The sequence below is a fragment of the Miniopterus natalensis genome, chromosome 8 (assembly GCF_054644295.1).
Source record: "Miniopterus natalensis isolate mMinNat1 chromosome 8, mMinNat1.hap1, whole genome shotgun sequence".
NCBI lineage: Eukaryota > Metazoa > Chordata > Mammalia > Chiroptera > Miniopteridae > Miniopterus > Miniopterus natalensis.
The window spans coordinates 27,224,073-27,296,161 of NC_142088.1; the positions used below are offsets into that span (position 1 = coordinate 27,224,073).

The following is a 72,089-nucleotide window of genomic DNA, read 5'->3' on the forward strand; positions in this document are numbered from 1 at the left end:
TTCAGTCCATTTGCTCACATTTAGTGTGGATCAGTGGGACTATGGTAGTCATTGATATTTCTAGGTTTTCTCCTTATGGAAGCATAAGATTCTATTTCTCTGCCCTCATTTAGTTAGATGTGGTTTGTGAATTGATTTGACCAAGCAAATATGAATAGATATGATACGTGTCACTTGAGGGATTAAGCACTTAAGAGCAAGTGCTCAGTGCTTCACCGTGTTATCCTCTGCTACAGTGAACAATGACGGTCCAGATGACAGAGGTTTCACATCAGTCTGCGTCCTTGAGGGAGACTGACATGGAACAAATCACTCTAATGACCTGAGATTATGTGCAGCATGAACAAGAAATACATTTTTTCTTTTCAATGTCACTGACTTTGGGGGATTGCTACTGTAGTCCTATCTGGCATGTCCTAACTGATATATAAGTTTGTACTAGGAGAAAATTACTACTATGAAAAAACAAAAAACAAAACAAAACCAACAACAGCAAACTTCAAGGTATGTGTCACTGGTTTAAGGATCAAGTGGAAGATGGAAAAGAATCTGTAATCAGAGACTGAGAAGTTGACAGTCCATGGTGAAATATCTGTGAAACTGTCATCTATGGTAAAATGGAAGGTGGATTATGTACCTCAGGAATTTTTTGCTCTAGAGAAGAGACTGAAAAAGTGTTAGTGGTGTGTGTTAGTTGCTGTTTGGCAAGTTGGGTTAAGAAAATAAAAAAAAAAAAAGATGAGTTCGAAAATAAATGCCTGGTTTGTAAACATTTATGCAATTGAATACAGTCCACAAATTCAGAGCTGTGGATGGTACAGGCAACCATTTCTCAGCCCAACAATAAAAAATAAAATGAGAAAGTCTTCAAAAGATGAAAAAAACAAGCCTCTGTTTTGCAGCTAGGGTAAAATTAATAGGATGACTGTCACACCCACTATAAACACATTTGAATATATTAAATAATAACAGAATTAAATAGTATCTGCTACTCTCTGTTATTAGAAACTAAAAATATGTTTCCAGTTTTCTTTCTCCCAGACTTCACCAGAAATATTTCATATTTTAGTTCCATCAATTAACTATGTAAACTTTCATAATATCCACACTTAGGGTGATTTTTTCCCAGAGCTCCCTCTTGACCTTCTTATAATGTTGAATTTGATTTGGGGCCGACCCAGCGCCACTCTCCCATTGTAGCTGTCCTCATTGGCATGCCTATTGGCCTCTCCATTTTTTTCTCTATCATTTTGACCCTATCTTCTTTTATTCACTATTAAAATTCTTATACGTAAATATTTGTTATATACAAGTACTGTTATAAAATCATTCTTTAAAAATGTGGGTATGAGTGAAACCTAATGTGAGCTGTTGACTTTGGGTGATTATGATGTGTCAATGCAAATTCACCAATTTTAACAAATGTACCTCTCTAGTGGGAGATGGTGATAATGAAGGAGGCCATGGATAGGTGGGGTAGCAGGTATGTGGGAAATCCCTGTACCTTCCTCTCAATTTTGCTAAGTTTGAACATAAAACTGCTCTAAAAAAATTAAGTCTTTAAAATTATATTTGGGTTAGGAGGAAAGGAAGTTCTCCATCAGCTGACATCTTCTAGTTTCTCCATTGCTATTTTAATACAAGATATTGTAAAGACTTTAGCTCTCATTGATCAGAAATATATCAATATACAACCTATTTTAGTTGTAATTTCTATTTTACAGACTGCAGTATCTCCTTGAACACTTGGCATTGGGCAGATAAAACTGTCTCAATAATTTATTATTTAGCTTATTGTTAAACTCTTTTTGGTAGGCTCTATCTTTCCATCGATACTGACGAATTTTATTATTTCTGTAATTATATATTTCAAATATTTATTATATGTGTTAACATGTTCTTTTGAAAGATTATTTTCTTTGTTACCTCAAATCCTAGCAATCTCCACAATATTAGTGATAGTAATCTCAAGGAAACTAAACCCACCTTTATCATTCCGTAGTCTTCTTCAATTTCCTGTCGTTCTATGACTCTGTGTGGCTGTACCATGTCACCACTCCTGGAACATGGACACAGATTCAAATTTAGATAAATGAAATTATGTGTCTCACTTTGGGAAGTCACCTGGGCTAGATTTTTCATGACCAGTGTCCTAGAGCAGCATTTCTCAGCCTCAGCACTGTTGACAGTCTGGGCTGGATAGCTCTTGGTTGTGGAGAGCTGCCCTGTGGATTGTAGGACCCCTGGGCACCCCTGGCTTCTACCCATTAGAGGTCTACTAGCCAGAACTTTCCAGTTTGACAACCAAAACTGTTTCCAGAAACTGCCAACTGCCAAAATCTCCTGGGGGACAAAATTCCCTTAATTGGGAATGATTGTACTAGATAATAAATATTATATGTGTGTATTACATAAATACGTCTATAAACTATTTAATAAATATTAAATAAAATGTGTTTACAGATACTTAATTAGAATACTATTATTTTTGCAAAATGATAATTAGAATATTCTGCAGGGTCAACCATAAATACAGATTTAAATATAGAGAAATTAGGTGTATATTAAAGAAAAATAAAGAAGGCCCAAAACTAATTTTATTTAACTGAATAGGAAAAAAGAAAGATATTCTTGGAGGTTTATTTTCTCATTGTATTAACTCCTAATCATCTCTTTAAAACAATATCAAAGCTGTTTGAATAGAAAATAAGGGAAACTAGGAAAACATAATCCAATGTTCAGAATCAGTACCCAGGGATTGAAAGGTGAACACTTACAGGTATATATCTGCAAATCTGTAAGTGGGAGCTATGCACACAGATCTCACTAAAATGATGAACATTCTGCTCATATTGTTCTATAAATATTCGAGGAACAGGGGAATATACATATTTCTGTAATTAATCAGCAAACATGTATTAGAGTCCTAATAAATTAAGAACATGTCTGTACACTCTGATATTCCATGAACTTTATTATCCGCAATCAAATTTCCTTCATTCCTAATCACGTTCGGTCCCTCCTCCAATGTAAATGGTGCTTTCTCCGTGTTTGCAAAGCAAGACAAGATCTATGTTCTTTTTATGAGTCACAAAATGCCTCCCGTGCCATGGAACGTCTCGCATTTCTTCACTGTCTGCTCCTGCGATTCTCTCTTGTTCTGAACGCTAAGAACAATAGGGTTTCCAGAAGCAGGAGCCACAGCAGGAGGAGCGCGGGGTGGCAGACCGCATGAGCCGCCCGACCTGAGCAGCCTCGGAGCAGCCGAGCGAAGGGAATCGCTGCTGGCGCAGAGGGGGATTCACGTGGGGCTGCAGGAGCAACCAGCTGCGAGCTGGCTCTCCGCGGCCTCGCAGCGGCGCTTCCCCAGCTCATTTGTTGTTACCTGATGAAAAGGAACGGAACAGCAAAAGAAGAATCTCCAGCATGTCATCTTTCATTAAAATTGTGTTTGTCTGAGATTTTGGTATTTGCAATTGCTCATCTGTTAAATTAGAACTTTTAATTCTTCACAGTTTGTCACCTTTTTAATTCTGGTCTGTTGACATGCACTTTTTATAAATCCGAAGAAATTTGAAAATGCGATCTGAAAGCAAATGAACAGTTATGCCGGCTGTTTAGGAAAAGCCCCAGGCTTCATCTGCGTTAAGTACGCTTTAAAAAATGAACTCGCTGTGTAAAGAGGTTGCTAATCTGCTTTTGCTAAACAACTGCAACATTAGCCAATATAATGAGTTCGCTAGTATTTTAAAGGTCTTTCCCCTGTCGTTTCCTCTCTTCCATAGTATGCCAGAGGACATTGGTCATTTGCAATAAACATTTATTTGAAATAAGTAAAAACAAGCAACAAAGTAATCTTAATCAACATGATAATGGAGAAGAGAAGCAAATAGAAAATAAAGATGTAGAATGAATATAAAATATATAATAAAATAATATATATAATGAGCCAAGCAACAGAAAAGTAGGCACAGGATATTTCTAAGGAGTTTAGAAAAATACAAAATTACAAATGCTCAAGGCACATGAAAAATATTCAACATCACTAATAATGAAAGAAATGCAAATTAAAGCCAAATGGTTTGTGGTGAACACACAATACGATATACAGATGATGTATCATAGAATTGTACACTTGAAACCTATAAATCTTGTTAACTAATGTCATCCAAATCAATTCAATGAAAAGGAAAAAAAAAGCCAAATTTTAAAAGTTTAGGGGTAATATTGCCAAAAGTATGAAAAAATGGGCTCTCTTATATGCTGTTGATGAGAATCTAGATTATACCTGGAAAAATACAATAATCCATTTGCATATGTTAATTGGAATATTGCTTGAAATCTCAAGCTCTACACCTGTGGAGGAATGGTTAAATAAATTGTAGAACATCTCCACTATAAATAGTGGTATTTTTTACCCTTCTTTAAATAAGGTCAATCTGTGTAAAACACCGTAGAGAAATGTTTATGATAAAATAAGTATAAAAACTAGTTGCAAACCTATATGTCCAGCCTTTCCCATAGCATGGAAAGAAAAAGAAAGTTACCTGCATATATATATATATTACCAATTTTGTGCTTTGTTTGATCTCGTTATTTGGTGAAAACTATGTTGTGCTTTGATCTAGTTAAGGAAGTATTTTAGATGGATGTAATTCATGGAAAAGAAGAAAATTTAGTGAGCAATACAGATGAAGTGATAGAAAAAACAAGCTGGTTGCATATATATTGAATAGTTAGTAGTGATCACCGTGAGAGTAGGCAATGGGGTAAGAAGTGGAAGGGTCTTTCATTCTTTTAAATTGTATAAAGTAAATAAAAATCAAACAAAAATAGTGCGACTCATTTGACTTATTAATAAAAAAGATGCTTATTTTGTAAGATTGTTGTGAGAACTTCAATGAATATGACATACATTATGTTCATAGAATGTACTGTAAGTACATTTTTTGGAACAGAACACAGAATAAATATTCCTATCAAGAAGCTAGTGCTGTTACATACCCTGATGTAGCCACGCCTGCCACCCGGCACCAACTGGGGTTGGCCTGGGGAGTGTCAGATACAAGCGTCTGAGCAGGAGCTGATATAGGAATTACTTAACAGAAGAAAATTACAATTTGTGTTTAGATCATGCATGGAGACAGATGGCTCAGGAATATTGTTCAAGACAGAGCTCAGGGACAGAGAAAGTCAGTGCACTGAGTCGTCCCTGAGAGTGATGCTATTTTAACTCCTCTGTGCAGGCTCTTTTTCATCCTTATGGACATTTTGATGCTACTGACAGGCCACAGATGGCTGTTTACCTGACATTTCCAAGCAACATGCTAAACCTGTAGAGTAGACAATAAAGACCTTGTCTTGGTTTGAAACATATGAAGTCCAGTTTTCAGCCAGGAAAGGATTCTGGAAACTCTTGAGGTGCCTGCTCCTAATCTAGCAGGCGCTTTGGGGGAGGGTGGGGGCACTGGGGCATTCCTGTGGTGCTCAGCCAGCAGCTAAACATTCTGCTACGATGCTATGCGTTTTCTCTAAGTAAAGAGTTATTACTTCCGAGGTTCTCTTAGAGGGGCCAGGCACCCTGGCACCTGGTCTGAGCTCTGCCTCTACTGTTCTCCGTCTCTTCTCATGTAGGTGATATGCAGAGGCGTAGAAGAGGTGCCTTTGGTAAATTCCTCCATGACATTTAATATTTGCCCCTTGAAAACAGTCAGGAGCAGCATGTATAGTCTCTCAGGGACCAGAGCCTGGAGAATTGTCACTTTCCCATCCACAATCTAACTTAGTGCCTGGCCTTTGGGGCTCTTCTTTGCCCATGCTCTTAACCCTGGGAGGGGCATTTATCTTCTCTCTTCCAAATAGGTCAAATATCTAATTTTCACTATCTTTTTATTGCTATCATATTAACATGCACATTTAAAATAAATCGGACATGCGAATTAAGAATGTTTGTGCTTTTCAGATAGCTCTTAACATCCTACCAATAAGATGGCAAGGCGCAAAGACAAAGGAAAAAATAGTGTTGTCAGGTTTCCAAGTGAGAACAGAGGCTGACTGTAAAGTCAAGCATTAAAACATTTAAATATATGAGTCTTGAATTTAATGTTTTACTTTTTGTTATGGTGGGTGCATGTTGTAGCTAGTATCTCAATGTTCTTTGTTTTAACCTAAGGTAAGTGAAATTGGATTATTTTAGTTTGCTTTATTTTGCTTAAAATTATTATTTTTTTATCCGTAAGCAATTTTTCTGAGCATGTCATGGACCTGATTGACACATTGTGTTGAGTGATATCATTTGGGGTGGACAGAATGTTGGAGATGTGGTGCAAAAATGTGCATATTTAAATTTCTCATTTTTTTTCTTGCTTTTGGTTTCTTGTTGTCAGCTTTAAAAATTTTTCTTACCAATAAGCTTACTCTAACCTATTTTTTAAAAAGATGGGGCAAAAGCAAAATGAATAATAGCCAATATTTCCTTTTTAGAGCGTGCCTCTCACGCCCCACACCATCCCAACTTGGAAGAGAGTGACTTGGAGAACAAATGCTCTGAACCTGAAGCTTTTCACAGCATTGACACACAACTGAAGGGCTCGAGGGAAAGAAAAAACCCAGAGCCTGAGAACCTGTCCAGCTTTTGTTCAAACAATCAATGAGAAAGATACTGGCCTTTTATGTTCTCAGCAGTCTCTTTGAACAAACAGAGGCTGTCAGGCTTCTGATTTTTTTACCTTGTTGATTTTTTTCCCCCACTATGAAAAATTGTAAGGAGGTTACAGTAAAAATAAAAGAAAACTTCTCAAAGACAAGTCAGGATGCTGCAGCCGGCGATGCCATCAAGGCACTGATGCCAAAACTCTGGATGAGTGGTTCACTGTCTCAGAGAAAAGAAATAAAGTACTGTGATGTGAGCTTCTTAAATAAACACACAACCCAATTTGAGCTGACTAGAAAATATTTTTTAAGATGTCCTAAATGGAATCATCGCAGGCCAGAGTGTGGGAAGATGAGACAGGAAGAGTTAATCAGTTAGCAGAGCCACTGGCAAAAAAAAACAAAAACTGATCACTTTCCTAAATATATGTTAAAAATTGGAATCAACCCCCAGGCAGTTATTTCAGCTCTTACCTGGAGAGACTAGCCCACCACTGGAGTCCACTGCATCCTACACAGGCACGAACTTTCCCAGCCGTTGCCCACAACCAGTCCAAAAGCAGCGGACAGTTCCTTATGAACTATACAGCCGTCCCAGAGCTAGCTCCTCTTCACCTTCTCCCACCCCCGCTATCTATTGTCTATGTACATTCTTTCAAAACAACGTACATCTCTTTCCCCCAAACTCACTGTGTGGAAGAGCCCATCAGCCCCAGGGAGGCAGGCATGTTTGTCTTCTCCCCCTAGACCAGTTGCCGGCGGTTTAGACTGCAGTCCCCAGGACCTGGTCATTTTCTGGCTAGCCTATGGTACAAACCATTTCTTTCAAAAAAAACTTTTGGCCTTGTAGGTTATTGTTAATAAAAGATATATTTGAACTATTTATAGCAAAATAAAATTTAAAATTATAGTGCATACATACTGTTGAATAGAAATATTAAAATTTTTGGCTGTCAATTGTTTTACTTACAAAACTGTATTGCAATATTTTGTAAAGTATCTATAAATTGGTATGCTTGACATTGAGCTGCCCTTTTTTTTTTTTTTTTTTTTTCATTTCAGGCACTAAACAAGAAAAAATAAATCAGCTTTGGTTGCTTCACTAACCTAGGATATGACAAGGTTGGTAAAGCTAAAATTTTCACCAATTATATTGCACTATTGAGGTCTATAGTCATTCTAGTGGAAAATTAGTTGCAGTAAGTTATATATTTGTAGGCTAATGGATTTTTAAGAACTATTAATTCTTATATTTGCCTCTATAATTACTAACATATTCCATACATACCATGTGACATTTATTTATTATTTGTTTTCCTTATATAAGTAGAGAACACTATGCTAAAAACTTGATAGGATTTATGACCATAATACGAACAGCTTTTAAAACTAATTGCTAATAAGTTTTCCTAAAGAAGCTATTCTGTCATCTACCAAATGGAGGGAATAACATTTTGAAGATATGCATAGAAATGCAAGATTTTTTAAGGCAGTTAAAGTTTCATTATAACCAAAGGATATAAATCAAAAGCAGTCAAAATAAGAAACACATAGGGTGAGACCTGGGAGGATTCCAAAAGTGCCTATGTCTTCTCTCTGCAGAGTCAGGGCACATCTCTGTCCTGGCACATCAATGTGTACAACATGCAGAGTATCGCCAACCAAGAAAGCTCACTTATCTGAGGTCCAGAATTTTTATAGGGGTTTCATCAGATAGGCATGAGTGGTTGAATCACAAATTGTGTGACTGAAACTCAATCTCTAGCTCCCCTGTGCTCTCTGTAGGCTAGGCTGGTACCATGTGGTTTGAACCCCCAATATTACAATTGTAGGTTGGTCTTTCTGGCATGGCCAGTCTCTGGATGGAATCATCTATTTAGCATAAACTATCAAAAGGCCCACCAGGAGTCACCTCATTATCATATATTATCAGGGTTCACCGTGAGTAACAAAGACTCTTCTATCACCTGGGAAGTACCAAGGATTCGGAGACTCTCCTTGAACAGGGGACAAAGAACAACCAACCTTTTTGTAACATTCTTTTGAAAGTGTATTAAATGATGCTTTCAGTACGATTCAGTTTGAATGCCTCAGAAGTAAATGTCATCTCAAGGATCTTTTCTGCCTTTTGATCCTAGGGCTTTAATTGCCATGAGTTTTCTTAATAGCTATCAAATATTTTATGGTCTATAAACAGAGAAGTGTGAGAGTTCTTTGGGAAAATACATTACTCTCTACAAAAGAAGTGCTTGGATGTCATATTCCTGACATTTCTTTGACACATTACACACCATTTTGATTTTTAGCTTGATTCATTAGTATGATGCAAAAGAAAAGCAATCATAATTTGTTGATTTATGGTTTGTACTATAATTACAATTGAACTGACTTTTACACTAAATTTCTTAAAGTATTATTAGAATGTGATAGTTAATAGATAAAAAGGTGTAGGTCAAATAGCTTTGAAAATAATAATTTGCATTTGTTAATTTACTAGGATTTTAAAAAATATAATTGATTTTGCGTTTGGTTCATATAAACCAAACACAGCCTGTAATCAATGGAGCACCACTCTGAACTCTGCATAAGCCGTTATTAGATACCTCCTACCCATACCATATCCTGGGTCTGATAACATGCTTCTTTCTGAATATATAAAAAAAGTATTATTAAGGCTTTACAAAATTACTTTCTACTTCCATTAAAAAAAAGTTGTACTCTATGAATTTGAATTAGTTGGCTTACCATAAGAATACCCGATATGAACACCTGATAAAGAGAAAAATATTACTATATTTATAATGTAACAATCTATTATAACGCATTTAAAATGATTTTAGAGATGGCCTTTTGATAAAAGGCAAGTAAGTTTTATCATTAGTGTGGATAAAGTAGCAACTGCAATGGATGGCCCAGAGTTTCCTTTGAGCAATATTTAATAAAGGCATTGTAGAGCTGGGGAAGAGTAATGTGAGAATCTAACATTATCATTCCTGAGTTGACTGTTGGACTATTCCCTGATTGATCTAGCTCTATTGGGATGTGAGGACTACTGCGAACCAACCTTACAAATCATCTAGCCTGAGCCTCATTTTTCAGAGGATGCCTATCAAAGGCAATTCTTTAAAATGTATTTGTTGAATCAACAAACAACTAAGGTAACAGCGGCTGAGAGAGTCTAAGTAAATGTAGCAGGATTTTGTTGTTGTTAACCTTCACCCGACCTGGAATCAAACCCACAACCCTTTGGTGCAGGGGCGGGGGTGGGGTGGGAAGGAGGGCACACTCCTAACCCCTGAGCCACACCAACCAGGGCAGATGTAGCCAGTGTTCTGGCTGGGTACTAGGCAAATGGGAAGCCATGTCTTCAGAACTCACCCAGTGTTTTTAAAATTACATCATTCATCATTCTTTCTTGATTTCATATGAAATCTCCTAGTAAATTGTGGGCTTATGTATTGAATTATAACTGAAAATGTAGTTTTATAGCTACCATTTTTTGAAGTGGACTAATTTACACAGTCTCTGACCTATAGTTTCCTTTAAATCAAATGAATAATCACGTCTTTTGTTAAACATGCACATATATGTGCACACAAAGCACGTGTGCCAAAATATCAGCAGGGGCTTTGTTCAGATAGAGGAATTTAGGAAGATTTTGTAAGATTAAAAGTATATATATTTTAAGAAGGCTTATAAATTATTTAAAGTCATCTATGATAATTAATATAATAATTTTAGTATTTATTTTATTAATGTAATTAGAATTAATTAAATATAGTATTAATTCCTATAGAGAACTTTATAATTATTACTGAGCTTCCAATCTCCTTTTAGGCATTCCTAATTTTGCTTTTTTGATGTAAGCTTAATATATTATGTACTTTTAGTTTATTCATATTTGTGGATTTGTAGATTTACGAAGAGAATTTTACTAAACTTTGTCAAAATATATACCAAAGGCAAGGTGGTTTACTCTGCTTCTTTCTACTGAAAGAAGATCCTTGAGATGAAGGTCAATTGAACAGGCACTATGATGCAAAAGCAAAATGACCCCAAACAAAGAAAACAAAACACTAATGTTTCATATGGTTGATGTACTGTCATTCAAAATTTGGTAATATCTAGATTTATAAGCACTGCAGGCTTATTTGACAGATAATTTTTGAAACTAGAATGCATACAAAAAATCTGATTGCTATTTTTTTTTGGCAGAAATAATTTTGTTACCGCCTCTAACAGAATCTCATTACTGAGTGCCTTTGGGGAAGGGAAGAGGCAGATATGAATAAAATAGAAAACAGGAAAACTTTCTTAAAGTAACACAAGGAATGGATCTTAAAGGGGTATCATTTTCTATTAAAACACAACTTTGGGATGTCAAAAACACTTATGACATACATATTTAACCTCCTTTTTGATAAAATATTGAATCAGTAGCTTTATCCAAGTGATAAATTACATATATCAAATTATCATACTAATTTTAGAGAGATAAAGCAGAGCTAGAGACCCAAAAGACTTTGCACTACTATGATTGTAAGTATTTACTTAAAGAAATTCAACCAGTCATCTAAAAGTAAGAGGATTGTTTTTATTGCATTTAAAAAGTTGGACTTATATGCTGGGTACTGCATTGTACAATATAAAATACTGTAACAAGAAATATAAAAGTATTCTTACTAAGAACTTAGCAGTAGTACTTATTTATAATAAATTACACTTAGTATAATTAATTGCAGGGTTGCTGGAGTTACTAGCTTCCACATAATTAATTAAATAATGGTTGTGTCACAAAGCAAGTAATCAATTCAAAAAGGGCTAAAAAGAGCAATAATAGTAAACATGGGACAAGCAAATCTCTACAGATCAACAGGAAATTTTATTTGACTTGTGCAAAGCCTAATATTCAACTTGTGCTGAGGTATTTAGAGAAAAATATAGTGCAGATTATTAATACATTCCAAACTGAGTGTCACAGAGAGTAAATATTTACATTTAGAAAGGGGAGAAAGCCAGAGTGAAAATGTTGCCGGAGGCAATAGGATTCCTCCACAGTATCACAGGAAAAGTGTTTCAGGGACACAGCATAGGAGGATGTGATACCTCAGTGGCAAGAGTCACTGGGTCCAAGCAAAGGAAGGACGGGTGACGGCCACCCACCAGCAGGAGGCTCAGCTCCCTCTCGCTGTGGAGAATCCAGCCTCCGGCCGCAGGCAGCGCTTGTCCCCGCCAGGCCCAGGAGGAAGGCCAGGCCCCCGAGCGGCTGTGCCATTAGCCGGCCGGAGGCTTCATAGCCCATCTTAGTCTCCGCTGTCGCCTGGCCCAGGGCAGGCTCTGTGCTTTGGCCTGCGAGGCTGCCCACCCAGGCTTGTGTGGCCGCTGGGGGGGGGGCCGGTGCTACCCACATGGACCTTTGTTAAGCTTTGATGATATGCCCTTGGGTTTGGGAAGGGCTAAGCTTGCTTTCAAGCTACCCAATCTCTTCCCTGGCTCTTCCTGGGGCTATGCAGGTGCCCCCCCTTCAGTCTCTTTCCTGGATCTTTAGGGGTTTCATGACCTTATCCTACCTGGTCTTTCTCTCAGATTTTCCCAGACTAGACTCCTCCCCTTTAGGGTCATCATTTTGGCTTCTGCCACACATGCCTCGAAGTTCTGCTGTTTCATTTGGCTTCCACTCCACGTGAGCTCAGCAAAGGAACTTCCCCTCACTGTGTACCCCCACGGCCCCCCATGCCCGGGGTATTGGAAAGCTGTTCTTTCTGCCTTCAGGGATTAACGCCCCTTGGGGGGGATGTGGCTGTCCCCTGGAGCCTAAGCCCAGCTTCCCGATCTAATCAGGCTTGGCCCCGCGGCTTCCCCCTCCTTTGTTAACACCTAACTAGCTGCCTGCGTAACAAAACGTGCTTTTGAAAAGTTGAAAAATTCATTTTTAAATGTTTTGTTGGTATGCAACACACAAAGCATGGATACAGAAATATGAGACTGGCCTTCAATTTATGCTATAAAATGTCTCAGACACATCAAACGTATCCCATAAGCACAAAATAGCAGTCATAAAACATTTTGTTACCAATTAAGTAAAGTATATTAAGAGAAGTGTATTTGACATGTTTTCAGTAAATTATATAAAAAGAGATTGCTGAATTGAAATCTAAGTATCAGCTATTAAATGAAAAATTAATGTGCTATATTCTGCAAATATATAAACTCTAATCATCAAAGGGTACCTGAGTAGACTCCTTTTTATTGGTGTCCTGTTGGCCAGGGAAACACTAGCTGTAGTAAGTAATAAATCCCAACATTTCAGTGACTTAGCACAATAGAGATTCATTTCTCACACATGTAACAGCAAACGAGGGTGTCCCTGGTCAGCATCAGTTTCCATCTTATACTCTGACCATCCCCTAGTTTCTCAGGCTCCCCTGAATCCAGAAAGTACATGAGGCAGGATACAGTGGGAAGCCCTGCCTCCTCCTTAAATGCCTCAGTCCAGAAACAACACAAATCACATCCTCTCACTTTCCCTTTGCTGAGGGTCTGGAAATGTAGCCCTAAGCTGGGGAGCTGCTTCCCAGCAACTCCTCTCTACTATGGGAGAGGAAGCAAGGATTCGGTGGACAGTTAGTCCTTCTGCCACCAGAAAGATGGATAGCCAAGTTTATTTTCTGTGTAGAGATAATTAGAATAAAAATTTTCATTCTTTCAAACATATGAAGTAAAGATTTGTAAATTTACTCAACACACACATGCCTGTGTTGGTTAATTCCAACAGGCCTGGAATTACCCAGAACTCTTCCACTGAAATAAGAAATGCCCTACACGACTCTAATCTCTAGGCATGAAATGAAACCGCATTGTTGGCTTGTAGCCATGGATCCCAGGAATTCAAGGCCGTCCGTACCAGCTTACTAGCATTGTTTATTGATAACAGTGAGATTGATGGTTTGCCTCTGACAGGCTCAGAGAGACACCAGAGAAACCCCACCAGAAACTCCATTTTGTCATCCTGGTTCTGGGATTTATATACATATATTTAAATTTATTTATCTTTATTGTTGGAAGTATTACAGAGGTTCTGAATTTGAGACACATGAGAGAGCTTTTGGCTGTGATGCAAGTCCTGCCTCCGATGCTCTTTTTGCATTTTCCTTTATGTAATAAACTGCAGGTTTGTAAGCACTGTCATTTTGGTTCTTGTGAGTCTTCTTCATCCATCCACGCCTATTTAACTGCCATCCATTAGTAAAATGCCACACGATTCTAGTCACTATTAAAAGAATAGTGAGTGCTAACGAGAAATTAAAAAACAGCCACATCACCCTTTTATTGGACACAATGATTCATTATATAATTTCAGATAGTGGCAAAACTATAGGAAGCAAATAAAATAGGGCAGTGGAATTGGGACTTACTGGAAGTGAGGAAATGCTAACTATAGTGCTCGGCAAAAGCTTCTAGGAGGAAAAGTCATTGGAGCAAATTATAAGGATATAAAAATGTTAAAACTGTGATTGATGGGAGAAAAGTGCTCCCTGTGCAGGAAATAGCACATCAGTTCAAAGACTAATTGATTTTGTATCTATACTCAGCATTCCAAAAATTGAAAGTGGAAACTTATGTTCATGTTGATCACTGAACCCCATTAAAAGTTACAGAGAGGGTCAGTGTGGCTGGAGAAGAGGTAGCCAGAGCAGAGTGGATGCCCAGTAGGAGAGCCCTGCAGTGGCCAGAGCCCTCAGGGCCTTACAGTCCGTGGTAAGGATTTTGTATCTCATTTTAATTGCTATGGGAAGATTGGATGGTTCTAATTCTTGAATTATATATTATTTAGATTTTGGGAAGAGGTTTAGACTAAGAAACTTAACTTGCTGCCATTCTATAAGTATTTCTTAGTCTACAGTGATTTAAATTTATTTGGTATTTAGAAAGAGAGGTCTTATGACATCACTATAGCTAACTTTATCAGGTTCCTTGATCAATGCAGGTAAAAACTTCAATTTCCAATTTTCTCAGTGCTAAGTATAGGTATAAAGTCAGTAATTTGACTTTGTTAATATAACTTGTTTTTCTGAAGAATTGTATTTATAGTTTTACCTAGTACAGTAGGAGCTATGGATTTTAATTTTTTCAGGAATTAGATATATTTTACAGGGAACTGGTTCATGTTTCACTTTCTAAATGATGGGATCTGGGAATCTCAGCTGAATATAAATGTTTCAAGGTTGATATCGAAGAGTATTTGACCTTCTTATTTAAAGGACAATTTTTAATGATATTGTAATGACTTTTTGAGAAAGTGGCTTTGCAGAAAATGGGTTATAAGAGATGTTACAAAGTTCAAAGAAAGTTATTCAATTTTTCTTTCCCCAAACATGTATTTATATCCCATTGATTCTAAGGAGCATATCCCCCCTCCCCCTACATTTTAGCATCTCTAAAGCAGGTATGCATCATTCAGTCACTGATATGATGTAGTTTAACTAGAGATGTTTTTTCTTCATTCATGGTACAAAAATAATGTTTCTTATCTTTGATAATGTCTTCAGTTTGAGGAAATTTAGTATATTTTCAGTGGTAAATGGCACACTTCACAGAAATCTTAAAGGAAGAATGAAACATAATTTGCAGTTTGATTATACAGTGGACTAATCGGTAGCTCTTTATTCTTTAAACATTAAATATTTTTACAATCAACAGTTGTTTGTTGTGTGTTGTTTCTTTTAGCATCTTGGATATGGAATGACTCTAGAAATAACTGAGTTGAACGCCTTAATTTTAGAAAGTAGAAAGTTTGTTTTATATAAAAAATAAGATGACAAATTGCAATTTTGCATTCCTTTCAGTTTTGTTTTATTTAATGTGTAAATAGAAATATGGCAAAAAAAAAATTATGTGTGATTAGCTAGATACCACCTTGACTTGAAAGTCCCCAAACTTCCATTTAATGGATAGATAAATTAAGTCCATAGAAGTGTCTAAAACTGTCTAAAATAATTTGTCTAAAATAATTTGTCTAAAATTATACAAGAGTGGTATATGGTAGAGGCATATTTCTTCATGAAATTAGTGTTTTTTTCCATGAAAATATTTGGCAGCCCTTTGCAGAAATACCTTGAAAAGCTGGTAGAAAAAGTTATTAGTGAACCCACACTTATATTTTTAAAAATTCAGACTATCTCAAACTAAATGCCACAAAACAATAACCACTGAGATTTTAATATGAGCTGAAAAGATAACTTCTACGATCAAACACATTTGTCATATGCTGAAGTTTTAAACATTAATTCCCTGCTATTACTTTTTGTTTCCAGAGTTTCTTTTTATAAATAGAAATGAAGAAATGAATTTTTATTTAATTTTAAAACACTTGGCTATGGCACACTTTTAGGATAAGTACTTAAAACTTGTGAGATATTGATATACTACAAATATTATCTATGGAGTGATGATTATGATCCTCCCCCAAATTCTATTAAATTCAGAGTAGTGAGAGGTTAGGGTAGCAGTTCATTCTGATAGAGTTTAACTCATGGGCTTTACATCTTATTATATGAGATTTTAATGAGCGTTAGTGACACATTAGGTTACTTGTATGCCATCCTTCCTTGAGTGCTTTCTTTTCTCCCTCCAATAAGATCAACCTTCTAAAGCTATGTTATTATATAACGTTATTAATAAAGCAAGAATGCTTCATAATAAGCAAACAGTTATAAATGACAATGGAGGTGTAAATGACATTAATTTCTGACTTTGCTAATAACTCTCTTCCTATGTTTTCATGTTATGGATTTAGTTAGTTTTTAAAGCTGTTTGAACGTTAAGGTGCTGATTTTTCTGACTTATAAATGTTTAGGAAATTCAGTCTTTAGGCAAGATAGTTATTTAAAACACACACACACACACACACACACACACACACACACACACACACACATTTGGCTTTTAATCTGACTCAGAGTGCTCACTGATGTATTTAGTGTTACAAATGTCTCCCCGCAGCATGTGACTTGATGTACATTATGTAAAGTATGCTCATGCTTCATTTCAAGAGCAAGGGAAGGTCTTGCATGAATGTGACTAATTTGATTAGAAAAATGCAGAGGTCAATATATATGTTTATCCTTCATTCCCCTATTTTCCTTCTATCTCTTCCTGTTTTCTTGCTATTTGTATAATGCTTTAATTAGCCATCCATGAAGTGCAGTGACCTATCTGATATAATCTCTCCATATGAAAAGGTCATGCCTAAATGGAGAAGAGGGTGAACCTAATGTGAATCTCATCTTAAATATGTCAAGAGATGTTTCTGAAGAGTTTATAATTAATTACTCTTCCACATTTTTTGTGAAAGATTTGTTATTATATAGAATTTTCACAGCAGGATGTACCAGCAATATGACAAAGTGCTCAAAAACTAATGAACAAAAACTCCTATTTGTCAACTTTAAAATCAGATATAATAGGAAAAAACCCACTTCCAGATCTTAGACAATTATTACTTGTTCTTGTTTAAAATATTGTTGTTTTGCACTGAGTAATAGAATGAAAGGCCAGTTTATTCCTGTAATATTTCCTAATTCTACTTGTTACAAAATTATGCAGTTGGGAGCAATCTCTAACAGTCACCTCTTCAATTTATTTCAATTCATGTTCTTTCATTTCAGTGTGGTTTAATTCAAATTAATTCAATTTTCCAAATATATATTAGAAACCATGTGGGAAGAAATGAACAAATTATTTGAGCACAATGTAGGAAACATACATAATATTTTTGTTCAACTACATGTAGTGGACTTCTATTTTCAAACCCCCTTGTCCTGGTAACTACCTGTTTTCCCTCCAAAAGATCACATATTCCTTCATCTCACTTGTTTCCACTGGCATTTAACCCACACAGGCCCAATCCACATGTTCAATAGGTTGCTCAGGCTACTATGGGGGGTTTAACTATGGCCACCAAAGCCAGTTGGAACTATGAAACAAAACGAGTCTGGTTCCAAGTTGTGGGGAAAGAATCTCACTATTTTTGGTTGGTTTTGAACCTGGTCACTTCTAGCAGCCCTCTTAAAATCTATCAGAGAATGAAATTACATAGAGGAAATGTAGTGGAAAAATTGAGAGAAACTGGATTCTGTGATAGGGTTTGAGCTCTGCGTTGATCCAAGACCTGAAGTTTTGGACAAATGAATTCCATGATCTGAAATGTTTATTTCTTCTTAGATCACTTTGAGTTGGTTTTCTGTTATTTTGAAAGCAGCATATTTTAAGGGATATACTAGATATAAAAACACTGGAATAACTTATGAGGGAAAAAGTCTGTATTAAGAGAGATTCATGAATCATCTTTGTTTGAAGAACAAGGATTTGGGGCTTAAGCAGTTACCTTTCTTGTAGGTAACTTTTAGTTGGGTCTTGCTTTTCCTAATTCACTTTGTTTGTCTTTTAATGGGTATCTTTAGACTGCTTTTATTAAAGTAGTTATTGATATAGTTAGATTAATATCAACCATATTTGTAACTGTATATCAGGCAAAGTGAACTGAGTTAGATAAGACTTTAGCAGATGGACTTTTTTTTATCTGTCTGGGAGTTAGGTCATGTTTATTGATTGCTGTGACTATTGTGAGAGACAATTTCTTACAGTGTCTTTGTTTCTCACTGTATATTTTCCGTGAGTTTTTCTAGACATTCCCTAAGTACAGTCTGAGACTGGCAGTCCTTTTAGCTGCCATCCTTTGTTATTACACAGGAGCCTGTTTGACGCAGTGGTAAGGTGTAGTGGAGGGGAAGTGTTTTGTGATTAGGTATCAGTCTTTAGTTAATCCTGAGTTAAGTATTTCTCTTCCTCCATGTGGAAGGCTAGAGGTGGCTGGAGTTGGGTATTTCTCTTCTCCAAGGTTGATTAATCTTTAGTAAAACCCCAGTAGTTGAGGGTCTGGTTTCCTTGAGGGCAGGTCTTATTAAGGAAAACCGAGAACTCTCAGTGTATTTTAAAGTAGTTACTTTTTCTCTCTTCTGGCCTGAAGCACAAAAAGATTTTTCTTTAATCTTTACAGTGAGAACAATGGGCCTCCGGAAGGAAAATCTCATAAGAATGGGGTGGAAGGGGGGTGGGCACTAATCCTGGGCCTCCTCTAAGTTTTTCACTTTCAAGCTAGTCTGCCCTGAGCCTACAACAATTCATTAATTATAGGTAAAGTCTTCCTGCTGATATTGGCTCCAGCTGTGATATTGGTTCTAACTGCAGGCTACTGCTCCTGGGCTTTTGCTCTTGGTAAACTGTGATTCTCTGTGTCTGTTTTGTCTTTCTAGATTTGGGGCAATAGTTTGCCCACTGACCTTAAATTCTCGGACAGGTTTAAGAAGAGTTGTTGATTTTTAGTTTTTTAAAAATCTTTCTTTTCTTGTTGTGAGGATGTGGGTGACTTAATTCAACCACTTGTGTTTCCAACAATGATTTTTTTTTCTAATTATTTTCAGAAACTATGAAGGAGTCTTGGTCATAAAAATCTTTATGGTAGAAGCTTATGAAGGAATCTCTGATTTGCATGAGACTTAAAGGTAAGCTTAAATTTAGATTCACCAAACATTATTACGTTCTGGGAAGGTTGGGAGATGTTTTCACATATGTATGGTCTAAGTTTTGTGGTACAGATATGATGCTGCATAGCACTTAAAAGGTTGAATTCCAGAGCCAGATTTACTGGGTTTGAATCCCAGCAATAACAGTTAGTACTGGGTTGGCCCTTGGTGAGTTACTTAGCCTTTCTCTATCTCAGTTTCTTTTCCTGTGAAAATAGGAACAACAGTGCTTGTTCTGAGAATTACATTAAATGACAGTATTATCATTATTATAATTACACAGTGCCTCAATTTTTGTTTTGCTTTTGCAATCCAATAATCTATTTTTTGTTAGTTCAAAAACTTTATAAAGGTTTTTGAATGTTTTGTCACTGAAAGCAGCCGAATATTTTCCTTCTACTGATAATTTAAATAACAACTAATATGCTCTATTCCCCTTGAAGATTAAAAATAATATGCAGTGAGTTAAATTTTAGTCCACTAAATAGGAACGTTATTGATTTTTGTAAAAGGATAGCCAGGAAATTTTCAGATATTGCTGAAGAAAGTTTTGATACGTGTAATGATGTGGTCATTGTACATCTGTTATTCAATAGAGTATTTATGACTGCAAGCAGACCACAAATTTTTAAAAAGCTGATAAAGTGACCTGCCAGGGACTATTCAAGGTTGTCAGTCAGGATAAGTGCTATGTTGATAAGCAGATAAACCATTGGACATCAAACCAAAGGAGGTGAATATTTAAGCCACCCAATCTGAGACTAGTTGCTCTCTGGAACACATGCAAACTAGTGAATTTTAGATAATTTAGATAATTGTGGTACTCTTAAGTATTGAAATATAATTAAAGTACTGGAAAAATCCACTGATTAATCAGATAATGGAAAACACATTTCTCCATCTCTCTCGCTCTTTGACACTCTCTCTCGCTCTCCAATGAGGACAACAACGACAACAACAGTACCTTTGAGTATCCTTTTAAGTGTATTTCCACCTCCTTCCTTCTTTGGTAATAGCTCAATTTTGAAACAAACAATGGTTTCTTTATTTATCATCAACATTTCCACTTTAGTCTCTTGTTGCATTTTTTATTACTGAATTAATCAGTTCCATACTATATAACATGAGGGTTAATAAAGAAAATTTTATAACAAAGCTTTATATATGATAAAATAGTTTCCCTTATTATTCAGGGTTCTCCAGAGAAACAAAACCAAAGTTTATATCTATCTATCCATCATCTATCTATATCTATCTATCTATCTATCTATCTATCTATCTATCTATCTATCATCTATCTATCATCTATCTATATCTATCTATCTATCATCTATCTATCTATCTATCTATCTATCTATCTATCTATCTATCTATCTATCTATCTATCTATCTATATCTATCTATCTATCTATATCTATCTTCATCATCATCATCATCTATCTATCATCTATCATCATCTATCTATCATTTATCTATATCTATCTATCTATCATCTATCTATCTATCTATCTATCTATCTATCTATCTATCTATCTATCTATCTATCTATCATCTATCTATCTATCATCTATCTATCATCTATCATCTATCATCTATCTATCATCTATCTACCTATCTATCATCTCTCATCTATCTATCTCTCTATCTATGACAGAGAGACACAAACAGGGAGACAGAGATATTGAGAGAATGAGACATAGAGAGATGGAGGGAGGAAAGGAGGGAGAGAAAGAGAGGGAAAAGAAAAGAGAAGAGAAAAAGAAAGAGAGAGACTGGGATTATTATGAGGTGTTGGCTCATGTTTTGAGCCTGGTATGTTCAGAATCTTCAGGGTAGACTAGTAAACTGGAGACTCAAGGAAGACTTGCAGCTTGAGTCCAGAGAATTCCCTCCTTTTAGGGGGAAGTCTTTCTTCTTAAGACCTTCAACTTACTGGATGAGGCCCACCCATATTTAGGGGGGTAATTTTCTCTTTTCAAAATCTACTGATTCAAATGTTAATTCCATTTAAAAAATCTAGAATACTGTTTGACCAAATGTCTGTGTATTGTGACCTAGCCAAGTTGACGCATAAAATTATCTCAAAAATCAGGTAGAAAATATAATGGTTAAAATGAGAAATGAGAATTGATTGATCTTTCAGAGATACTCATCCAAACACTGCACACTGATAGGAAGTATGAAAGAACAGTTCAGAGATCCTCGGATACATGTGAGACATACCCTTGGTAATAGAATCTTACCTGTCAAGTATCACTGTAAAAATATCCCTCAACTCCAGATAAATTAACTTAATGTGAAATTTAACATTATATAGCAAATATGAAGAAATAAAGTTTATTGAACAAGAATTAATTAAGCATCAAGAAGTAACAACAATAAGGTGAAAAATAGATTTGTTTTCACCAAATTTAAGGATTTTGGTTTAACTAAAACACTATGGACAGATATAATGCATAACCAAACAATAAAAGAAAACACTTTCACTGTGTTAAACCAATAGTGAGTTGATATTTAGAATATAGAAAGAACTTCTTTACAGCTGCATAGTATTCCATGGTGTAAATGCCCCACAGCTTTTTTATCCACTCATCTACTGAGTAGGCTGTTTCCAGATCTGAGCTATTGTAAATTGCGCTGCTATGAACATAGTAGGCGCATATATTCTTTCTGATTGGTGTTTCGGGATTCTTAGGATATATTCCTAGAAGTGGGATCACTGGGTCAAAAGGCAGCTCCATTTTTAATTTTTTGAGGAACCACCATACTGTTTTCCATAGTGGCTGCACCAGTCTGCATTCCCACCAGCAGTGTACCAGGGTTCTCCTCTATTACCCTTTGGGACAGTATGGATGGACCTGGGGAATATTATGCTGAGCAAAATAAGCCAGGCAGAGAAAGACAAATATCACATGATCTCATTTATATGTGGAATCTAAAGAACATAATAAACTGGTGAATAAAATAGATTCAGTGACATAGAGGCATGGATCAGACCTATAAATCTCAGAGGGAAGGAGGGGTGTGTGTGGGTGGGGAGAGATTAACCAAAGAATTTATACACCTATATGCACAATCCAAGGACACGGACAATAGTGTGGTAAAGGCCTAGGCCTGGGAGTGGGTGTGGGGTGGTGGGGGACAATAGGAAAAAAGGAGACATCTGTAATATTTTCAACAATAAAGATAAATAAAAAAAAAGAACATAGAAGAAACACTTGAAATCAAATAAAGGAGAAAAAATCAAATAGAGAAAAAAATTGATTAAAGATACAAACAGGCAATTCACAGAGAGGAAATGGCTAGCAAGTATATAAATAAATATTTAAACTCATAAGTAAAGAAATTAAAATGTTTAAAAAGGTGATACCTGTTCATAGCCATTGATTGGGTTAGCAAAAAGTAAATAGTTGGATAGTTTCAACTGGTATTAAGAATTTTGGAAAACTGGACTGCTCAGGCACTGTTTGTGGGAGTTCATGCTGCTTTGGCTATTTTAATGGCAACACTTTAGTACATTGTCAGCTTATTTATATTTATACTCTGTCTACATGCATTTTATACCTGGCTGTGTACAACACAAACAGGGCCATAAAAAGCCAGATATAATGAAGTGGGGATTTGAAAGTGGTCTTTAATTCCCTAAGTAGGGATTGTATAACTAAAATTTAGTAGATGTATGCTATGGATCCCTAAAATAAATTAGAAGTAGCAAACTAGGTGTAAAGTCAGCAGTACTAATAACTTTTAAGAACACATGCTTAATGAAAAAGTAAGAAACAGAATGTGTTGTTAAAATAAGATGATTTACATACATTTAACTTATTCTCACAAAACATCTGGGCATATTTTTTTACTGGACATATAAAATACAAGGATATACATTCAATACAGTAAAGTATTTGCATTTGGGAGACTGAATTGAGAACAGAATAAAAAAAGGGATTTTTAAAATATTAATAAATGTAGAACAAGATAGATGCCTTACACAGAACAATGGTTAGTGCTTGCCAGATAGTATAATTGTTTTTTTCTCTATATATGAGAATAATAACAATAGGATAATAAGAAATATTAAAGATACATAGATGGTGAGTAAGTAGGACAAAATATGCTCCTCACCGTATATCATTAGATAACTGCAAATTAAAACAGCAAGATACCATTACGCAGCTATTAGCACATCTAAAATCCACAGAACTGGCAATAACAATTGCTAGTGAGGATGTGAGCAGCAGGAATTGGGAGTGCAAAAATGCTGCAAAATAATTACAGAGATATTAAAGCACAGCATAGGGAATGTAGTCAATAATATTGCAATAACTAAGTATGGTGCCAGGTGGGTACTTGAAGTATTAGGGGAACCCTTTGTAAATTATGTGATTGACCACTGTGCTCTACACCTGAAACTAATATAAAATACTATTGAATGTGAACTGTAATTGAAAAAATAAACAGACTGACAGCTGTCAGAGGGGAGGGTGACTGGATGAAAGAAGGTGAAGGGATTCTCCAAAAAACGAATATACGTAACACATAGACACAGGCACCAGTGTGGTGACGGCCAGAGGGGGCTGGGGCGAGGTGGAGGTGGGCAAAGGGTGGGGGGAATGGGGACGGAAAGAGACTTGGCTTGGGGCGATGAGCGCAGGAGGCAGGTGCAGATGAGGATTTATTGAGTTGTACACTTGACACCTGTAAGATTTTGCAAACCAATGTCACCCCAATAAATTCAATTAAAAATAAATAAAATGATAAATTAGTAAATAATAATAATAATAATAAACACAAGAAAGACTTTAGAAGACAGTTTGATAGCTTACTGAAAACTCCAGCAATCTATCTCCTAGGAGTTTACTCATCTTATTTGAAATTTTATGCTCACATAAAAATCTGTCCATGAATGTTTTTACGATTTTGTCCAAAAGGGCCAAATACTGAAAGCAATCAAAATTTCCTTTCATTGGTGAATGAATGAACAAACTGTGGTACATTTACACAATAGAATATTCTTTACTGCTGACCCTCGAAGGACTACCACATTTTTAATTAAGAGGAATCCTGCTATCCTAGACATGAAGAGGCCTGAAATAACTATATTCTTCATAGACAAAATTTCATTGCTTATACACAACCAGGCTTGGATGCCAGCTTCTGTGGGGACAGTACAATCTTAACAGAAGTGTAAGAGGCATTAGTGCGACAGGTTCTCCCCTCTACTTACATTCGAGCAGATATAAATGGAAGAGTCTAGCCTCCTGGACTATTACCTCATTTTTCTTCAAGCTGAGGCTTTGATGCTTTTGCATGCTGCTTAATCTGACCATTTTAAAGATACCTTCAGTTACATTTTAAAGTGAAGTTTTTCTTATGATAAAGATGAATACAGCATATTGTTAGATATAAATGGAAAGACTTTTTTCATCACCTTTCATGATAACATACTTTTTAAATATGGGTATAAGTTATTTTGCATGTACAAATGATTGAGTTCCCAAATCTTAAAACAATAATAAAACAATATTTTGAGATCACTCAATCACTAAAGTGATCTACTCACCATTAATTATTTATCCAAATATAAAGGTGATAAAATACAATATTCAAACTGATAAAATTAAAAACATTGTTTTTGAAAAAAAAGGAGACATCTGTAATGCTTTCAACAGAAAAGATAAATTTAAAAAAATAAATAGAAATTCAGTTAAACCATTAAAAAAATAAAATCAGTCTAGTCATGATGATTTAAAAAACTAGACGTGTTTAGCTTCATCTACATGTTGATGTTTTCATTATCAATATAAATTTCTTTTGTTTAAAAACATAATATATACCTTGTATGTTAGAAAAATAAGAAATTCTCATTTGCTATTAGTGGAATATATAAAATGATCTTTCAGTGTACACTTCAGGCTCTGTAATCATGTTTTAAGGAAATTCCATATTCAGAATCTATTTTACTTGAAGATAAAATAAAAATATGGATTTTTAAATTGTCAAGGTACTTATGTTTACTTCATGCTATTAAATATTTTTAATTATTGTTAACAATATACTTTAAAATCTTCAAAACATATTTGCATTGATAAAAAGGTAGAACTAAGTAGGTTGAATTATATAGTTTTGTATCACTTAGGGATGTTTGCTTTTTGGAAGACATTTTTTTAGCCTGTTTTAGATTACTACACCCATGGAAGAAACACCCCTGAGATGGAAGGTACTTCTTTTATAAAGGCATTTAACTGCCTTCCACGAGTGTTCCAAAGGCCCCCAGGGTGCCTGCTACCTCCCACTCTCCAGCTTCTATTGGTGATCTCATAAGAATAGTCAGTGGAATAGTGAAGAGTCAAATCCTTACAAACTAATGGAGCACAGAGCAAAACTCTGATGCATCCTGGAGGCAGAATGATATACATCTGTTCTTGCCGAGTGAAAGTAAACTGCTTGCAGTATTCTATGTATATAGGAATGACAAAAAAATCATTTGCTGGGATAGCAGCTACATTTCAGGTACTATAGGCTGTATTGCTTTGCTGCACTACAAATTATAAGAGATTATTTTCAACACCCTTTAAGAAAATACCTGACTCTGAACCCTGGCCATGAAACAAGAATTTAGGACACTAGAGTATTCACCAACTCCCATCCATAGGTTGACTAAAACCTTCTGGGGCAATATTTTCCAGTCTGTCTCACCTGACTCAGGGTGCTCCTACAGCAAAAGAAAGCCTTTAGGCAGAAGATGTGGTTGTAATGAAAAGCCATCAGTGTGTACAGGGAAAATGAAGGTGCAGGCGTATGAATAGGACACTGACAGCGTCTGCTAAAAATGTTAAAATAAAAATTTTACTTGATATCTCTACCCCCTCCAGCTACAGCCCCATTTGTCTCCTTTTAAAAGGAAAATCCCTTCTAATAACTCTTTCATATTTTTGTTTCTAATTTATTTCATCATATTCTTTCTTCAAATTAACCCAGTAGTTTTCTCAGGACCACCACCTCGCTGAAACCATTCTTACCTGCGTGCTGCAGCTTACTCAAGGGTGCCCAGCACTCAGACATCAAAATCAGGCTTATGCTCCACTCACCAAACCATGGCCCCTGTTGTGGGCCTTTGCCCACCCAGCAGAAGTGGCATTTTTTTTCTAACTTGTACAAACTCATAGTATAAGCTAGCTGTGACTTGTTTATTGGTGTCACCAATGATTGTTTATCTTGCTAACTTCAGCGCCTGATCTGGAGAAATCACCTCCGTGTATGAGCAGCAGGCCTCAGAGGCTGATGGCTTTCCCTAATCACTTCTAGTTCAACACACTCTCCTGCTTGTTTCTCACCTTTGTGGCTGTTGTTCACTTTTTGTCACACAAAACAGATTTCTTCTTGCCTCTCAGAGCACTGAATCTTTACACTCAGATTTTTGGAACTTTTCTCATTTTCTATCATCAAACCCTTCTATGGTGATCTCATACTTGATGGCTTCCAAATTTATATATAGCACTGACTGCTACTTTGAACTCTAGATTCAGCTTGACTTTACAGTTAATTGTCTAATAGGCATCTTGAACAACATAGTCTGATTAGAAATTGTGTTCTCATCTCCAAACTTTAACAACTGCAGGTTTGGTTTTGTTTTTCATTTCAGTAAATGACTATTCCATCATTTCTGTTCTCAAGCAAAACATCTTAGAGTCATCTTTAAATTCTCTCTTTCTTCACAAACCTCCATAGCCAATCCACGCAATTGCTATAAATTTTACCTTCAAAAATCTATCCTACATCCTAAGGTTGTAGATGGTTCTGAAAGCTATGAAAATGAATGGAATCACTAAGGGAATGCATGTAGATAGAAGAAAAATAGAATGTTCATCTTGAGACTTTACTGTGTGCCAGCACTTTCCCATACATTCGTCTCTCTTAATTGCCCAGTGTGCATGTTGCTAGTTACCTGCGTCGGGAATGTTGTCTCGTGCCGTGGACAGAATCGCAGGTGCCTGTTTCTCTGTAGATATTGCTGCCCCTCTCCCACGCATGCCGAATATGCACTCTGCACTCTGGTGCTCTTGATTTATAAGTTATGCAGTATTCCCATTAAAGTGAAAATAATTCCCTCTCACCTCACTTGCTTAGCATTAGACCCAAAGAAGTGTTTCCTTGAGCCTTTCACTTCACAGAGTTTTTAGTGAAAGAGCCTCTTCTATTTCTGTGTGCAGCTTCTCTGGCTCAGGAATCAGATATATCCATGGGCCTTCGTCTCCAGCGATTCAATAAGGGCCATCATATTACATGTAGACATTCCTACTTTCATCCACCTAGAATGGCTTCTTTCCCAGGAGGTGACCAAGTGTTTTAGTGAAATAGGTCTCTGGTGGAATTCCAGACTTATCTAATGTAATGATTACAGCAGTATTTATTGAAGACCAACTTTTCAACAGGTAGAAATTTGCTCATCTTGGGTGTATACTGAGATTTTCACTCTGATCTAAGCACCTGAATTGCCAACTGTGCTTGAAAAGGGCTCTCTGTCCTAATTCTGAACTTAAACATAGAATTTGCCTTTCCCCAAATTTCTATATGTTTCTATTCACTTCTTAATTTTTCCTGCTGATCACTTGCTATCCTCTTTATGATGTTTGATTTTTTTCCTCAGTTGTTAGGCAAAGTGCATGAATATCCCCTGTATCTAATTGGAAGTTTAGCATTAGTGATTTTCTTTGCTCGTGTGCCCTTTGATATTGACATGCAACTGTAGGGATGATATTAATGATAAATCCCAATTTATTACTATTTTCAGTCATTTTATTCATTTACTATAGTCTGAGGAGCTAAAAGGCACTTTTTAAAAATGACAACTAGTAATTTATCTCCTCTGCAGCCCCTGGAGAGACATATCAATATCAAAGTTCAGGGCTGGCTGAGAGGGACTGGCGCACCACACCACAGGGAAGCCTCTAGGGACACTTAAGCAGCTTGTTCGATTTCTTAGCTCAATGAGAAAATAGTATCTAAAAGAGAGGGAAAACTTGGGATGGGAGAAGTTAGGACTGAATGTAATTTATTAGCTCTAAAATGTGAATAACAAATTTAGACAGCATTATTATAATGTATATAAAGGTAGCTTTTAATGGTATTATACAATCTTAACTCATTTTATTGGTAAAATAAACAACTGTAACCCTTTTGTCTGTGTCACAATGGTGTTATATTTTATTTCCTTGCTAACTTGCTTATCTTTACCTAATTAAATCTAAAATCTAAATAAAATAAGGAAGGATATTGTAAATATCTTGATTCTTAATTTTAATACTAAGCCTATTTTATTATGAATAATTGCTTAGTTATATATTGCTTAAGTACAAAATTAACTGTAATCTTCACAGCCTAACATTTCCCTCCATATTTTAGCCTTATACATGAATCAGATAATTAAGATTATTAGGGATGCATAATGCTTTGTAAGTGCTAGAAGGTAACATTTACATGAATGATTTCCTTTTCTTAGATGTTTCAGATTTTAGACTTAAGTATCTTTAATCTAGTGGAAGAATTGTTGTTAATCTTTATTTTATATTAATATTTATTAAGTAATTAATAATATTTAAGCTATTCAGTATGGTATATGCTCTTCTAATATTTAGAATATTCTGTACAATATATGCTTTATGGAAGAAGCACAGATGTCAAATGAGCCCATAGAAAAGTCACCTAATACAATTTTTAAGTTCTAGAGAACGTTTTTTAAGGAGTGATACCTGCTTCACCTCCCCCCCGCTATTCGTCGGTCTGGTCCATGCTTCAGTGCCTCTGGGTCTCTTATGTTGCATATACGCCTAACCCATGGTCACAGGCAATAGTATAGTGAGAATCTGGGGAGGGGGGGTCAAATAATTTTGATTTCCCCTCTTTTGAATTTAAAAACAATTAAGTTTATTGAGGTGACATTGGTTAATAAAATTATATAAGTTTCAAGTACACAATTCTCTGAGACATCATCTGTATATTGCACCGCGTGCCCACCACCCACAGTCATACCCTCTGTCACGTATGTCTGACCCCTCTGAACTCCCCCTTCCCTCCAGTAACCGCCATAGTGTTGTCTGTGAGTTGTTGTTTTTTTCTTTTTGTTCATTTGTTGGTTTCAGTTTTATATCCCTAATATGAGTGAAATCATGTTTATTAGGTTTTTTGTCTAACTTATTTTGCTTACTGCGATACACTCAGTATCCACCCATGTTATTTACATTATGGCATTAATAACATTTCACCCCTTACTATGGTTTCTTGCACTCACTTAAACCATTTCTCCAATGTTTGCTGAAATTTTGGAGTACTATATTACTGAACATTCACCTGTGTATTGGAGAAATATCTGTAAAAGTACTTTTAAATTTGAAACAGATATGTTATTATTTTACCAAATATATAAAATGTATGTTGTGTTAACAGTTTGATAAAGAAATATTTATGAATGAATTAATAAATAGCTTTCATGTGTACCTAATCCAGTTAAAATTTGGGCTTCTCTAGTCTCTTAAGCTTCTTCTGTTAATAAATAAACCAGCAATAGACTGGAGCATTTTAAGATGAATGTCTTTCCAAATATATACTGGGTAGATAAGCCCGAGAAGTTTGGTGGTTTCTATCACCCATAAAGAATACTGACATGTTAGAATTGTCTATATAAAGGCTTAAGGTTTAATTACTATTAAACCTTAATAGTAATTGTGGCAGGGGTTGGGGAGTGGGTGGGGACAGGTTAATTAAAGAATTTATATGCATATATGCATAACCCATGGACACAGACAATAGTGTGGAGAAGGCCTAGGGGCGGGGGCGGGGGTGGATCCCAGGTGGAGGGGTTCCTCAAGAAGAAAAAAAAAAAAAAATCTCAAATAAACAATCTTACCCTACACCTAAAAGAACTAGAAAAAGAACAACAAACAAAGCCCAGAATAAGTAGAAGAAAGGAAATAATAAAGATTGGAGTGAAAATAAATAACATAGAGACTAAAAATACAATACAAATATCGGTGAAATCAAGAGCTGGTTCTTTGAAAAGATAAACAAGATTGACAAATCTTTAACCAGACTCATCAAGAAAAAAAGAGAAAGGACATAAATAAAAAAAATCTGAAATAAAAGAAAAGTAACAACTGACAACACGGAAATACAATGGATTGTAAGAAAATACTATGAACAACGATATGTCAACAAACTGGACCACCAGGGCGGAATGGATAAATTCTAAGAGCATACAACCTTTTTTTTTTTTTCTCTTTTAAATATCTTTTTATTGATTTTGGAGAGAGGAAGGGAGAGGGAGAGAGAGATAGACACATTAATGATGAGAGAGAGTCATTGATCGGCTGCCTGCTGCATGCCCCCTGCTGGGGATGTGGCCTGACCTGAATCGAACCACAGGCCCCTGGATCACAGGTTGATGCCCAGCCGATGAGACACGTCAGCCGGGCAGGAGCATACAATCTTTAAACTTGAATCAGGAAGAATCAGAAAACCTGAATAGACCAATTACAACCAATGAAATTGAAGCAGTAATAAAAAACTCCCAAAAAACAAAAGCCCTGGACCGAATGGCTTCACAGGTGAATTTTACGAAACATTCAGAAAACTAACACCTATCCTTCTTGTGCTATTCAAAAAAATTCAAGTGGAGGGAAGATTTTCAATCTCTTTTTACAAGACCAGCATTATCCTAATTCCAAAACCAGATAAAGGCACTACAAAGAAAGAAAATAATAGGTCAGTATCCCTGATGAACGTAGATGCTAAAATGCTCAACAAAAGACGATATGCTCTGATCCAGTGAGATTTACTCCAGGAATGCTAGGTTGGTACAATATTCACAAATCAATAAACATGATACATCACATAAACAAAATGAAAAATAAAAATCACATGATCATATCAATAGATGCAGAAAAAGCATTTGACAAAATCTAGCACCAATTTATGATAGAAACTCTCAGCAAAGTGGGAATAGAGGGATCACACCTCAGCATAATAAAGGCCATATATGACAGACCTACAGCCAACATCATACTCAATGAGCAAAGACTAAAACCATTTCCCCTAAGAACAGGAACAAGACAGGGGTGTCCACTTTCACCACTCATTCAACAAAGCACTGGAAGTCCTAACCACAGCGATCAGACAAGAAGAAATAAAAGGAGTCCACATTGGAAAGGAAGAAGTAAAACTGTCCTTTTCTGCAGATGACATGATATTGCATTTGGAAAACCCTAAAGGCTCCACCAAAAACTGCTTGATCTATCAAATGAATTTGGCAAAGTAGCAGTATACAAAATTAATATTCAGAAATCAGTAGCATTTTTACACACCAATATTGAACTAGCACATAGAGAAATTATGGCCCAATTTCTTATACTCAAAATGTTGTAAGATGAACACCAGGTGCTTTATGGGAAGGACTGGCACACGTTCAGTATTTATCACAAGATAGTTTTAAATTGTAAGTGATTTTAGATGCAAGAATATTCTTAGGGAAATTTGCAGGCCTATAAAAAAGATACTGTAGAAAAACACAACTAAACATATGATAAATTGTTACACAGAGTGCTGCTGTGGACTGTGCTAGTGTTTACTGTATGGGGATAGTTTATAGTGAGAAAGCATTAGTCTTTATGTTTGGAAATACACAGAACCATAAAAATATAATGGCTAGTTTAACCTATAAAGGGTTTCCTTATCAGTTAATTTCTGACAGAAGGTGGAAATTGTATCTTATGCAAGATTTATTTTATCGTGCCTTTCGTTTTCAGAGCTCAGGAATGCTTTGAAGATGTTAGAGAACCTGATAAATTTTCACAGCATTATATAGAAGCTGTGTGAATAGAAAAGATATTATAAAAAATACTAACTTGTTTGCACGAGCTTCTCAGTTTTATCAATTATTCACATTCATATTGATAAAGATGGAAATTATAAAATAATTTATGAATTAAGTTAGCAGTCTAATCTCCATGGCAACATACAAAAATGATAAAGTAATTAAATATAACATTTATAGTTTGTTGAATAATTTAGTTGTCTGGTAATTATTAGCATCATTATAAAATGACATAAGCAACTGTGTAGCTCAAATGTGTAATTATGTACAATATATGCCAAGCTGGCACTTACTAAACATATTTTACTGATTTTACAGGTAATTAATAAATAGTGCTGCTGTGGTAAAAACGCTATGTAGTTTACCAGAACTTTGCGTGTGTGTGTGTGTGTGTGTGTGTGTGTTTCATCTCGATGCACTTAGGCTGGTACTGAGCTAAGTGGTACTGCTCATTAACAGATCTAAATGTAATTTAACTACTTCAGTAGAAAAAATATTTTAAGTGGAAGTAAGACTTATTTTCTTGATCCCATTTTTAAGCTCATTTTGATTTCTAGGCAGAACATATTTCATACCTATTATAGCAAAAATATTTTATATTTTAAAATTTTACCAAAATGGATTCCAAACTATTTGTTTTAGGTTTTTGTCAAAATGACAACCATTTAGATACATTTAGAAAATAGCAAGTGGGAATATATATAAAATTTCTTCGTAATCCTATTTCCTGGACAACTAAGAGTCCAGGGAGCTGCGACCAGCATGGGCAGAGCGTCTCAAAGCCTGGGGTTAGTGTGGGACGCGCCAGGATGCCTGCTTTATGGCTACAGTTGAAGAAGAAAGACAGAAATATTAGAAGTAACATGGTTGTGACAAAATGTGGAGTTTAGGTCACACCAATTTACTAATCTGAAAGTGGTTAATTAGAGAATGAGAGTGAAAAACCATCTAAAGTCCATAGGACAGAAACTAGACAATTAACTCAAAACTCACCCTCGTGTTTATGTATACATGCATGGACACACACACACGCACACAGTCAGCACAGACCCGTGAATAGTTTCAGCAAGTTTTACTCTTGGGTGTCTGTGGCGTTACCAGGATGGGAGGGTAAACTGGATGGATGATATTATAGGAACCATTTTGTGTAGAAAAAAATGCTGAGAGCCCTGGGCATAGCTGAGTGATTTCAGGGTCCTAAGTAGACTTATGACCAAGCGTGGGAAATATAGCTTGGAAGGCTGAATAATCTCATCAATTTTCCAGACCAGTAATAGCAATGGTAATGATGACAATAACAACACTAAAAAGGATGACAGTTATTTATAACCCTCCACTGCCACCCATAAAACCACGTCACCTTCCATTCTTCGTTATCTCTGTGGATGGCCACGTCAGGCATCAAATTATTGAATCCATACTCCTAGGAATAATGCCTGGCACCTTGGCACAACCCTTCCCCAGCCTCATCATAGCCCATCCCGATGTCCTACTTATGTTACTTTCCTAAATATCCTTAATCTTAGAAGTCTCTCCATGAGACTTTTCACCTACCATGGGATACAATCCTGGCCTAACTGGAATATATAATAGCCCCACCTCTTGATTAGGTTATCTTACAAAATACTCAGTTCGCTCTGTGCTCCCTGTCCATGGGGGACTATCACCCTTCATTACTTAGCCCTGGGGGGGTGACCTGGAGAACGAAAAGCCTTCGCCAATGTTTGAAATACGCTGATGTAGTTGGCTGTGCCCTCCTGTGCTTCCCTCATTGCTGTGAGAAAAAACATGCTCAGCAGGTTCACTGGTTTAAGGAGGGGGATACAAGCTGGAACAGTTCCCTGTGAAAAATTAAATTGACACTTGAAAATTAAAACCATTTTTAATCTTTAAATTTAAAAAGAGTTGTTTTTCAACGTAGCTGCATTTTGCAAGAGCTTCTGAAAAATTCATGAACTGATCTTAACTTTAGCATATACATTCACATTCACAACTATGTTCAGCTGAGACCTAATCCTGAAGCATCTACTGTTGGTACCATTTAATGTAAATCAGTAAGGATTATATTACAACAGAGCAAAACAAGATAAAATGAAACACAAAAATTGACCTCTAATTCCTAATGCATAAAATGAAGGCTACACTAAAAAACAAACAAACAAACAAAACCACTTCTGTTGGAGGTGATGCTAATAGTGATCAAATCATTGTAGTGAAACATATATTTGGGAAACATCTTCAGGAATAAAATGATCCATCAGAAGTAGTGGCTAGCTAATGTCTGGGCAGGTAATACGGTGTGAGAAAATGATACAAAGTGATAAAAATGATGCAAAAGAGAATAAAACTTTAAATCAATAATGAAACCCCAAGCAGACAGAAGGTATTTACTCAAATGTACATCATGCCATGTGATGCCCATCACCTATGACTTTCTTCACTGAAGTGTGTTTAGAATTATGGTAAATGGGCAAATGATTTATTTTTTACCTGTATTATTTTTTTACCTGTATTATTATACAGGTTCAATGACACCAACAATGTGAGTTTTTACTATCTTCCTAAATTGGATGTCTGCAGAGAGAGCCAGGATCAGAGAGAGATCTGGGCTGCTTGTGATGACTCTATCTTTAAACAAGTTTGTGTGCTGATGTAATCTCTTTAAAGGTTCCAGAAATATTGAACAATTCTTGAAGGGGGCTAGATTCCTCCCTTAAACTTGAATTCCTTACATTTATGCACATATGAGCATAAATGTAAACCTGATTCTATTTTTAATCAATATCTGAGGACATTAGGTAATCTTTACTTTACATAGTGTCAAATTAAATGGCCATGCCCACTGTTTTTTATATTGTTTTCAACCTTTTTCAACTCATGGCACACATGAACTCACCTCAAAAATTCTGCGGCACACCAAAAAAATATATTTTTGCTGATATGACAAAAAAAATAGGTATAATTTCGATCCGTTCATTTCAGATGGCTATTGCATTGGCTGTCGTCATTATTTGACAGTCTAAGGGCAAAAAGGTCAGTGCCCCTGACAAAATATTCAGGTATACATTCAGGTATAAATATGCATGTTTTAAAAATTTTTATGACACACCGGTTGAAAATTGCTAAACTAGGCTATCACTCTCTATAAAAACTTGCTTCCATGTTTTCATACCAAACTTTTTTATTCTTCTATGCTATCTGACTACTCCTGAATTTTTTCTGAATAATTCTAGAAAATCAGCTAGCCATTATTTAGAAGTATAGTCCCTGGAAAATTGTCGCTGTGAGTCCATAAGAACTATATGCAGTAAAAGCCTTATGCTGAAGTGCAAACATGTTTGTGATGCTGTGAGAGCGTGTTGCTCCCGGCCGCCGCCTGGGTAGCCACAGCTCCACTGGAGCAGGCAGGCTGTGCGAAGTCGACTTGGAGACACACTGCACCGTGGAGCTGAAACCAGTAACATAAAATCAGCACTTGACCTTGTTTACAATATTTAAATAAAGGAAGGAAATTAATAAAAATCATTTGAAATGAAAGGAGTTCAATATAGTTCAGTTTTTGAAAGGTAATCTATGTTCTTTGATAATGGAAATGCTATAAACGGTAGTGTTTCTGTATTTTCTTAGCAATCTGTCAGACATCAAGCAAAGTACTAGCTTCAGGTTGTTTCTATATTAGATGGCTCCATTCTTTCTGATGATGCCATGTCTTTGGGAAGCTGGGTTTTCAGCAGTTGTGATGACAAGCAAGTGTGGGATAAAAATCAATATGGAACAGGGAATGAGAGTTTAGATGTCATGTAATGACAAACAGGTGTCATGATGTCAGGACATAAACACTTATTAAGATATTTGGACCAAACTGTTTAACAAATAAAATTGTTAGCTATTTCTTTTGGTTTGAAGGGTACCATCTAAAAATTACTGGTACCCTAAATTGCAGAGATCTGAGAAATTTGGGCAGCCTGTATTGATTCAATATGTACCTTTTAAACTCTATGTGACAAGTGCTGTTCCAAGTCCTCGTATGCAGCGATGCATAAAACAATCATGACTGCTGGCTCCATGGATTTTACTGTCCAGTGCAGGCTTTTGCCAAATTGCTAATCTGTGAAAATATAGTAAAAGTGTGTGAATTATGCTGAATAGAGAGTGAATGCTGTTTACTATTTATATGCCTTTTTATCACCTGCAATTCATTATAACTCCTAGATTTTTAAAAATTGCATTTATCCTATGTCATGATTGTTCCCGGGCAACATGCACGACAGATGGAGCCCCTAGCATCCTCTGGCAACTTTTTTTGTGGCCTTTATCCACCACAACACACCAGCTCCTCAAGTCCCTGGACTATTACTGGCTTCCATGGCCGCACAGAGCTTTTCATTTTACCCTTTCTCCTAGCATTGCATGACCAGCCTTACAGCTCCCAATTTTACTCTTTAAAAAATATTTATTTTCTGACTAAATTGTATTTTAATAGAGTAATTCAAAGGAATGAATTGTGTTATTTCAGTAGAAATATGTGTATGGAAGCACACACACATGTTGAGTGGGAAGTTAGAAGAATATTATGGAAAATTCTTGGGAAAGTCTTACGTTGTATGATACGATCTACTTATCTTATTGGAAAGGGAAATTTTCTATTTCCTTTTCTGTGTGTGAAGCCAGATATTTGATTATCATGCTTTTTAGCACTTATTGTCGGTAATTTCCTTTGCATTCCAATATATCTTAATAATTTTAGTTGCTTTTTATTATTACCTAAAACAAATCCTCCCCTCCAGTCTCCTTACTCTCTCTTTTATGAATGTACACTCCCATAACACTTTGTCCAAGTATTTCTCCAGTCTAGGATTCCCTGAAATGCATGCTCTTCCAAGTCGTATCTTAAATCCTCAAGATCAACATTCCCTGATAAATTTAACCGATAAGAATCACACTGCTTCTTTCTCTCAATTCTTATTGTTCTGATGATCTGTACCACACACACTTTTACATGTGGATTTAGTCTGTAATTCTTTATCCTGTAATTTAACATTTTTGTCTTCTCTGCACTAATAATTAGATTGTAGTATCCTTTCAAAAAATAGCCACCTCTTTTAATTCCTGAAGTAATTTCATCCTTGGATAAGAAATTATTGTAGCTCCCCCCCCTTTTTTCCTAGAGAAATTAAGCCTGAGTAATTATTTATATGCCAACTCTTTCTTGAAAGATGTAATTTGATGCAGTGGTGAAGGAAAAAGGGTTGTGAGACCGAAGAGGGAAACCAGAAAATAAGATAGGACCTTCTAGAGCTAGTGACTGCTTCACCAGAGAACAGAATAGACCACGTATGCAGAGGGTCTTGAAGAAGCTGTTGGAACCACTGCTTTAAATGGCAAGAAATTGATCCAATGGGTCCATCCAATATTCCGTCACTCATTGGCTAAAGTTTACACCAAAGGACACCTCCTCTTTGAACTTTCAGTCTATGTTTCCCAACCCTCTGGGTCACTATTTGTGAAGCCTGTCCCCAATGTCTGGCATTAGGAGAAAACAAAAAGTTACAGAATAGTCACAGGGACATAACTTACATCATAGGAAATATAGTCAATAATATAGTAATAACTTTATATAGTGTCAGATGATTGGGTACTTCAAATAGCAGGGGGGCCACTTTGTAAAGTGTATGATTGTTTAACCACTGTACTATACACCTGAATCAAATACAAAATAATATTGAATGTAAACTACAATTAAAAAAGATTTAATATCAATTATTTTTATTTTTTTGAGAAAGAATCATGCTCAATATTTGAAAGACATTTTAAAATTTCATATTACCTCATGTAAATTAAATAACAAAACAGGGATAGGTTTATTAGTTTATTTTATTCAGCAAATACTTATTACATGTTGAAGTCTACCAAATGTTTGTTTTAGGCGACACTGTTAAGGGGGATGAACTAATAGAAACATTACCTCTTATCATGTAGGCCTGAATCTTAATGGAGAGAGATAAATAGAATAGCTAATTATGTGATTTTCACGTGGTGATAACTATATGGGAATGAAATAAAGCAATTAAGTTGATATCATGTACTGTGTAAGAGTGAATGGAATTTAAAATAGTAAGGTCTGTGCACTCCTCTTTAAAAGATCACATATGTGCAGAGATTCAAAAGAGGCAGATGAGTGAGCAAAGATTGCAAAAAGAGTGAGCAAAGGTTGCAAAAAGAATACAGCATTCAAGGCAGAAGGAAAAGGAGGAGCAGAGTTCCTGAAATGGGAACATTCTTGATGTGCTCAAGAAGCAGAAAGGACATTTGTCAGTCTGATCCATGCTTCCATGTCATTGAATCTATTCTGTTCATCAGTTTATTAAGTTCTTTAGATTCCACATATGAGTGATTATTGTTCATCAGACGTTTATATCCTCAAGACTGACTGTTGCTTCTATTAGTATTTAATCATTGTTAAAATTTCCTGTGGACAAATAAGTTTGGGAAATTCTATCATCGTTGTTTCATATTTAGGAAAGATCTGAGTGAATACTGAATTACCTCATTTTTGGGTGAGATTATTGAAACCCTGGACAGTGACCTGTCTTGCTAAATAATGATGAAAATAGCTATTGTTTGTTGAGAACTTAACATATGCCTGTTACTTAACAAAGAAGTTTATACACATGATTTTATCTAATTCTTACAAGAACCCTACAAAATAGGTAGTATTTTCTTCAGAAATTTAGGTGTGGAAAACTTAGACCTTGGGAGGTAAAAATGATTAAAGTAATACAAAGAAAAGAAAAAAGGCAGAAAGGAGGTCAATGTGGCTAAAGCAAAGTGAGTTAGTGAAAGAGAATATTAAGAGACAAAGTCAGAGAGATAACAGGAACCAGAAAATGTTAGGCCTTTTATGCTATGTGAGGATTTCGATAGAGATGAGCCAAGGAGAGACCATCTGACATACATTTTAACAGGATCTTTGTGAATTCATTAACACTAGTTTAGACTATTGCAATAAGGGTGGCAATGAATCAGTGTAATAGCATATTAGTATGAAACTATTTCTATCTCCCTTTTTTTTTCATGGAGGAGTTGGTACTAGAAAGAGTGAAAAGCTTGGGAAAATGCTTAATGAGAGATCCCTCAACTTGAATCACTGGTCATCCACTCCACAGACATTTTGGAATCTCTGCTTCTGCCATGGAATGTAGGTGGATTCTTAGAAAGTTCCAAACTCTATCTTTTGGCATATGTCTGGTCTTTGGAACACTGATGAATGCTTCGTTTCTATACAATTAAGGCGTGCACATGGTCCCCTACAGTACCAGTTACCCAATTTTGAACAAAGCAAGTAAATCAACTATCTCATGGCTTCTATATTTTCTAAGTGGGAATTAGGCCTTTGTATAAATAGTTTTAACAAAGGTGAAAGAATGCCCTATCTCTGCATGAAAAGATTAAGACTCAAAATGTTATTTTAACATTTGAATGTGTAATTGGTGAAAATGTGTCTAGATAATTTAGCATTAATTTAGCATTCTATAATCATAGGCTTCATTGTGCCTGTTACTCTGAGAACACTTATGCGCAGATAGTGCTCTTCTATTAGTTTGGCTAATCAGCATTAACAGAGGTGAAGTAGACATCACTATCTAAAAGTACATTGAGCGCTAATCATTGACTGAATTTTAGATAGTCTAACAAGTTAAATATAGTTTAGATCTTCAGTTAGGACTAAGGTGACAGTGCTATAGAATTATGATCTCTATATCACTATGAGGAAATAAATGATGTAGAAGACTCAATAGTAACATCGTTATTCCAAAATTTAGTTTATTTATTTATTTTTACTAATTTTTTAAATATAATATCATATTCTTATAATATGGCTCTCATGCTAGAGTTAAGGAAAACCTTGATTAATTGAAGCCTTTGCTATGAGTTTCTGTTAGTCGAAGTTTTACGGTATCTTCTTTCTAAATTTGCCTTTGATGTTAATTAGAAATTTTAATTTTTAATTCTCATGCCTTTGTGACTATAACTATACTCTTTAGATATTGATGTATTTTCAATTTTTAAGGTATATCATTAAAAGATCATAAGCTGCAAAATTTTATTCCTGACATAGAAAAATCTTAATGAAGGAGGAAAACTTTAAATATATTATATTTATTAGTGAATAGTTTGATTATAAGTCATTCTTAAATAAAAACTATTTTAAATTTTATTTTTGTTATACTTTTTATACTTCATTCTCTTTTATGTTTTATTATAATAATTTTAACTTTTAAAAACATGTTCAAATTTTTTTCCTAGATATCATTTTTGGTGTATTCTTAAAAGAACTCATTTGAACTTCAAACATTGAAGTCTGGCTATCAATTGATTAAAGAGAATAGAGATCATGAAGTAAGTAAATTATTCTGTCCCTTTATTCTCTATCATCCATGTACTCCTTAAGATTTAGTTCTTTATAATTACTCTCTGGAAAGCAAATTACTGACACATGGCCTTTGTCTAACTAATGGTCTGTTTTCTACTACAATAAACAACCTATTTGGCCCATTTACTCCGACAGAATTACCTTATTCAGTGACTTTGGCATAACAGTGAATTTCTTGGGTGACTAGATAAGAAACTTTTCTACGTGGAAGCAAAATGCAATGAAATGCCAGATAGTGACTCACAGAAGCTACAGAATTGTCCAGACTCTTAAGTTCAAACATCAGGCCACGCATTTTAGTTCTGATTGGACATTGACTTGCCCTATGACTTTGACCGTGTATTGAACTTCTCTGAGACTCTCATATTAAAGCAAAGGGCACAGAAATTCTATCCATCTGTTTAGTAGGGCTGCTATGAGCATTTCGTGAATTTCTCAGTTTTTGAAATTGATGTATGTTTTTCCTCGTTGATGATTCAACTGATTTTTATGGAAAAAGCCTTTACCGTAAACCATTGTTGTCAGTTACTATTAGGGTTATTAGATGTCAAAAGAACTTGGCTGGTTTTTTTTGGTTTTGTTTTTGTTTCTTTTTCTCTGTTGGGATAGAGAACCAAAAAAATTATCAATGAGTAAAACAAGACAAAATTATAGTGCTCAACTCTGGAAGTTTTGAGCATGTTAGTATGTGGAATTTTTATTTTTATTTTTAAAAAATTGTTTTTAAAAATATATTTTTATTGATTTCAGAGAGAGGAAAGGACAGGGAGAGAGAGAGATAGAAACATCAATGATGAGAGAGAGTCATTGATCGAGCCCACAACCGGGGCATGAGCCCTGACTGGGAATTGAACCCCGATCGCCTGGATCCTAGGTCGACACAACCGCTGAGCCACACCCGGCCGGGCTGTGGGATTTTTAATATGTAATGTGTAAATATGGATTTCACCCCATATTTACAATAGCAGATTTATCAGGTACTTTGAGCCACAGAGAAGTTGTGACTGCCCTTACTAGTTAAGTGGTTGATCATGCTTGAAATAACTAAGAATTTAAGAAACTGAGTTTCATGTAGCACTTACTACATAAAAAAAACAAAATAAAAAAGGTAAACAAAATATAAGCTAGGTAAAAAATAAAGGAAGAAGGGGAAATTTAATTTCTATTGTTCTCCTAATTCATTTTTAGAAGTTGGACCTGTGTAAAGTAGGAGAAGATAGGATTACCTTAAATGCATCTCAATAAAAAGCACTTAGGATCACTTAGAGTCTTAGTCAACTTAATAATGAGTAGAATAGGAATCATAAAATAAAATTTTGCTAATAAAACTTAGATCCAAAGCTCAGAGATTTTGCATTTGTCAAACATATGACTTATGCTTTTAGTACTAAGTTGTTTTTATAAAAATGCTTTTTTTTTACTGCATAACAAAATTTCCCCTGGACAAAGCAAAATATTAATTTACCATACTATTCTTTCTTTCATTGAAGTAAATACAGGAGAAAAATCTAGGTTTTTTTTTTTTTTTTTTTTTTTTTTAATTCTTAAATCAGTAGAGTATATTATATGTATTAAGGAAGAGACAATAAAATATTTAAAAAGAAATATAAAATTTCAACAGAAACTATCTTGTCAATAATACAAAGATCAGGTATAATAGTAATAACCAAGCTAATTATCAAGTTATCCAATACCTACAATTTCAACAAGTTTCTTAAAAGAAAAATGTTATGCCTTTGACACCATTGTGGAAATAGCTTCAGGAAGCAAGTCATTTTAAAAAATGAAAATACAATATTAAGATTTTAATTTCACTATTTTTTTAAAAAAAGTAAATGCTGCCAATTTATATTTTGAAAGAATTAAAAGGAAGCATAATTACTCTTAAACCATCTAGTTAGTAAGAAAAATCCTAAAATCAGGTTTAAATATTAACTTTATTTTTTTTCTATTTTTTAATTTTTTAAATTAAAAAATTCAATTGCAGTCTACATGCAATATTATTTTGTATTAGTTCCAGATATACAGCATAGTGTTTAGACAATCATATACTTTATGAAGTATATTTTAATATTAACTTTAAAGTTATATACACCAAACCAGTACTTTTGCCAAGTAGTCACTCATTTGAACTTTTTCAATGATTCTTTATCCAAGACTGCTTATTTTCTCTTGAAACGAGCCTGAATGTTAGGAAGCCAAATTGCTGGTTAAACATTTTTTTTTAAAAAAATATGAAAATATGAATATACTCAAATAGTCCAAGAATGATTCATTGAAAACTGAGTGCATCTATATAAACAATTCAATACATGAATAGTATTTAAACATTAGTTGTCATGAGAAAGGTTTAGGTCTTAGGAGATCAAGAATAATATAAATTTTCAGTTTTATTTGCTTCACAGATTATTAATTCTCATTTTTAAATTACTAAAGGTTTTGAGCAAAACAACATTTAGCACCACCCCAGGGCGAGTGTTCCAGCTGTATCTGCATTCTAGACAGATTGGGGGTGTGTCAGTGGCGTTTAACGTTCAGCTGTTCACCACAGCCCCACTGCCAAAACGAAGGGTCATCAGATGCACATGGCATCTCTGCAGCTTCCTAATACACCAGGCAATAAGCAATACCATGTTTGTACCCGAGGTTAGAAAACGTGTAAAAATTCTTTTAGTCTCTCAAATCAATTTTATATGACCCATGTTGAGTTTTATCATCAAGATTTTAATTCAAGGACCAAAGGAATTATGTACCTCCATACTAGCATATGAAATTGGTTACGATGCTCCCTTCATTTCTTTTACATAGGAATTAACATTTACTATTTATTCTCCTTTATGTTTTACACATTAGGTTGAATCAATAATTAATAATTAATGATCTACTCTTATTCAGAAAAAAAAAAAAAAGACTGTAGATACCATTAGATTTAACTCACTTCTTTTCCCCCAGAACTTTGTTCTTCCAAGGTAATCAACTTTAATTTTTAGGCTTATATAATATCTTCAGAAGACAAACTTGAAACAGCAACATAATCTAAGCATCTGGGACATTTACTGTAGCATTGAAAACTAGGCAGCATACTGAAGTGTTTGCTGTATTCCTGAAAATGACTCCATGGGTTCATTCCTGAAAATGAACCCAGCAAGTTGTTACCACCTTTGCCATTAATGACAAACTGTTTTCTGCACATAGGTTCAATAAAGGCATTGTCGCACCAAGTTTTAATGTTCTAGTAAAAAGCTTCTATCTTTTGACTTTCAGGCAACACTTTGAAAAAGGTGGAAGTCAACTATCGTATGTAATTTTCTTTTATTGTTTCTATATCTTTCATAATACACGTATTAGAATTTTGCTGGCTAGCATAAGATTGTGCCCATTTGAACTCAGAAAATAATAGAATCAAAATTAATTATTTCTAATATTTCTCATAATTATGTAAGGGGCAGAATGACCTTGAAATGTGGCTCTTTATAAAATGGAAGAAGGCATAGTTTTCTATTAGTAAATTAACATTGAAAAAACATCTCATGGTACTGCAAATGATTATTCCATTGGATATTCATACCATTATTTAGAGCAATTTAAAAATCTGCAGTAAAATACGAAGCTTATGTTCTACATTTAGAAATCGATTTTGTTTATGTCATGAATGAAGACAAGAGATAGAAGGTAGCGACTAAATAACTCTGGTAAATTTTCTTAACCGGGGAACAGTTCAAGTTGTGATTTAATTCAGTGAACTACAAAGTGGCTCATATTGAAGTAACTGGAGATTTGTCGATTAATGTGCTATTATTTGTACGGTAAGATAGATAACTAATAGGAAGACTCAGATTGTTGTATGAACTAAGTAAATCTAATCCAGTGATAAACAAGATATGAAAAAATAAAACTAATCTAATAATAAATTATTTTTCAAAAGAACTGTATCTGTATCTTTCAGATAAACCAATAATCAGTTTGTTTTTATGTAACTGTAAGAAAAACCTATTTTACTGGACTTTTACAAAGGACTTGGGTTGGCTACCATGTCAAAAACTCTTCAAGGTTATTTTCTACCGGTCTATGACCCACTGGTTTCTGTTCCATCCAAGGTTTCATGGTGGTGACTGACATGTAATTGAGTGTTTGACTATCGGTTCAGATACTGAGATTGATGGTGTGTGTGTGATCCTCTCAGTATACTTAAGATGAAGTGTTATTTTTCGGTGCTGAGATTCGTTGTTTTTAGAATAGATCACTGCATGGGATACAATCAGCCAGGACATCCATGGGTTTTGAATAGGAGTTGTTGGAAACTGAATTACATGAAAGTAATAGCTCCCATGCAAGTTAGTGTTTCTTAATTAAGGTCTGTGTGGATGGCTACTCTTTTCTATTCTTATTTCTTATGGACAATCTTTTTTTAAAAATTGATTCTACTGATACTTGTAATATTTCAGAGAAATGTTTTTGCATTTTAGAGTAAACAAAAATAAGAATACTGTTCTAGTTTGAAATGAAATCAAATATTAACTCAATCAATCTGCTGTTGCTGACACCATTACCGATGTCCCCATTCCATCCCTCTTCCCCATCTCCTCCACCCAGCCCTCACCCCCCTTCCCTCTGGCCAGCACCACAGTGTTGTCTCTGTCTGTGGGTTATGCAGATATGTTCTTTGACTAATCCCTTCACTTTTTTCATCCAGTTCCCTCCCCACCTTCCCTCTGAAAATTGTCAGTTTGTTCCATGTTTCCATGCCTGTTTCTGTCAGGTTTTTTTGTTCATTAGATTCCACAAATAAATGAGATCATATGGTATTTGTCTTTCTTTGACTGGTTTATTTCACTTTGCATAATACTATCCAGGTCCATCCATGCTGTCACCAAAGGTAAGAGTTCCTTCTTTTTACAGCCTCATAGTATTCCGTGGTGTAAATGTCCCACAGCTTTTTTATCCACTCACCTACTGATGGGCACTTGGGCTGCTTCCAGATCTTGGCTATTGTAAAAAACACTCCTCTTAGCATAGGGTGCATATATTCTTTCTATATATTGGTGTTTCTAGGTTCTTAGGATATATTCCCAGAAGTGGGATTACTGGGTCAAAAGGCAGTTCCGTTTTTAATTGATTGAGGAAACTCCATACTGTTTTCCACAGTGGCTATACCGGTCTGTGTTCCCATTTATTGATTTGTGGATATTGTCCCGCCTTGCATCCCTGAGGTAAATCCCACTTGACCATGGTATATGATCTTTTAATGTATTACTGGGTCAATCTTTTCAACCCTTGCTTTAGGCCAAGAGAGAAGCAGCTTTTGCTATTAAAACCCAGATAATTAGAACAAATGTGTACACTGCTTATTGTGCTGTTGTGTGTATAAGCTGTATGCTTATATAATCAACTTTTCTTGTTCAGTCATCAAAAGAAGATACATTCTATCTCCATTTGATTGGGGTGATGTCAAAATGATCAGAATAAATTCTGTTTTCTTCTCTCATAATACTCACCCTTTACAATTTTAAGTATGCAAACTTACAATTTAATATAGACATTTCCGAGTGTAATAAAATTCTGAGTCTCCTATTTTAGATACACATTACCTTTGATCCATCTTATTGAAAGAAATTATTTAAATAAGAAAGCTACAGATTGGATTGTTCTATCTTTAAGATGTTTTGTGCCTTATCAATCTTTGATTTTGTTGCTGAAATCTCATTGCACTTCTATGTTTTCCTGGGTTAAAGTTGTTTTAGAAAGCTGAATAAATCTATATAGCTGAAATTCATTGACTTAAGTGCTCTAGTATTGTTCTTTTACCTTTTCTTGGCAATTTTCTTTTTCTTTTATTTTTTTATATGCAGTATACATTTTGCTTTGGTTTGAGACTGTTTGTGGAGGTATACTTCTCCCATAAAATGGTTGGATAAAAATGAGTCTTACTTCATTCTTTTGTAAAAATTACCTGCTCACATGATTTATCTCTGTTACCTTCCTCGCTTGTGATTGATGACTAATAAAGTGTAAAAGATCCCCACCCCCTTGTCTATTTCTGTCAATACATGTAAGCCAATACAATATAACATGTCAGATTTTTCTTTCTACTGTTCATCTTTCAAATTCTTCTGAGCTATACATTCCTCTTTACATATAGTGTGTTTCCTGCTGCCCACAATTTTAGGTTAAAATGCCTTGATTCCTCTTTGTTGAAACTCACTGTCCTGAAGCAAATGTAGCTGCTGAATTCATTGCATATCTGAATGGCATAGACAATGGAAACCTATGACCTTTGTATTTTTTTCTTCTTCTTAGTACATCTCTATTTTCAGTCTGTGTTCTATCTTTGAATCGCTACTGTACATGGTTTCCATGTACTTAAAGATAAAGATCATATCTTACTTTTCTTTAACATCCTGTACAAGTTAGGCACAAAAAAATGCAGCCCTGAAGTCATTTTTATATGAATGATTGGTGTGATCAAAATAGTGTAAATGGTAAAGGGGGTTTTACACTGCCTTGAGTCTTAACAGCAGACGCTCAGTGGTCATTCACATAATCACTACTGTTTTGACAATATTAAGTGGGGAGGTAAATATCTTTCTACATCATGGGTTATCTTTAACCCTTCACCTCTTACTATTCTGGCATAAGTCCCTCTTCCCTTATGTACAAGAGAATAAGAAAAGGAATATGAATATCCTGAGCCCAGTGTCTTTATCAGTAAACTCTGACACGAATCTGATTTTAGAGCTAGACAGAAACTGAGGTCAGAGAATACCCAATCAGAGGTAGAAAAAAAAGATCTAACCTACTGGAGCCAAGCAGACTTTGGTTGTAACATAAACTTACATGTGTGTATGAAAGCTTTTCTGCTCATTTTGTTATGATTGAGTTGAATTACCAGATACATCTAATCTTGACCAACAGCGCAAGGCATAAATTCTAACTTTTTTTAGGAATTTAGCCCTACATTTTATCTTGGCATTTTGACTGTTTTTCTTACTAAGGGACATGCTGAGGAAAAAAATAGTATTTACTAAGCTTTCTATTGGAGATATGAAATAATCTTAATTCCAAAATGGATTAGATTTGTAATCTCGGTTGACCCTCTTAAATTACTGTTTCCTAAATGTAAAAATAAGAGAATCATATTTTTTTTGCACAATTAAATAGAATAATTTTTCTGAAAGCACTTGAATAAGCACTTGAGAGCACTCTTTCTTCCTTGCTTCATCCCTGATTAGATGTGGGCTACTCTTGGGAGAGAAATCTTAAATCTTGGCCAAGACGATGTCCTAAAGGGGTGCCTCTTTGGAGAGTCTAGTGCAGAGTGAATCACCATATCCAGGAATTGTGAGGAAGGTGGGAGGTGCCGATGGAAGGAGAGCCACCACAGGCTGAGGAGGGCACCACTCACCACTCTTCTGAGAACTTTTGTGCCCTATTTCTAGCTGCTCCTTTCTTTCCCCTACTGTAAATCAAAACTATAGCTCAGAGAGGTAGTGAGTAACAAATGGGGGCTGAGAGGTGAAGAAGCCAAACATAGTTCCTTGTCTCAATGTAGGTTGCCAGCCAACAACTGACCATTGCTTAGATAGGGGAAGTATTTTTCCATTAAATTAAGATTGATTAATATCTTGGACTAGAGCCTTTTAAATGCTGATTCACTATTTACTGTCTATCTTAAAGTAAACCGTCCACTGTTTGAGTGGACATATAATTATCATGGAGCCTGAAGAACTTTCATCTAGTGACGGGAAAAAGTTTCCCCACTGAATGAATTACAAATGGACAATAGAAATAAAAATAAATTGGATTTCGATAAGATCCCACACATCATGTTTATACCTGGAACAGGTACCTAATATCTCTAAAGGTAAAATCTTTATTAGCAATATACCATGCCATTATATGAATCATTCAATTAAGTCAACATATCTGTATTTTGCCATACGATTTAATTATTGAGATAAATGATGGCGGTATGTCTAGCATGGTGTAGTCATTGTCTAAATTAGCACTATGTTGCTGGTTACCACTGCATAATGATTGAGCTTGTCCTTGCTTCCCTCCAGTTCTATCAATGTTAGTTGGTTTTTTGTTTGTGTTTTTGCTTTTATATCTCCTGCTGTAGATACCGAATCAAGATAGCTTAACATTACCTTCCTTGTAACGCTGGGGAACTATACTGCTCCCCTGTTATGTTGTTTTCACATTTCTTTCCTTCCATTTGAACATATGCATGCCCCATCAGTTTAAATTTGCTCTGCCTTTTATATCCAATATTAAAAATTGGCGTGAGATAATAAGAGATTAGTCAACATATAAGAGATATTTGGAGGCAGGCTTGAGTTCTTCCAATTAATTTTCCAAAGAAAGGCAGCCCAGCTCTTGAAATAGCTACACCACATTAAGTAGATATAAACAGTTATACCTTCTTTACCTTGCAGTATTATGATACATATTTAAATGGTTTATATATGTACACACACACATATATATATGGACAGAGATTATTATATTCTATATTCTAATAGTAAAGATAAAAATATCTAAACATAATCCTCTGAAATTTCTGCATCCTATGCTACATACTCACAATACTATTAATCACTGGAAAATACTCAAAGAACAGACCTCATATGTAACATTTATTATAGTCCTTTGCATGACACAGACTATTTTGCTACCTAGTGTTTTGAATTTTACTCTAAAATACTCTTATTTTATGCATTTAAAGTGATTATAATGTAGAATTAAAAATCTAGATTCTATATTATTGGAAGGGGAAAAAAAGTTAAAATTTGTGATTTTTAACTCATTTTTAATAAAATTGAAAATTTAAAAAAATGTAAACAAGAATTCCCATTATACTATGGAAATATACCCATGCATAAATGATTTGTTTAACATATTTTTAAAAAGTTGATGTACAAGCAACCAACTTTTTATCTTCACAGTAATGTTAAAATACATAGTTTGGAATTTTCCTACTGTTTAAGTAGGAAATTTAATAAACAAAAATAAAAACATGCTTCACTGAACTTGTGTCCTATGTGACTATCACATAATCATGGTAGAAAACAAGCTCAGCAGAACTTTCATAAACAGTACTGCAACTACTTAAGTCTATTTCAAATGAAAATGAGAATAGAATATTCCTTTAATAAGTTATGCTAATATTTACAGTGCTTTGTAATACCTCAATTGGTAATTCTTCTCATTTCTGTTTTTATGGTGGAACAGCTGCTTAAAAACATACAAATAAGTTTGTATTTTTCTAACTTAGTTTTTATAGAAAACTAAAAATACATATTTATGGGGAATATCAAGTTAGTATATAATCACAGAAAATGGGAGAATGAAATTGCAGGACTATTTTTTCTGGCTTTTTATTTTCCTTCTTTGTTCCCCACATCCTGACATGTACCCTGGGCCCTCCGTCAATGAGGCTTAAAAGGGATTTCTTTGATGAAAAAGAGATCTATGCATTAGCTTTAATTTTCTCTCTAGTGCTCACTGATCCCCAGTACAAACATAAACTCCTCTGGAGGTGCCAAGCATATAAAAAGAAAGCCCTTTTAAATTATATTATGTACTCTAACAATTTTTAATAAGACTGTGTGAAAAATTAGAAATACATCACATTACAGAATGATAGGCATATTCTGACTAGTTTTCTTGGGATAATCTGTCATTTTAAACTTGTTTTGGTTGCTCAGATTTTAGTGACTGCTCCTGAAATTCACATGCAAAGTACAAATTTGACCCAACATCTCATGTACAGGGCAGCATGAGTTTTGTGCAAATATTCCTGCAATTACTATATTCTGGCATCAAACAATAAAACAATGTAAAATCAATCATTTTTGCCTTCTGCCTTTATGATATGCAAATATTTTGTGCGAATGTTCATAACACATACACACGCAGATTGAGATTATAAGAATGTATTTTTGTATTTGATTACAGCCAAAATTTATACTATTTTATTAAAGTTTATATAAGCACTAGATCAATAATTTTGAACTTTTGGGAAGTTTACATTCTTATTGCTTGCCTTTTCATGTGTCATACCTCTGGAACAACCAATGTTGAGTGGGATGAGGTAAAGATGGAGTTAAAAGTTATATTTATTTAGTGTTTAATTTTTCCACATAATCAAATATTTTGTATTCATTTTAATTTATCATGGATGGCCAGATATTTTAATAATTGATGTCATTTATTTATTACATCAGAGTGTTTAAGTGACCAATTCAGGCAATAGAACTGACCCTACAGACACAAGGGTGGCACAACATAGTCTCAGCTTAATGGAGCTGAGCGTGGGTTTGTGCCCCATGGTTATAATCCAGTCTGATGATACCTGTGCCACGAGGAGAGCGCAGGATGCTATATAGACATGATAGCTCATTGACGGGTGCAGCAAACATCTGACTGAAATATTCACTTTCCCTTTGAATGTTTTGATATGTAGACATTTCTACTCTCAGTATATTCATCACAGCTGTGCTTTCTTTCCTGTAAATCTAGAGATTTCTCAAAAATATATTGAATTTTTGTGGAATATTGGTTATCATCCCTGTTGCTAATACAGCATTATATAATTTTTCTAAAAAAATTGTCTATACTCAGGTTGAGAGATCTAATGAGATTCACTAAGATCAGTTGGAAGGTTCATATAGAGTCAAAAGAGAAAGGATTAAGTTTATTTCTTGCTAACAAGAAAGCACAATCTGACAGGTTTAGTAATAAGTGAGATCCTCTCAAGAGGATGTAAAAGCCTCAGGTCTCTAAACTGTTTGAATAAATAAGAATTTCAGGCATGCTAATTTGAAATTGAAATACAGTATTTGGTCATGGGCTATGCAAGTGTGTAAATCTCAATATCTCCTCATTTAGGTTTTAGAAAAATGTTATTACAGTTGTTTCAATAATTTTTGTTTAAAAGTTCTATGCTAATCATGATTTTAGAAGCATTTTGTAAAAATTGTCGGAGTAGAAAATGATGAATAGAACATTTACATAATAAGACCTAACATAGGCTGAGTTTTTACCCTGTGCTGGCCACTGCTTTACGTGCTATGGATCATTCAGTTCTCATGATAAACATGCAAAGAAGGAAATATAGAATTGCTTTCCCACTTTATAAATGAGGAGGCTGAAGTGCAACATGACTAACTATCCTTAAAGCTACACAGTAAGTTCCTGAGCTAATCAAACCCAGTAAGTCAGGCATCAGAGGCCGTACTTCCCAACCACACTGCCTCTAATTTGCCTCTTAAAACATATTTAAATTTTCTGAAAATATTATTTTATGTTATAATACAATATAAATTTTGCTACGTTTAACATTATATTAATACAATTTTTAAAATTGCAAGCCTGGTACAAAAATTATAAATAGAGGAACAAAAAACCACACAAATCACCTTTTAGATTAAAGTATTAAAGGAACAGGAAATGCAGGTACTTAAGTTCAACCTACCAAATAGTTATTTAGTATTCTATTTGGTGTCATCTTTATAGATTTTTATAGAATTTTAGTCAAGAATTTGAAGTCGAGGGCATTAATAATGGTAAGCAGGCCTGGTTTTCTAAGCCAGTGTGCTGCCTACGTGAAAAAAATCTGACACCTAATTTAGAATCTACCTGGACTGACATCTGCATTTGTTTATCAATTGGAATCGGTTTCTGAACAAATTGTTATAATCCAATTAATTATAATCATTATAATTTAATGATTTTACTGAGTTTCTTATTTTTTTATTTCTGGTTGATCTACAGGTGTTATCTATGATTATTGAGATCATTTAAAATTGTGCTGTGCATCTCATGTCGTTTACACATTAATCCTATTTTTTATTGTTCCATAATCTATAATATGGCAGACTTTGGATAGTATGTCTTCCTTTTGCTAAATTTATCCGTACTACTTGAGTTGTACAAGTGTAAGCCCATTTTTTTCATAATAAATTTTTAGGATTTAATTACCATAATTCCACTTTTTAAATCGATCATCGATTGTAAGACACCTCGATGAGTTATTAAATACTATTGCACTGATACTAGACATTGTAAAACCCATTGTTCACGATAATAGGCATCACTACTAAAGACTCAATTTGCTGCACACAATTCTGAACACTGTCTGAGCCCTCCCTATGGAGTTCAGGTGCCTATGTTTTAGGGATTTGTCAACGAAGAGCAGTACTATCTTGGGTACCCAGTGAAGCAGTTGTGCACAAAATTCATCCCCTTATTTTGTATATATAAAATGAATTGCTAAACAGACTTTATCACAAACTAGGAGAAATGGGTAATGATAAAAATGTTTGGGGCAAGATATGAAGAAATAGAAATTTCAGGCATTTGCAGATTCAGTAATTTAAAAATGTACATTTAATTTTTTTCTGTTTTCCCTGTTTTAGACCTATCACCAGTTCATTTACTAACTCTTACTAGAGAATGTGCATTTCAGTCGCCGTTCCTAATGCCTCTGTGCTTTTGACTATAAGCAGGTAAAACTAATAAGTCAAGCTTCCAGCTCTGCTCTTTCACTTTTGTTAGGACTCTGTGTGTGTGTTTGTTTTTTGCATTGCATGCGACGTGCAGTTTGGAGAGGTGACTAAAAATACAAGCAGAAATCCCTTCACATGGCTCTCCTATTCACCATCTAAATTTTAAAAGTAGTTTTCTCATTCGTATTCTTTCTCCATTGAAAAGGTCCTTCTCCGTACACATGATGCTTTATTACCCTATCTGTGTCTGGCTCCTGTCTGTTTACGGGTCACGTCAGTAAGGCGAGCAATACTGTTACCCATAATACCAAAACTAGCAGAAAGTGCTCTAAATCTATGTTTAAAAATGACTACAGTAGTATTCTTGCAAATATTTCATAAGTATTATGGATAAAGAACACAGATGAAATAATGAAAACATATTCATGATCACAAACTGCTGTGAATCCGATATTATTGCTGTCTAGAATTCCAATTTGTTATGAAATAGCTAATGTCTGAAGTATGAGTGTTGGAAAAAAAAATACCTAAGGGTTTTACTAACTATTTATTAAAAGAAAGGGAAGAGGAAAGATTGTTAAAAGAAAAAAAGTGAGAGAGAGAAAAAGGAAGAGAGGAAAAATAAAAGTGAGAGAAAAAATAATATATGCTAATGGCTGTCACTTTTATTGTCAATTATAAGCCTTCACTATAAAGTCTAATAACTGTGAGAAAGATATCATATTATCTTGTTGGTCTTTATTTCTTTGCTAGTTAATGAGGGTATCCATGAGTTTTGTTTATATGTGGACTAAAAGGAGCAGAAATTATTTATACATTCTCCCTTTCACAATATTTTAAAATTGCTAATTATCTGGTAAACAATTTTTATGACTTTAGTAATTAGCTCATCAGATTGCCCTTACAGCATTTCTTACAGCTTATTATTTATATTAGATAAAATTTCCTTTGGAAAATGGAATTCCTTAAGACATTTTGGGAAAAGATTATATTTCTGTAATTTTTTTTTAACATATCTTTATTGATTTCAGAGAGAGGAAAGGAGGGGGAGAGAGAGATAGAAACGTCAACGATGAGAGAGTCAATGATTGGCTGCCTAGCCCACAACCCCAGGCATGTGCCCTGACCGGGAATCGAACCCCAGTCGCCTGGATCCTAGGTCGATGCTCAGCCGCTGAGCCACGCCCGGCCGGGCCATTTCTGTAATATTAAAAAGTTATATCACTCAATTAATTCAGGACAAAATTTGTCATATTGCCTAATTTTGCAAAGGAGTGTCAATTACGTGTTAATAAAGACAGATAGGCCCTCTAATTAGGGCATAGTGTATCTTTAACAGGAGACTATTATTCCTTTAAAGGGTGGCGTTTGAGTCAGATTGAACATGATTTTAACAAGTTGCAAGGAATAAAAGAATATAAGAGGGCCGGAAGCTAAGAAGCTGATTGGTGCCCTGGCAGATTCTCCTGACTGAGAAGTAGAATTTGATTCCTGCTTTTTTTTGAAAGAGCTAGATTTAATTAATAACATTTATTTTTATGTTCTCTCTACAACCCTACATCTCACTGAAAGTGAGAAAACTGAAACAAATTTACCATACCCAATTTGACCCATATCCTTAAAAGTGGTTATCATGAGAGCTTTTTACTCCACTAGGGGGCAATTTCATATTAGACATTTGATAATTCTCACTCCCGATAAAGAAACCTCTTATATGTCAGCCCGGAATTAATGTCAGGCAAAGTGGATTCTGAAGGTGTAAAATCTGATGCCTGATATCAGAGTCAGCCTTAAATATATTTCAGCACGAGGCAGTCTTGTAGCGCCAGCAGGGACAAGAAGTGAGCATCTGTTGAAACATTCTGGGAAGAGATTGTTTTCTAGAGGCAGGAGGAAGAAGGTGATTTTGTCATCATGAGAAGGAGGCTTAATAAAAACCAAGTCTTTTGAGGGTGGCTCTGTTTGCATCACTTGGAGCCATGAATTAGTTTTAGAGCCCATAACACGTCGTCAGAAAAAGGCCCGAGGGTATTTTTATGGCAGGATAGTTTCTTATTTAAGTGATAGCACTGGTTTATCTACTTGTCTGATTCTAACACGTTTCTTTATGAAACTGTTTTTTGGACATTAACAAGACCTCAGCAGGCCTCACACAATTTTTACAAAAGAAAAGAAGAGGAAGGCTCATGATTTCAAGCACTGTTTTATTATAAATCACTGTTCTTTCAAAAACCCGTGGAGTGGATTCAACCTGCATCTTTATTTGCTTGGCATTTAGGAGCAGCAGGCCTGTGGTGACTTTTTTACATCGAAACCCCAGCTTCTCAGACCACTGTTTATCTTAGCGGAGCCTTAAAAGCACCTCCCTCTTTAGGGTCATAGAATTTCACCACTATTATCAAAATCTCTCCACCAATTACCTAATCCTTCATTTCATGGAGACACATCTCCCGTTGTAGGGAATCAAGAGGTTTTCAATTTATAAAGAAAAAGAAAGGCAGATTCACATTCAAGCATGAACATACATGCATACATTCACACGCACTCACACATGTATCTGAAGGAAGACAAATTACATGCATATAAAATCTGTGTGCTTCCACTTGTAACATAATCAAATAATTGCAGTCAATTTTTTTAGTGGCAAATCAAGCTCAAATTAACTCATTTTCAATCACATTTAGTATAATTATCTTGTTTTTTCTGCAGTCTAGAAATTTGCTTTCTTTTAACCCAAAAGTATCTGTGGGACTAGTGTGATCTGACAGTTTGCAGTAGTGCAATCTTTATATAATACAATAGTTTTAACATTCAGGTACTTATTTTTATTGAAATGCTATCAATTGCAAAAAGAAAATACAGATAGCTAGTTTGGTTATAGGTAATGTTTGATAGCCTGAATAATAGATTGCTAATTTAGGGAATTTTTTATGGACACATGATTAAATTATGTTTTATTTATTTGAGTTATTTTATAGAGAAAATTGTAATTGAAACATATTTTGTACTAGAGTGCATGTAAAACACAGAGAATAGTGTTTTTTTGTTTGTTTGTGTTTTTTTCTGAGGAAAGCAACCTGGGAAAACTTTTGTTGGCTCTTGGGTATCAATTTATTAGAGAATGTGTGTTGGAACTTAAGAGTCAGGGAATCTGTCAATTACTTTTGTCTTCAACAGAATCACTGGTAGTTAGGTCTATGGAACCTCGTTTGGCTCTTCGGAATTAAGTGTCTATTTCAGAGTCTGAGAACAAGATATATATAAAATCCTGATCATAAATTTGATATATGTCCATTATTAAAAAATTCAAAACCAGTAAAAACACAAGAGCAAATAGCCATTACTTATTTTTAAAACTGTACACCATTACATAACAAGTTATTTTATGCATGCAACTTACTATAAGAAAACACTACCAAATTCTGATTACCATCAAGGTGAAATTGTGGTAGTTAACTCTAGGTTATAGGTGTGTGTAATATGATTTTTAAACAGGTATACAAAACATATTATTGTATTATATGTCATCTAAAAATCTTTACATCAGCACTTTAATTCAGTACAGGCTATAACTCAGTAGACCAGAATGTAATTATTAGTAAAATATCAAAGGACATTATGAGGATTAAGTCACAATAATATATGTGAAAGAGCTTTATAAACAAAGGTGTTATCATTAAGTTCCTTGAGGTTAAAGCCAATACAAATTTACCTATAAATGCCTAGAGCCTAATGAAGGCTCTGGCATCAGGTACACATGCAGAAAGAGTTTGCTACTAGAACATACTGAAGGTGTTAGTGGAGAGCTTATCAATTCTCTGATATATAAACAGTAATGTTTAAAAGGCTAATGGAGCCCAGGATTTGGACATTTCAACAGGAAATCCTTAGGTTTGTGGATTAATAATGTGAGATTGAGTAGGAGCATGAAAAAAAGTGATAAATATCTACATTTCCACTGGCATAAGTCAGAAGTCTAGAATCTGATTTAAGATGCATAAAATATGTTTTTACTGTTTGGATATGGTTAAGAAATAAAGGTATAGAGGTTACTGGCAATGATTTTCTAAGAAAACAGACACACTCTAACGGCTGCCAAGTAGCCTTTACCCATTGATCTAATGAATGTATGAAGGACACTACCAGCTTTTGAAACATTGGGCAGTGAAAGGATTTGTTCTTCTTATATTACTATCCAGGGACTTTCTGAAATCCAGACAGGGCAGTAAGAATGCTTTGCTTGGGTGATCGTTGGTGCACATCAAATATTAGTAAATATGAAGCTTCTTTTAAAATATGAAGCTTTTTAAGAATTATTAAAACAAACACATGGCAGTTAAATATATTTATAAATCATACAAAAAAAGCAAATTAGTGCCTTAGAAAAGGTTAGGTTAGGCTTCAGTTTCAGCTTAGAGAATTAGAAATGCTGATTGTAGTAAGATATTATATAAAAACCAATACTATACATATTAAGAGATATCTATTGTTAAAAAATCACTTTAATTCCTTGACTCTCTATAAGAGATAATCACAATGTCACCATCCATGCTGGTAATTAGAATCTGGTAGCCTCTCCTACAGTTATTCACATTGTCACTTAAGTTGTGTGGCTTCCCTCCCCCCACTCCATGTAAAAAATAATTATAATTTACATATTGGTTGGGATAAATTTGGCCTCATAAACATAGCAAATTCAATTCTGGATTCCTTAAATACAGATCCAATGTATAAATGTTTTTTCCTCACTTTTTTACCAAAGGAATTGAAAATGTATGTCCACAAAAGAATTTGCACCAGATGTTAATATCATAAGAGCCATATTCATGATAGCCTAAATAATTGGCAAAAATGTCATCAATAAAAAGAATGTGTGAAAAACTTGCTGTATATTCATACCTTGGAATAATAATAATTAATAAAAAAGAATATACTTTTGATAGACAACAACATGGCTGAATTTCAAATATATTAACTGAAAGAATCCAGATTAAAAAGTGTATGTACTGTATGATTCCATTTATATATGAAGTCTAACAACAGAAATAACTAATCTACAGTGATAGAAATCAGAAAGCGGTTGTGGAAAGAAACACCGGTGGGCGGAAGCGTTAGTTGGAAAGAAACATGACTCTTTCTGGTTGGATGGCAATGGTCTATACCTTGCTTTGCTTAGTGGTTACACATATGTATACAATTGTGCAAACTCATCTGGCTGAATATTCAAACTCTGTAGAATATTAATTATATCTAAATAAAAATGTTAAGTGCAAAATAGTCAAAGAAACTATACAAACAACTCAAAATAGAAGAAATGCAAATTGCCACTAAGCATAAGAAAATGTGCTCAACCTCACCAGTTACCAAGTGTTCTAAATTAAAGCTGCAGTATGAAATAATTTTTCATCTCTCTGATCAGTAAGAGGAAAGGATGAATGATAATTTCTAGTTTTAGCAACTGTATGTGAAAAGAAACGCTCATTTATCTGTGAGAATGTCAATCGGTACAAACTCTACAGAGAAATGTGTTTCTAAAAATCTTATAATATCTCTACCCTCTAAACCAATATTTCCATTTTTTAAAACATGCATATAAAAAGCCACTTGATTTAGAGCTCTCTAAGCTGTAAAAATGAGAATAATAGCGCTTGCTCTACCTTATTTTCCAGTATTTTAATATGTAATAAATATTACCCACTATTTAGGAAAGGGTGGCTGCCCCGTACGGTGTGGGGAAAATGGGAGAGGGTTAAGAGATTAAATGCATAGAAGGAATGCTGCATGGGCCTAAGAGGGAAATTGCCATGGATAGAGGACTGTGATTCACTCAAGCTTCTGCATCTGCATCTAAAACTGAAACAAAAAAACAACAGGCATGTAAGACAACAGGTATAAAAAGGCCTTTGAAATTTCAAGCGCTTCCCTTGGTAAAGGGCCACTTTAAGGAGAGTTATTATCACTGTCAGCCTCGTCCCCCTTCTGAACCTTTTGCCTGTTCCCTGCTGCTTCACACCAGATGCACGCTGACCTTTGAAATGTTAAAGCAATGCTGAGGAAGCGGTGGGATAGACGGAGCGAACGTTATGAAGATTAACACGATACATGCATTTTTAAATGACTCCAATTTCCCTGAGTTAACAGCGTAGGAAGGAGAAGTTTTCCACCCTGGTTACACAGTCTAATCACCTGGAGATATATACGTGTAAGTATATTATAAACAAGCAGTTCTCTGTTCCCATCTTGTATTAATTGAAACAGAATCTCTGAGTGCTGGAGCCCAGGCACCGATAGGTTTTTAAAAGCTCCTTAGGTGATTCAAAGTGCCTTTGTGAGGAAGCTGGGTTAGGTAAAATTTTAGGATTAGGGAGTTGACTCTGCTGCAAAGGGTATGAAGACTGTGCTTACTTGAGTTTCTCTTAACGGTACTATGTGGTTTGCAAATACTGAATAAGCAGAGGTCAGCTGTTATACCTTTTCATTCTTTTGCAGGTAGGATCATAATTTTAGGCCAGATGTTTTCTCTTTTCACTTGTTTTTTATCACAGTTGGTTTGTTAATTAGATACAGGGCCTGGCTTCCTTTGCTGTGAAACATAATTCTGTTATCAGCACAACCACATTTGCCCAAGGCGATTTCTCCAATGGCTTTAATCTCCCTTTTCAAATCCTTGAAATAAAGAGCCTTCCAAACTAGGGAATAAGTAGTCATTTGGGCTAAAAGACACTTTCAGTTTAGATTTCAGATATTCTAACCCACTGTAAAAATTTGATAACAAATGAACCAGGGCTTTTAATTAATTGTGTACAGAAAGTAGACAAAATTCTATTGGGAGACATCCCTAATAATCTATGTACATAATGTGGTGGGAATTGTTTATAAATATAAATGAATTAATAGGTTTATGACCCTGGAACAAGAAGATGAAAAATTAAAATATGGTTGGCAACCTCACAATTAAATTCTCAGTTAGTAAATGACTTACTTGAGAATTCTCTTTAATGTTTGTTTTCCAATATGTTCCTGGAAGCAAAGAGAAAATAAAAAATTCAGTCAGAGCTTAGAGAGATTATGTTACATACATAAAATTTAACTCTTGGTTGGTTTGAAAATCTTTGAATTTACATGAAAACATAAACTCTTTTCTGTGTGTGTGTATAACATATACATATATGAAATATAAGTTATGACAGAGATTTAGTGATCTTTCCAGTTAAAAAAAATTTTTAGAAATCAAATTGTAAATTTGGAGAGGAAACTTATTTCTGAAAAAGACATTGATGTTGCTTCTATAATGTTTTTGTATTTTCACATTGACATTTTATATTGAATATTTTCTAGAACTAGGAAACAAACTTTCATTTAATGGTGAGTCTAGATGCTCTAATACTTGGCTGTCCAGGATTTAGCTGCTCATAAAATTTTTTCATACTCTTATTTTAGAATCAGATTCATATGCTTAGTTATCCAAATATAAACAAATATGTTTTCATTAAAAATCATTTGACTCTTTAAAATTACTTCTGATCAAGAAAGAAGAACTCATTTTATATTGTGAGAATATCAATGTATATCTTGTACTTGGTGATATCCTGAGTACCTGCATTTGTCTGTCTTCCACACTTAATTATTGCTTTCCCGAGGGCAGGGAGTGAGGCTCTTTGTTACCCTAGTCCATCATTTAGCACAGTCCCTGGAAAATATTATGCGCTTTATAAATTACGTTCTTGAGATAAACTGGATTAAACTTCATTTTACCTGTAAATACTCTAAAATCTGTTAAAGCTGTTCCATTTATTCACTGAAAAATTCTGTTTTGATGGCTCTGATTCAAAGGATGGTTCTTTTCCAACTACCTTTATTTACTTGATTTGCAGAACTTGGTCCTTTCTTATACAGGTTGATTGGTCTGGGGTGCTCTTGTATTTTTCATCACCGATCTGCTATGCTAACATAAGATGTGTTGTTGTAACCCAGGCAAAAAACCTGTTCAGTAAGGAAAACACAGACATCTAACCCAAGCTGATGTTTCCAATATTACTCATTCCATTTAGGTTATAAGTACAGTTATAAGTATATATGCACTGGGAGCAATGCTCTACCCTGGGTAAATTGGTCTGCTCAAACCTATTCACATTAGTATCTTACAAGCTGAAGAAACCCAGGTAATATGTTTTATTTATTCCATCCTTGGAGTTCTTAGGAACAACCTTGCATTTTTGATATACCATGAAACAGAAATACAAATTGGGTAAAAGAGAATTTCAATTAATTCTGACAAAGAACATGTGTATTCATTGCCTAATATGTTAGGAAATGTTCCATGATTAAAAATATTTACCATGAATTAGAAAAAATAATAAATTGAATATAAATTTTATAAAATGTTTCTAAATATAAAAATCATTTTTAATAAATGAGATTAACAAGATATATACATTTATCTTTTTTGCTAATACTGTCCACTCTCCACATTATTTCTACATACTTTTCCTATTTTTGTGTACTTCTTTGAATACCATATAAGGTAATATTACCTCACATGTTTATACAGAGTCCATTTTTGTTTGGAAATGTTGTTCAGAACCAGCTTATATCTAAAGATTGAAAGTGATGCTGTTTTAAGCAGGGGTGGGAGAGTGAGTAGGGAGAGATTAATAGAAGAATTTATATGCATAAATGCATGACCAGTGGACACACACAACAGTATGGGGAAGGCCTGGGGTGGGGTGGATGTGGGGTGGAGGGGGTCAATGGGGGCATTAAAAAAGGGGACATCTGTAATACTTTCAACAATAAAGATAAATTTAAAAAAAATAAATATTGAAAGTGGTGCTGTTTTAAGTTCTGTTTAAGTTTAATTTGATGCTATAAACACTGCATTTTATGGCCAATGATAAGTAAAAACTAATTTCCCATAAAAAACTGGATCTGATGTTGGTTAATATGTTTATTTCCTTCACTTGCTTTACAGAATGTAGCTTTGTTTGGCTCCACATTCATATATAAAAGATAAAAGTGTAGTTGTTAAAGGACTAGTTCAAGTTGGGTCAATATTTCTTGTTGAGCAATAACTTTTAAGTGTTTCACCACAGACCTTTTTAAAAATATGTATATATATCTTTATTGATTTCAGAGAGAGGAAGGGGGGGAAGAAAGAGAGATGGAGACATCAATGATGAGAGAGTCATTGATTGGCTGCCTCTTACACGCCTACTGCTGGGGATTGAGTCCGAATCTGGGCAGTATGACCTGAGCAGGAATAGCACGTCGATCTCCTGGATCATAGGTTGATGCTCAACCGCTGAGCCACTCCTGGCCAGGCCACAACAGACCTTTAAAATCTCTTTAAAAATATATCTTTTACAGGTTGCCATTAAATCTTTAACGTAAGAAATAGTGTTTAATTTTTTCTAAGGAGGGATAGTATTTTCTATTTTAGTTTTAGAACTAAGGTTACTTATTTTACCTGAAACAAGATGATTATTTCCAAGTAAATAGTGTATCTTGAGTGTTACAACATGGTGTAGTGTTTAAGTTTTCTATGTCTAGAGTTAGATTGGATTCAGAGCTTCATTTCTACATTACTAGCTGTATGTCCTTGGGTAATTATTATATACCCCACTGTATGTTGGTTTTCTAATGTGTAAAATGGCAATAGTGTTATGTTCTACCGTAGAGAATTTTTGTAGTGATTAAATTACATTATTACATGCAAAGTGCTGTGTCTGGCATGTAGGGAGAGCTCAAGAAAAGTTGTATATTATCACTTATTTCATTGATTCTCAGATGCTTTTGATTATAAGATACACTGTTTTTATATGCACCACTAAGGGAAAAAATGCTGCCAATTAAACTATAACAGCATGCTTTATGACTTAGAATGTATATTTTTTGCTTATTGAAAGAGCTCTTCTGCACTTACTTAGATATAGATTTTAATCAAGCACACCTCTTGTGCATACGTAGAAAAGGAGAAATATGTGAAATAAATTAGGTTATTTCAAAACTTCTTAACATACAGGGTCCAACTTTCCTGAATAAGCTTTGAGTCAACATCAGGTCTTTTCAACTACATATCCCTCTTCCAGTCATCAAGGACATCACTAATGTCACTTTTCTTATGAGTAGTACATTATTGTCTCTGCTATTTCTTTCACAATGCTCACATTCTTGGTGAAAATGTTAATGCTGTCATTTCCTTAATTTCCTCAGGTGATGTCAAGGAAAGGTTTTCAGAGAGTAACAGGATTTATATTTTCTCAAATTCTTGATAGTTGTAGTTGTCTAGTTTGGTCCTTTAAAATAACAACCAAGTTAACCATTGACACCTACATCATTCTGCCACTTGTCAAGAGTCATCTTAAGATATCATTGATTATTAGAGGCATGGAAGTCTCAGAGATGTTAAAATGGGAAATAGGAGACACTTCAGAATCATGGAATTCTCTATCAGACCCTGATCTCTTTTCACTCTTTCTTTTACTTCATGCCTGGGGGTCAGAGGTGAAGCAATTTATCTCATTAGCCAATTTAGGAAAAGTAAACTGGTTATGCCCAGCTCGACTCCTTCCTTCTTTTTAGTGCCTGGCTTCTCCCAATAGCACAGACCCTCTGCCCGCTTTTCCAGAGCTGGGCTCTTCACTTCTGGCCAAGGCCTCATCTGGTCCAGCAATGCTAGTCCCTAAATTGAGAAATCTATCAACTGCACATTGGTTGCTTTTTATTATTTATTTATTGAATATATTTTTATTGATTTCAGAGAGAGGGAAAGAGAGGGAGATGGAAACATCAATGATGAGAGTCACTGATCAGCTGCCTCCTGCACGCCCCCGACTGGGGATCGAGCTGAAACCAGGGCATGTGCCCTGACCGGGAATCAAACCCTAATCTCCTGGTTCATAGGTAAATGATCAACCACTGAGCCATGCCGGCTGGGCCATTGGTTGCTTTTTAAAGTTTGCATTTCAACTTAGACCTTAGCAGTAATATCTTTTTTTATTTACTGAGTCTTTTGCCTTTCTTTGAATTTCTACTTAATCCTTTCTGTCTCACACACACAGACCACAAAGTAACGTGGCTGAAAAGAATGGCTTTTACAGTATTTTTTCATTCCTCCATCACTTGCTTGTTGTTTGCTTAAGCTAGATTTTATTAATTTGGCCTTCATGCATGTCTTCTTTGAAAAGATTTTTTAAAGTCTATTTTATGAGGGTAAGTTTAATTAAAACTGGAAAGTGTCTGGGCCCACACAAGCTACAGTACAGTAAAAGAAAGCAAATAAGGAAAGGCTTCACTGTCAACCGCTCTAGGACATGGAACTCCCCTCTCCCTTCAGATAATGTTTCCAAATTCCTGACAAATACCAGTTTTCTGAATTTGAAAATGAGAAATCAGAATTCCCAGAAGTTTTAGGAAATTATAAAATTATAATTTATTCTTTATTTGAGTATGTTTAAATAAGAAACAGTGAATTATTTTTCTGACAGGGAAATACTAAAAGTTTCAGAGGTTTTCTGTAAAACAAACTGATACAATGATATACTAATATAGTAATAATATGTACTGATATATAGTGACAAGATTATATATTTCATTAACATGTAAAAATGTCCCTATTTGACTTAGACATTTAATAACGAAAACATCAAAATAATGAAATATTAAGACAAAATAAAATAAGTGCCAAATAAATAGCATTTTTAAATGAAAGAAAGATAACACCACACTTATTATTTAAAAATTATTTTTAAATGAAATTCTGCAATGCACAAAGCATTACTTACCTTATTAGATCTTTGTTCCCTAACAAATATTCTAGATGTAGAGAAGTTTCTTTCTTTCTTTTTTTGCTGTTGTTGACATTAATTGAATTGTCCAGTGGACTTACAAAAACCTTGACAGAGTGGGTGTTAGGTAGCATGTTCTTTTGTATTAGTTCATTTCCTTTTTATAAAGATGAAAATATTATTTTTCTGCCGTCCCTGAGTTTGGTTTTGCCATTAATGCATTGCTTTTAATAATTCAGATTACAGATCAATTTTCATTTACATATTGGAATATTCCATATCAAAATTCACACCTTCTCTTTGCATTCCTTCTGTTAGAGTATTTATAAAGAGCTATAGCCTATAATGATTATGCAAACACTGGAAAACTTCCCCAGTTTCTGAGGGATGTAGAATCTCTTGCATATTGATATTCTGAAGGCAACTTGATACTCTGAAATTCTTATCAATATATAGTAACATTATCCTGTAAACATTATTTTCTATGGTTCTAATAGACTGGAGTGAATTTTACTCTTGATTCCAGAACCTGATCATTTGACTTTGAAGAAATTGTAGTTTAATATTTGGGTCCATCCACTAAAAATATTGAATTATATGCCAGGATGACATCAACAATTGGATTCTGCCTTTGTGACCCTGCTGCATTATAGAAAATAGCAATTTCTGAGGAATGAGAGGTTTTCATAAGGGAAGAGATACGGTTTGTCTTCTTTAGTGGAGCATAAATGACAGATCTGCATCAGACAGGCACCATATTATCCAGGAGAGAGTAAAGTATCTCCCTACCTCTGCATTTTGCTATTTTGCTTTATTTCTTAGTAAAGCTATCTATTTCTACTTAGGAACAATTCCAACCATGAACTGTCAGTTTTCCGCCAGTTTTCATACTGAGTATGGAAGGTGAACGATGAACAGATAGATTAGTATAAGACGATTGTCACAGTGATTTTAAAACTGAAACAGACAATTCTATAAAGAAATTTATTTAAAAATGTGATGTTCTTTTGGTAGACACAAAGATGTGGCACATTATAAATCATCGTGAACTACTGATGAATTAATTATTTAGGCAATTCAACCAAAAAAAAAAAAAAAAGGTAATGATAGATAGTCCCCCTTTAAACAATAGACTATAACCCTAGATCCTAAAAATATTGTGTATTATTTACGTTTTATTGACCTAAATATATGTTATCGAGAAATGTACAAGAATGTTTCTAATAAATTAAATATCTATGACACTGTGCTTCTCTGTGGCTTTGGGTTGTCCCTTTCAGACACAGGGATAAAATAAGGCACGGGTAATTTACTTAAGTTCCTGAAGTAGCCAGATGGGATAAAACAGAACCCCACATGCTTTTTTAGATTGTTTTATATGTAAAACCAATTGAGGAATTACTATTGTAAAAATAGAGGTCTTATCTGAGGATCACAGTTAAAAATACAGTAGCAGATGGCCTTTATTTCTTAACTTACTGATGTTTGGCTGTCAGCATAAAGGGAGCATATACCAGGGAAACAGACCATGGCGATAACTACCATTCCTGCAAGTGCAGTTCGTACATATTGCCAAGTCAAATAGAGTTTTTATAAACTAATGTTACAGGATATACTATTCACAAGTGCAAGGGCTATACTAATGTTTTTCAAGCTTCAGAATTTAAAAGATGACTTCAGAAATTAGGAACAAGGGATTCTAGATACTTTTTGCTGTAAGCATCTTTGTTGTAGACATCTTTGCAGTGAGCATTTTGTCCAAATAACTAATTGGCTGCAAGGCAATTTTACTATAAGAGATAAAATCACAACAAATAAAAGGACATTTAAAAAGGACAAAAAAATTAAAAATACTTTACTTTAATATATTTAAAACATGTGTCGATTCATGAGCATACTGTGCAATTAACTGATTTTATTTTGTGTATTGTACCTACGCAGTTGTCTTTGTTCTATGGGAAACGTGGTTTCAACTCTGTGCCATCAAAGATGGGCCTCAGCCTCTTTCGCCTCCCAGTTCAGTGTATTTCAAAATAAGAAACAACTCTTGGGGGATAATCATGACACCTGGAAGAAACGCTAACTATTTTAACACTACCACCACCATGTCAATGGAGAAATAAAACCAAACAACAACAAAAACAGTCGACCAGTTTGTGAGTTTATCATAACTTAGGTAAAACGTCAACTTAATTAGAAGGCCCTGTTCCCCAGGCATTCTGGTTAAATAAAATTTTATCTCTAAAGCCAAGGAATTTGAGAGTGTCATATCTGAAAATTATTTTTTTACCCATACACTTGGTCACACTTCTGTGACTCGCCTTTGATGAATCTTCAAACTCTCCTTAGGATGAAGCCCATGTCTGCTCATGGAGGCATGACAAGTTTCAGGTAGAAAAAGTGACAACCAAATGTGATGCAGTCTAATTAGATATTGCTGTCATCTAGGTTAGAATCTCTGGTATTAATATATCCACAAGGTGTAGAAAATTGAATACTAAAGGCTAAGGAAGGAATCTTAATAAAAATTTATAAACACTTTCAAACTGCGTACAAATTAAGGCTGTTGGGCTCTATTTAATTTTATAAGTACAACATTTTCTTAGACTCCTGCTGCCTTACAATCTGACATAATTGTGTTATGAGATAAAAGGGCTCTGTTGATCAATTTAGTATTATGAAATTCCTAGAGTTTTCTTTTAAAAAATCATATTCTTCCATGTTTATTAGAGTATCTGCAAACTGTGCTTCATTAGATTTTCATTCCTCGTTATTGCTGTTTAATTCTTTTAAAATAAGCCAATTTAGGCCACAGTAGGTTAATTTAGAGAAGTTCTTAGTAAACTTGCAGAAGCTTTGAGCCAATTTTCCTGACATTCTGTCAAAGTATGAGTCAACTGGAATGTAGGTAATGACCACACCCACTCTTTTTTTTTTTTTAATCCTTACTCAAGGATGATTTTATTTAATTTTTTTAGAGACAGAGAAAGGGAGAGAGACAGAGAAACATCTATGTGAGAGAGGAACATCAACCAGTTGCTTCCCTTACATGCCTCAACCTGGGATTGAACCTGCAACCTAGGTATGTTCCCTGGCTGGGAATCGAACCCTCAACCTTTTGGTGCACAGGACGATGTTCCAACCAACTGAGCCACCCAGCCAGGGCCACACCCATTCTTCAGAATAGCAAGCTGGGAATTAATAATGGATATTGAGAAGGCTTTTTTTTTACTTTTTATTGATTACTGGGGTGACACTGGTTAACAAAATTATACAGGTTTCAGGTGCACAATTCCCAAACCCACCATCTGTACCGTGTCTTGTGTGTTCACCACCCTAAGTGAAGTCTCCTTCCATCACCGTTTATCGCTCCCATGCCTTCCTCAGCCTCCCCTCTCTGTTCCCCTGGCCACAGCAATCCCCATACTGTTGTCTGAGTCCATGAGTTTTTTCTCTTTTTTATCTCAGTCCCTCCACTCTCCCCATCTAGCCCCATAACCCCCTGCCCCCAACAGCTGTCAGCCTACTCTCTATGGGTTAGTCTCTATTTTGTTTTGTGGTTCATTTTGTTCATTAGATTCCACTTATTAGTGAAATCATATGGTACTTGTCTTTCTCTGACTTGCTGATTTCACTTAACATAATGTTCTCCAGGTCCATCCATGCTGTCACAAAGAAAGGGTAAGATTTCCTTTTCTTTACAGCTGATTAGTATTCCATTGTGTAAATGTACCACAGATTTTTTCTCCACTTATCCACTGATGGGCACTTGGGCTGCTTCCAAATCTTGGCTATTGTAAATAAAACTGCAATGAACATAATAAGGGTGCATATATTCTTTCAAATTAGTATTTCAAGTTTCTTTGGATATAGTCCCAGAGGTGGGATTGTTAGGTCATAAGGCAGTTCCATTTATAAGTTTTGAAGTAACTCTATACTTCTTTCCACATTATGCATTCCCACCAGCAGTGCACAGGGGTTCCCTTTCCTCCACATCCTCGCCACTTGTTTGTTGGTTTATTGATGATAGCTTTCTGTTAATTTGTAGAATTGTTTTATATCATTTATTTCATTTTATTATACACTTTGCTGTTTGCAAATATTACAAACTTTCTTTTATATCTTTTAGAGTTCCCTGCATGAGCCTTCCCAAAAAATATGCCAAGTGCAGAAAGCAAATCCCAAATGTTACATACTGTATAATTTCATTTATACAACATTCTTAAAATGACAACATTATAGAAATGGAGAACAGGATAGTGGAGGATAGTGGTTTTCAGGATTAAGGAGGTAGTGGGGGTGGGACAGAGATATATGGGGCTGTAAAAAGGCAACGTGAGAGATCCTTGGGTCAATGGAAATGTCTGTATTTTGACTGTTTCAATGTCAATATCCTGGTTATGATATTGTACTATAGATTTGCAAGATACCACCATTGTGGAAAACTGAACAAAGAGAACCTAGAGTTATCTCAAAATTTAAAAACAGTTTCACTGAAAAGCATATGGGCAAGAATTAGAGTAGGTGAGGCTGGAAGTGCTAGGTTGTGAAGCATTTGTAAATGTGGCTCCTGAAGGAACCTAGACTTTGGATTTTGTTGTATAGGTGAAAAACATTCATCAAAATATTCTAAATACAGAGTATTTATAATCTGCAAATGTATGATGTAGTAATAATGTAAGAACATTTAGAAAATTATTGTTTCCATTTAGAAAACGGTAATATCAATAGAAAGAGGAAGACTTTTTTCCCAAAGTAAAAGAGTCAGTTTTTTTAGACTGACTAGATGTAATTAGTGAGGAAGGGTATTGAGAATGTAAAAATCAAACCTGACTTTATAATTTCTAGCCTGACTGGATGAACAGTGATGTCATTAAAACAGACAAAGCAGGCAGGGCAACAGCCTTGTGAAGGTGGGCATGAGCGATGAAGGTCATAGAGATTCAGTGAAAGATTTTAATTTGAGGCATGCTAAATTTAAGGTGTCTGTGGGATATCCAAGTGAGATGTATAATAGGCATGGGGAAATACGAGTGTGGAATTCTGGGGAGACATTTAGTCCATAAAGGTCTTTGGTAGGCTTTGACATATAGGTATAAATTGAAACCATGAAGTAAAACAGAAAACCTCAAGAAACAGAAGAAACTTAGACATCATCAACATTCAAAAAATAATAAAAAGTAAGAAAACAACACAGGAGATTGAGGAAAATTATCAGAGTATTTATGAAACCCATATAGCAGTGGCGATGAAACAAGGAGTTGGAAATAAGAAAAAAGGAGAAACAGGAGGAAGGGTAGTTGTTAGAAGTGGAAGCAGAAAATAGGAAAGAATGAGTATAGTTGGTAGGAAAGAGGATATAAGGTAATTGAGCTGATTTAAGGTGTAAGTAAGGGATTCCTTAGAGGAAGCAGCAGCAAGATTAGGGACTAGCATGATCATAAATCTCCCAGCATGTTTACAAAACATACCCATGTTAGCCATGAGCTTCAAAATGACTTTTCCTGCAGAAGACTTGAATCTGAAAGTGGTAAGCTCCTGGGGCATGGCAGGCTGTTGATGATAGTTTTCATTGAAACTGGCAGGCACATTGGGAGCCAGCTGTTGGTTGTAGGTAGATCATTTTAAAGTAGTTAAAAAATCTAAGGGATCATTGTAAGTTTCTGTGCTTCAGACCATGAGAATCACCCAAGCATTTTATCCAAGAAAATTACACTTCTTTCAAATATAGAATTACCAGCTGCTGTGCAGTTTTTCTTTATGATACATTTTGTCAGTAAATTAAAGAAATCAATGTGCACTATGCAATTGGCTTATTGAAATGATTACTCAGTATGCAAAAGATAATAAAGGGAAGTCCCGTTATTTTACTTAGTTGACAGAAATCTCTTTTACTATAATTCCTATATAAATTGTTATTATAAACCCCAATAATTACAGGAAATTATATCCCTGGATCTAGAGGTAGAAGCCACTTGGACCACACTGTACAGCTTGCTGAACTCTTCAGCAAAAGTCTGCACCTTCACAGTGTGGCCTTCAGGCCAGGTGTCCTCACTTCCATGGACAGTCTTGGAGCTTTTGAATCATTTACACCAGGGCTTCCATTCATGAATTCCAATGGCAGTCCTTTGTATATCAGGTTTCACATTAAGAGCGCTGGGCTCTGGAATCAGACTGCTTACGTTCAAATCCTGATTCTGCTACTTGAGCTGTATGATTTGGGGCAGGTCACTGAATCTCTCTGTGCATCAAATTTAAGAGTTTCCACAACACATGTAGAAATGTTTTGAGACTTAAATTAGGGAAGCCTCAGATAACACTTTTAAAGCACTTGCAGGAAGGGCTCCATAAATGATCGTCATTTTTTACTTACATGTTTATTCCTCTCATTATAGTAAACAACATTTTCTAATATCTTAACTGGGTGCCAAATAAATGATTTCAAAAAGTAAGTGTGCAATGAAAGTATGAGGTGTTCAAACACTGTCTAAGTGTATGAATTGGAAAAATGTGAACTCTTAAAATGCTTTGCTAAGAAATCTAATAACTTTTTGGTAATAGAGAAGATGAAATGTCAGCTGGTGTATTTATTATTTCCTTGAACATTTTCTGTTAAATTATACAAAATAACTACAAATAGCTGGAAAACTGGAATGCCATCATATTTTCTTTCTGGAATGCCCACATATTTAAAATTTGAAAATATGGAATCATTTAAGGTCCCTGGCATATCATTGATTTTTAAGCCAACCAAGTCTTAAAACAAGGTGAAAATGTTTTGGTTCCCATTTCAAACCATTTTGTGTGCTCCTGGGAGCTTGCGCAGGATATCCAGGACTTTACAATAGGAAGACAGGATTTCTTGTCAGGAATGACAGAATGCTAGGCAGACTGGGAAACCCTGTGGGTAATTTCATTTTAATTTGCTAGTGAAGCAGAAAACTCAACATGCCGTGTGTCAGAGTACAGTGAGAAATAACTACTTGGCAGCTTGAATTTTAGCCATTGGTGAGGAGGGAAATTTCTGAAGTGGGCTGTCGAGGTGTAACTTCACAAAATAAGTCTGGTTTAAAGTAGGCAGGTCGTCTGCATTTTGATATTATCCGAAACAGAAAGGCTCCTTTAGCTGGAACCAAATGCCCTAGGGAATTATAGCTTCTGTGAAATCTGATGCTCCGATGGTTGATCATCAGGTCTGAGAATGAAATAAATCGTAAAGTTTTCCCTTTGAACATTTCTACCTCGCTTGGACTTCAG

General features: G+C 35.0%; 1 long non-coding RNA gene across 1 annotated transcript; it reads left to right on the forward strand.

Moving 5' to 3' along the window:
- Window positions 1-19,139: 19,139 nt before the first annotated feature.
- LOC107524091 (uncharacterized) lies at window positions 19,140-43,948 on the forward strand. Its single transcript, XR_001601927.2, has 3 exons — window positions 19,140-19,214; window positions 40,408-40,500; window positions 43,799-43,948. It is a non-coding gene; the product is annotated as an uncharacterized LOC107524091 (long non-coding RNA).
- The last annotated feature ends 28,141 nt before the right edge of the window (window positions 43,949-72,089 follow it).